The sequence below is a fragment of the Stegostoma tigrinum genome, chromosome 31 (genome assembly GCF_030684315.1).
Source record: "Stegostoma tigrinum isolate sSteTig4 chromosome 31, sSteTig4.hap1, whole genome shotgun sequence".
In the NCBI taxonomy this organism is placed as follows: Eukaryota; Metazoa; Chordata; class Chondrichthyes; order Orectolobiformes; family Stegostomatidae; genus Stegostoma; species Stegostoma tigrinum.
In genome coordinates, this window is record NC_081384.1 from 9,599,450 (window position 1) to 9,660,397 (window position 60,948).

Consider the following 60,948-nt stretch of genomic DNA (forward strand, 5'->3'; position numbering starts at 1 on the left):
CATTGTAACTGTCACAGGAGCCTTATTGTTAAATGTTATTCTATAACAAAATCCAATAGCACCGAAGCGCCAGTTTAGTCAGAATCCCCAGCTGTGAAGATGCTAATTCTTGTTGAAGTACTGTTATGTAAGAGTGGGAATGTTTAAATTGTTTGAAACTGTACCAGCTTATCAGCATATATATAGCAAAAATTAGCAACTCCTGAGCTGTGGGAGTAACTGATTATTTTAGAAACGTTTGACAATTTTTTTTCATTGTACTATTTTTTAGTGATGCTGAAGAGGACAGAGTGAGATTGGAGTGCATGACTCAAAAGTCACTGATTATTAAAGTATATAGAGAGGGACATTACTGCCTGGCACTGATTAGTAACTTGGCATTTTGAAAAATGTAACATACTTTTGAATCAGCAGTTTCTTCTTTTGAACAATCTGTTAATTTGAATGGTAGTAATACAATTAAAATACCATTTTTTGAGAAATTCTTTAATTTCTGGTTTGAAAGTTTTCCAGTATAATTGCTAGCCTTCAGTTAACAAGAGTATCTGGGATCTCTAAAATTCATCTTATCAACCTTGCGGGAATACCAGTACACAGAAGGATGCGCATAATATTCAGTTATGTCTTTGTTGTGTGTAACATCTACAAGCCAAATGCCTAAAACATCTAAACCTCTGTGTTGTCAGTCATGCCTCAGAAATAGCAGTCTTACCTATAAAGAGAAGGAAGGAGATTGGGTCCAAACCCTGCTCTACGACTTGCATGTGCAATCTAAGTGACATTTCACAACATTAATGTATTGTTGATGTCATCTTTCTGTTATAATATTAAACTATTTGACCTTTTGGGTATCAGTCAACATGAGTTTTGGAACTGCAAGAAAATTCTGAGCAAGTGCAGGAGAGGTATCCTGGCCAACAATGATCCCTTAGCCAATGGGATTTTTCTGCATGTAAATTTCCTGGAGTGTTGATCTAAAAAAAAAGTAATTTTAAAATACTTTGAGACATTTTAGGGGCATGTAAATCAGGATGGCAAATATAATTTCCTTCTTCATTCAGTTGTCTCACAATTCTTATAACTGTCTTTAAAGCTCAGCAATGGAGAAAGTGAACATGAGTGTCATAAATGACTAATATTTCCTACAGTAATACAAATGGTCCTATTCAATAGCATATAGAGCTGTACTGATTTTACATACTAATCTCAAAATATGTTTAAAAAAGCAATTACCATCCATAGGTCAATCAATCTCTTAAGAAAGGAGCCTTGGTGAATTTCTACAGTGCATCTTATAAATGGTATTCGTATAAATGATTGGTGGCAGACAGAGAAGATGTTTGTGAATGTGGTTCCAATCAAATGGGCTGCTTTCTCTTGGACGGTGTCACACTTCATAAAAGTTGTTGGAACTGTAATCATCCACCCAAGTGGGGAGAATTCCATCACACTCCTGACTTTGTGAAGGATAAATATTGGTTTGATTAAAGGGGTGAACTCCCAACTCTTTCTTTGAATGGGATCTCTCATGTTGTCTTGGGAAGGCAGGTAGAGTCTTCGATTAACTCTTATTCAAAAGGCAGCAACCCTGTCTACACAGAACACCCTTAAAGTATACAGAAGAACCAGCAGTGCCATAATGACGCCACCCGTAGGTTTCAGGAACAGCAACTCATATTCCGCTTGGGAACCCTGCAGCCCAATGGTATCAATGTGGATTTCACCAGCTTCAAAATCTTCCCTCCCCTCACTGCATCCCAAAACCAGCCCAGCTCGTCCCCGCCTGCCTAACCTGTTCTTCCTCTCACCTATTCCCTTCTCGCATCTCAAGCTGCACCTCCACTTCCTATCGACTAACCTCATCCCGCCCCCTTGACCTGTCCGTCCTCCCCGGATTGACCTATCCCCTCCCCACCTATACTCTCCTCTCCACCTAGCTTCTCCTCTATCCATCTTCGGTCCACATCCCCCTCTCTCCCTATTTATTTCAGAATCCTCTCCCCGTCCCCCTTTTCTGATGAAGGGTCTAGGCCCGAAACATCAGCCAAGATGCTGCTTGGCCTGCTGTGTTCATGCAGCTCCACACTTCGTTATCTCGGAAGAACCAGCTGTCAACTAGGTGTCAAACAGAATGTGGCAGCTTGCAAAGGAAGTTGGCTAAATCACGAAGTATAAAAAATAGTCATTAATAGATTATTTCTGGCAAGAAATTTAAGTAAATGAGCCCCACAAAATCAGTTAGGATCATACCCTTTATTTAAACATATGCATAATTGGGACTTGGGTATAGAAACTGTAATATGTAATGTTGGACAGATTTGTTAGGATAGTCAAGTATGTTTTAAGTTTAGACATTTCACTGTTAATTGGACGCCAGAAAGTAGAACATAGCAAATTAAAAACTGGTTAGATTAGATTCTCTACAGTGTGGAAACAGGCCCTTTGGCCCAACATGTCCACACCGCCCCTTGGAGCATCCCACCCAACCCATCCCCCTATAACCCACATACCCCTGAACACTACAGGCAATTTAGCATGGCTGATCCACCTAGCCTGCACATCTTTGGACTGTGGGAGGAAACTGGAGCACCTCGAGGAAACCCATGCAGACACAGGGAGAATGTACAAACTCCACACAGCCAGTCAACCAAGGCTGGAATTGATCCCCGCTCCCTGGCGCTATGAGGTTACAGTGCTAACGACTGAGCCACAGTGCCATATTCAACGGCATTCCGGGATCCTGTGCACAAATTGTAAAAAACTGACTTGCAGCTATAATAAGCAATTAGGAAGTAGAACGTTATTTTAAGCTTTGTAGCAAAGATGTTGGTGTACAAGAGTTAGGAAGCTACTTCAATTGCAAAAAGTGTTGCTGAGAGCAGACCTGGGGTGTTGTGAATGATTTTGGACTTCTTACCTCTGGAAGGATATAATTGCTTTGGAGGCAGTGAAACAGAGGTTCATTAGAATGATTCCTGAGATGTGAGGGAATTCATAGAATGGACCTAGACTTTAGGAGAGGTAATCTCATTGACACATAGAAAATTCCTGGAGGGATTGATGATGTGAAGTGGTTTCACACTGACTGAAGAGTCTAGGAAAAAGATTTATCATTTCAATGGTAATAGACCAGATATTTATGATTGAAATGAGGAGGAAATTCTTCAGTCAAAGGATTATGATATATTTTGAATTCTGTGCCTCAGAGAGTTATTCAGTAGTTGAGCATATTCGACAAAGATTTTGGACACAAATGGAATCAAGCGCTATAAGGATGGAAAGTAGAATTGAGTTAGAAATTCTGCAATAATGTAAATGAATGGTAGAGCATGCTTAAGGGGCTGAAGGGCTAACTCCTCCTCCCTAATGTTGTGGGTCTACCTACATGATATAGACTACAGTGATCCAAGAGGTAGCCCACCACCACCTTCTCAAGAGCCACTAGGGATGGGCAACAAATGCTGACCCAGCCAGCAATGCCACATCCTGTGACTAAATAAAAGCAAACTAAAGCATTTATCTTTATTTATTTCATTGAAATGCTTGTGGCAGTGTCTATCCTGTTTCCAATGTTACAGAAGTGATTACATTAAAAGTGCTTTGTTGAGCATAAAGTCATAACAATGCAAATATTTATTTTATTCTAAATGCAGTCAATAAGCAGACATTTATGTTTATGTATTAAATTTGTTTTGTTTCTAACTTACTTTCACCTGCTAACCATATTTCGTAGCAACTTTTTGGAATATGTTTTTGATTTACTCTTTTACAATTTGTAAAAACCACTTCACTTTCTTTTGTGTTATTAGCAATGGGTTTATTATGTGTTACCTTTTAGAGCCTCGTTTAAATGTAATCTGTCACCTAATCCAAACAACTCTAGTTTTCCATGTATTTTTCCAATTAGAATGCATACAATATGTGCACTGTAAAAATCTACCATTCTTTATGGAATTACATTCAAATTATAGCCATTTGGCCCAACTAGTCTTTGGCTTTCACATAAGCATCCTTTCACCCTACTTGATGTAAATAGCACTTTTTTGGTTCTTTTCCTCCTCAGGTACTTACTTCACTACTTCTTAAATTTTGGGATAAATAGCACGAAGAACTACAGAAACTGGAAATCTGAAATAAAGATAAATTGCAAGAGAAACTCAGCAGGTCTAGCAGCATCTGTGGAGAGAAAGCAGAGTTGAAGTTTCAAGTCGAGTATGGCACTGGAGTTGAAATGTTAACACTATTCCTCTCTCCACAGCTGAACCTCAACAAAACAGTTGAGACTTGAACCTCAAGAAACACAACTGCATCTCTCTCTAGACTTCCTTTGCATAGGCACGTTCCAGCAGGAGATGTGTGACAGTCTCTGACACACCCACATCCACTTCAAGGGCAGTGTGCGGGAGCACAGAGAGTCCAAATGTACATAAAGGATCTCGCAGGCAGTGCCCTTCTCACCACCAGCCAAACAATGGTACTTGTTGAAAAGTTCCGGTGATGCGGCATTTTGCCAAATGACTTTGACAGGGAACAACCCAACAAAATCCACCTAGCCTTTTTCCTCAGGTTTTGAAGATGCTATGCTCTGACCACTTCTTGATGGACTTATTGTCAAAGATATTTTGTTTGCAAGTTTCTCCAAGAAGGCGAGTGATATGGAGCAGCCCAACCACTTGGAGCATTCTGTGGCAACGAGGCCAGCCTCATCCTTCATAACACTGGTGGCTATCAAGATACTCACAGCACTGGGTACATCTTACCAGCCCACCCCTTATCCAGAGCTTTGTAGATGTTTCACTGTCCATCTTAGACCTCCAGATGAAGTGGAAGATGTCTCAGGTAACAGCAACAGTGTAGGTTCCAGGAATAGGCCAGACCTGCGTCATGCGCAATAACAGCCAGAGTGCCTCCGACCTGATGACCAGGTTTTTACCCACAATAGAGAGGGAGTGGTGCTCCCAAAAGCTCAGTTTCTGCCTCACCTGGTGATACACTCCTGCCAAGTTTGTGTGCATGCCCCAGCCCCTACGAACACCCCCCTCCCATATCCCCAGCACCGGTAGGTAATCTGTCCTGACGGTGAAGGGATAATGGATCGGTCGGCCCAGGCTCCCAAAGAACATGGCCTCACTCTTGACTTGATGAACCTTGGCTCTGGAGGCCAGTTTGAACTGGTCACATGCGCATGAGTCTGCACACCAATACTCTGGTTGCTTTTAGAGAGAGGTGGGCATCACAGAGGGTAGAGCATTTACCACACCCCCCCCCCCCCCATCTAGCTCCATTTTAACTCTTCTCTCCCATCTCCCCCACATTAAATGTTATTGCATTGCCCTTTATGGGCTGTGCATGCAAATTGGAAACACACAGAGATGTACTGATGATGATCAATTCATGAAAAATACCAGGTTATGTCATTGGATCATTAATCCAGAGTACCAAACTAATGCTGTGTGACCACGGTTCGAATTTCACCATGTCATGAACTGAGCTTTTAGTACTTGTCTCTGGCACAATGGATGTTAACTGGACGTTTGGTGGTTCTCTACCATCCAGGGGCCAAGTCCACCATACTTTGGGCCCTCTTGTGGCACACTGGTGGTGTCCCTACCCCTGGCCCAGGTTCAAGCCCCATCTATTCCAGAGACATGTAATAATATCTTTGAGCAGACTAATTAGGAAAAATGGGTTAGTGAAAAGAAATTATATGGTGGTGGGAAAAGCCATTCGTTTGTATGTAAAAACACTTCAGGATACAAAACAAAGCCCAAAACATAAAATAAAACTACGTTCCGCTCTAGCACTGAAGGCTTCGGGTTGAAATTCTCCCTTAGATACGTGCATGAAAATTGTTGCGACTTGAAGCAACAAACCTGTTAGGTTAATGACTGTTTTATGGTTTAGCAAATCATTTCACGTTGACTGAGTTCACTCTCGAAATTTACGGTCGCTGCTGAGTGATTCTTATCTTTTCTTGCCAAGACATTAGTGTGACGTCGAGTATAAAACTGTACTTCGGGTCTGAATTTGATTCGGAACCAAACTGGAATTCGCAACTCAATTCAAGTAAAAACCGAAAAACAAAATTGCAGATGCTGTAAATCAGAAACAAAAACAGAAATTACTGGAAAAACTCCTCAGGTCTAGCAGCCTCAGTGGAGAGAAATCAGAGGTAACGTTTCAAGGGTCTTCAAGAGCGACCCTTCAAGGGACCCTTCACTCGATTTCTGAGCTTTTCCAGCAACTTATTTTTTTGTTGTTTCTGCATTCAGAATGTAACTGCAGGGACCAGGTCAGTAACATGGATCCGGCGTGAGAGATAATGGGAACTGCAGATGCTGGAGAATCCAAGATAATAAAGTGTGAAGCTGGATGAACATAGCAGGCCCAGCAGCATCTCAGGAGCACAAAAGCTGACGTTTCGGGATGAAGGGTCTAGGCCCGAAACGTCAGCTTTTGTGCTCCCGAGATGCTGCTGGGCCTGCTGTGTTCATCCAGCTCCACACTTTGTTATCTTGGATCCGGCGTGAGGTTTGTTTCAGATTTATGAGATCATGGGGAGATCATGGAAGGAGATCTTTGAGGTTGGAGTTCAACCCCATTCTCAAGGAATCTGTCCTGCTTCTCACCCATTCTTGCTCAAGGTGTAACAGTCAAATTCCTATTAATATCACTATGTTGGGACCTACATCTTTCTCAAACGCAGGCGCACACACCCAGGTACAATGCGGTTCCTTTTATAGTTTTATACTCCGAAGTGCTTTTGCGCGTATCCGAAAGACCATCCCAAAACCAAAATAACCCCGTGATCGTTTTTCTTGTTTCCATTTTACCTGCTGTTCACCAGGATTAGAAACACCAGTGTAGCCAAATCAATATTTACATAGACAGCCCATTCTGCAAACCATCAAAAGTGAAGGGTGTGGGGGAGGTTTAGAGAGAGGGCAGGGGCTAAATTAAAATGGACACAATGCAGTTCCTGGCAAGCAAACGTGTTAAGAATCACCTGCACCTATAAGCTTGGAGCAGTGAGTTTGTTGTGGTGAATGAACGGAAACAGTGTGCATGCCAGTCTCTGCACAGCACAAAGACAGGTACATTCGAGGTTTGGTGAGATACCCACTCCCGTGAACTGAGAGGGCCCCGAGCCGCAGGTAAGCTCCGAGAGATCAATCGTACCCAGATATTGCTTTTGCGGGTTTAGAAGTGTAGGCTGGAATGATAAGATTTGTATTCAGCTAGCGTTTTATGAACTCTCTCGGGAAAGTCTCAGCCTTCCCCATCCAAAGAATTACTGCAAAGCGGCTGTGTCAGCAGCTCCCGAGTTTGGCAAGTAGCAGGAAGTTCACTTGGAAGCATTGCAGAAACAACTTACTGTCTCTACTTTAGTTTTGCTTTCTGAGTTGCATGTGGTTCAATCTCTAACATGCGATTAACAATAAAAAAACTGAAATGTGAATTTATTCGGGACTTCGCTTCCAAACTGATTTTTTAAAAAGTTTGCGTTGAATTGGGATTTTTTTTCTCTATTCGGTGCGATATCCACATTCCTACAACTCTGCGCGCCTTCATAAATCCCACTCATGCCTTCGATTTAAAAGGAGGTGTTTCTGGGATTGCAAATCCCGTGGATTCATTATTTCTACAGAGAATTGCCAATACTGGATACCGGGGCAGCTCCATTTCGGCTGGTACATACCATGTGTTTGAGGGGTGTGTATGTGTGTATGTTTGAGAGAGAGAGAGAGAGAGCGTGTGTACATACTTTAGGGGCTTGGTTAGCTTGTTGGCTGGAAAGTTGGTTTGTAATGCGAACATCATGGGTACAGTTCCTGCACCAGCTATAATTGCCATGTAAGATTCACCTTCTCCCTTCACCTGATGCATGGTGACCCTTAGGTTAAGCCACAACCAACTGTCTCTCTTTGATGAGAGAGAGCAGTCCAGTGGTCTGGTAAGACTATGGAAACTTTACTTAACGTGTATTTATACAAGTGTTTGAGCGTATTTGGGGTGACGGGGCTGTTTGGGTGTTTGCATGTTTGCGTTGGGGAGGGAGGGGACATCTTGATTAGTAAGAGGATCAGGGGTTATATGAAGAAGACAGAAAAAAAATATTATAGCCATGATCGAATGGTGGAGCAGGCTCGAGTCGGCCAAATGGCCTAATTATGCACCTACATCTTAGATCTTAGCCACAAAATGTCAGGGAAAGGTGTGGAATTTTTAGCCAAGCCTGACAAGATATTCCTTATTGTTGTGCGTTAGGAGATTCAGCTCCATACAGATAGGTGACCAAATCTAACATTAAAAGCAAAGCAACATAATTTAGGCACCACTTTTAACTTTAAAAGAATGCAACTACTTTTGGGAACTAACCACAATATGAAAGCGAGACGACTGGTTCATCTCGCTTTAATCTTAACTTAAACGTTCCAGTCTTTCCTTCCAGTCTCGAGGCTGAGTTATTGCAGCAAGTTTTCTTACAGTAGGAGCATTGCTGCAGGGCTGCAGGTTCATAAAATCTACACACCTTGGTCTCTCTGTTTCACTCCCTGGCCCCTACCATTAACTGTGTATCATAGTATCCCCTTGGGAGACCCCTACAGAATCCCATTCGGCCCATCGAGTCCACGCCGACCCTTTGAAGAGCATCCCACACTGACCCTCATTTCCCATGGCTAATCCCTGGATTCTATGGACAATTCAGGATGACCAGTCCACCTAACCTGCACATTTTTGGGTTGTGGGAGGAAACCCACGCAGACACAGGGAGAACTTGCAAACTCTACACAATCAGTCGCCCATGGGTGGAATCGTACCCATGTGCTGGCGCTGTGAGGTAACAGTGCTAAACACTGCATCAACAGGTGTGCGCGTTCGTTGTCAGGAGTTATGTCATTGTACATCAATGGATCTGATTGATAACCAGCTCAACAGCTTATGTAACGCGGAAATCCGTTGCTATGAACAATTGTCCAATCAGAAGATGTATGTTTTGCAGCTAACATCTAAATATATTGTCATGATTACGGATGGACTCCTGTGACGTGTCAAATTGTATTAACAGAAATAATATTATTACTTTTGAAGCATATCTAATGGGAACTGATTTACATTGAACCAGTGAAATATCTCTTGGTGATACGGAGGAGTTTCGACCAGATTTATACATGCCAACAATTATTGAGCCAGTAATTGAACAACATGCCGAGTGAAGCTGGCAACAGATTGTCACCAATGCATATAAATTTAACGTATTAACTCGACAAGTATCACCAAAAGTACTGACGTTGTTAATAAAACAGATCATTACGGATTTGCTGTTTTAAACGATTTAACCTCTTGAAGGCTAACTCCAGGCCATTGCATGACGGTAACCCCCATTTGCTGTATTCCATTATCAATTCAGTCAACGTTTTAATATTTAAAAAGAAAACCAGAAGGTGATGGAGAAACTCAGCAGATCTGGCAGCATCTGTACAGGGCGAAACACACGTTTAAATAGTGATGGTTCGTCCTCTCCCTTTGAGAAGGTGGAGTTGGTAATGTCTGTACAAAACTGTTAGTGATTTTAATGCAGTTGAGCTGAGAGCTGGCCCATTTCCGAGAGTCAGCCAAGTTGGTCTGGGGATAGGAGTCACGTACAGACCAGCAAACACCTAGATGTAAATAGAACAAAGAACTGTGGACCCAGGAGATCTGAAACTAAAGCCAGAAATTGCTGGCGAAACTCAGCAGGTCTGACAGGGTCCGTGGAGAGAAAGCACCGTTAACGTTTGGGGTCCTGTGACCCTTCTGCAGGTTGAAACGTTAACTCTGCATTCTCTCCACAGATGGTGCCAGACTTGCTGAGTTTCTCCAGCAATGTATGCTTTTGTTGAAGAATATTGTTGAAGAATAGATAGAGATTCTGGATCGGCACAGGCTTGGAGGACCGAAGGGCCTGTTCCTGTGCTGTAATTTTCTTTGTTCTTTGTTCTATTAGAATAGTTGATCAACAAGACAAAATTAAGGGACAATTTAGAGCCGAGGTAAAGAGGAAATTTCACAAATGTATTTTTGCTGCACTCAAAAATAGACATTGTGTAACTGACATCGCTATTTGTGAGGGGCGGAGATGCAGGTGGGCTGGTGGAACGGGCTGCGTTTTCTTTCCGGTATTTTCAGTATTTCGGGAAAATATATTTTACAAAGACTTGAAACTAAAGACCTACTCCAGTTATTCCAATCATCCAATGTGTCCCACTATGAAAAGTTCAGCAAAGGATGATTTTACAAAAGGACTATTTTAATTTTGCCTACAGAAGGACTATAAGCCTTCGTGCGTGCTTAATGTTGTAATAGCTCCCTCCTAGATAGCGTCAGTTGGATGAAGGCTCGCCTTTACTAATTTATTTAAAGTACAAATGGAGAATCAGCTCTGCCAATCCCACAAATTGTTAGCCGCTCAAAAAGTGAACCGTGTAGATATTTTCTGATCAGCTGTTCAGAGAAGTTAATGACATGCCTGGAGTAATATATAGAGGGTAAACTGGATTCTTTATACAAGCACAGAATATAAAGAACAAATTGGATGAATTTCAGATCCTAAGTTCAACTTGGAAAGTATGACACGGTAGGCAATGCTGAATCGAACTTATAGAGTTCTGTTAAATCGTGAGGGGTATAGATAAGGGGAACTGCAAAAGTCCTTTCCCTACGTTGGGGGAATTCAAAACTAGGCTTTTTTTTTAAGATGAGAGGAGAAAGATTTATAAGGGACCTGAGGGGCAATGTTTTCACACAGAGGATGGTTCGTGTGTAGAATGAATTGTCAGAGAAAGCAGTGGATGCAGGTACAGTTAGAACATTAAAAGACATTTGGATGGGTACGTGAATAGGAAAGGTTTAGAAGGCTATAGGGCAAATGCAGGCAAGTGTGACTAATTTAGTTTGGAAAACTTGGTCGGCGTGGACAAGTTGGACTGAAGGGTCTATTTGCGAGCTGCATGCCTCTATGATTCTCTGACTCTATGACCGGAGCAAATGGGACTTCAACCCCCCGGGCCTCCCCCCACTGTGTGACATGAACCCCTAAAGTGAATCATGTACACTGGCAGCAGAGAGCATTGATGACAGTCAGCACTGATGTATGTTTGGTGATGTCTGGTTGGAAATAGGCGGTCAGAATGAGTTTGCCAGTTTATTCTGAAAGCTGTGGTTTAACGTTTTATTTTGTTTGAACATCTGCTCCCGTCTTGTTTAGCGCACAGATGGCACCACGGACCAAATGAATAAAGAGAACGTTATACAAAATGCCGTGAATTTAAAACTCGATATTGTTCAGTCAAAGGGGACAGGATTGCAATGAGATCGTATACATTAGCGATCCCAGTGTCCTGAAGAAGAGTTCATTTGTGATTGGAAACGTTAAGTCTTGTTTCTCAATAGATGTTAGCAATCCTGCCGAGTTTCTCCAGCATTTCTGGGGCGTATTTTTATATTTGCTTTTAAAATTCCCAAGCATCAGTAGCTTTTATTAAACTATTTCGTGAGTATTTTGCAAATTCTTAGCTCCTGCAAAGTAATTTAAAGTCGTTTCCAGATAACACAGCTGTCCGCAAGGTTTTGCATTGGGTGAGGTGCTCTCTCTCTCTCTCTCTCACTGTCTCACACACAGACATACACAGATACACACAACTCTAGTTATTGACTTAAACGAAAAACAGAAAGTGCTCTTGGATCTCAGCAGGTGTGGCATCATCCGTGGAGAGAAAAACAGAGTTAATAGTTGAAGTCTGTTTTAGTGAACTGTTCCGTATCATTGAGCTCCACCGAAGAGTCAAATTGGACTTGAAACGTTAACTCTAACATTCAGCAGACCTGCTGAGTTTCTCTAACACTTTTTCCTTTTATTCCGAATCTCCACCATCTGCGGTGTTTGATTTTTAACTGAATTGGCAGAAATGAATTTGTTTGTGATTTTGAAAACTTAATGAAGCATTTACCAGGAAAAATAACAAAGCTATGAGGAACATATATAGGGTAGTTCATAGAATTCCTATAGTGTGGAAACAGGCCCTTTGGCCCAACAATAGATAGGAAGAAACCTTTCCAAGCAGATCTGGTAGCATCTGTGGAGAGAAAGCAGAGTTAGCTTTCTAGCCCAGTGACGCTTCTTCAGAAATACTCCGCTTTCTCTCCACAGATGCTACCGGACCTGCTGAGTTTCTCCAGCAATTTCTGTTTTTGTTTCAGATTCCAGCAGCGGCTCTTCTTTGTTTTATATTAATTAAGTTTGTCCCTTAGTGAAGGGAATCAATGAGCAGGGGCATGGATTTAAGATAACGGGCAGGAGATTTAGAAGAGATAGAAGGAAGACTTTTGTCAATCAGATGGTGGTGCGAAACTGGAATACACTGCCTGAAAGGATGCTAGAGGCGGGAACCCTCTCGGCATTTAACACTTCAAACACCAAAGTATACAAGGCTATGAGCTTAGAAGAGGGTAGAGAGGTTCAACCATGATGGACCGAAGAGCCTCTTTCCGTGCTGTAAACCTCTATAATTCTGCGAGAGATGGGAATCAGCAAGACTTTAATATTTTATATATTTCGACATTTTTTATATTTCAAAATATACTTTATTCATAAAAATACATTTATATGTAGCCACAAACGCAGTTCATTAGCATATGAGTACCAAACAAGCATTGGAGTTTTGTTCTATCCGAGAAAAACAGAGGCATCTTTTACTTAGTCAAGTTTGTATTTACATATATTTGAGGCGAAAAAATACACATTTTCATTATTTTTCATACAACAGTTGAAACTCCTGCTGGAGTGGGAGAGCGGGGTCGATTGTGTAAACCTTGTGAAGAAGTTGAAAACCATTTGGAGGATCGCACAAATAAATTTACTGGACTCTGAACCAAATTAGCACAAAAGGTGCAAATCGTGAGCTATTCCGGTTCAGGTGGATAATCTTCCTATTTGACTTTTGTAGCGCCTGGTTCAGTCGAAACGATAAAAATATGCGCACAGTGTCCTCATTTAAGAAACCAGTCGGCTTCCTCTATTCAAGACAACAAAATGTGAGGCTGGATGAACACAGCAGGCCCAGCAGCATCTCAGGAGCACAAAAGCTGACGTTTCGGGCCTAGACCCTTCATCAGAGAGGGTGATGGGGTGAGGGTTCTGGAATAAATAGGGAGAGAGGGGGAGGCGGACCGAAGATGGAGAGAAAAGAAGATAGGTGGAGAGAGTATAGGTGGGGAGGTAGGGAGGGGATAGGTCAGTCCAGGGAAGACGGACAGGTCAAGGAGGTGGGATGAGGTTAGTAGGTAGATGGGGGTGCGGCTTGGGGTGGGAGGAAGGGATGGGTGAGAGGAAGAACAGGTTAGGGAGGCAGAGACAGGTTGGACTGGTTTTGGGATGCAGTGGGTGGAGGGGAAGAGCTGGGCTGGTTGTGTGGTGCAGTGGGGGGAGGGGACGAACTGGGCTGGTTTAGGGATGCAGTTGGGGAAGGGGAGATTTTGAAACTGGTGAAGTCCACATTGATACCATTAGGCTGCAGGGTTCCCAGGCGGAATATGAGTTGCTGTTCCTGCAACCTTCGGGTGGCATCATTGTGGCAGTGCAGGAGGCCCATGATGGACATGTCATCTAAAGAATGGGAGGGGGAGTGGAAATGGTTTGCGACTGGGCTTCCTCTACTCGTCCAGTTGGCATTCTTTACTGTCGACCCAGCCACGTCCAAGACAGCAATCTCTTCGTTTCATTTTTAACTTTGCCTTCAAGGCAGAGATCGATAAATTCTTGATCTCAGAAGGAATCAAGGGCTACGGGGGAGAGTGCAGGGAAGTGGAGTTGAAATGCCCATCAGCCATGATTTAAATGGCGGAGTGGACTCGATGGGCCGAATAGCCTTACTGCCATTCCTATGGTCTTAACTGAATAACAACGATTTTGACTTATTCAAGTATCCTGTAGTCTCTCATTTTAAAATTCCGCGTTTTCATAGACATTCATTTTGCTTAACTATCCTTTTGGGGTGTAATGTTGCTTCTTATCTTGCAATTAATCTAAACACTTCTGTGCAATGTTTCAGTTTCACCCCTAAACCTCTATCGAGGGGTTAAGCAACGGACTCGAACACCGATACCTGGAAACCAAGGCAGGGATGCGTTTGTCCCCGCGTGTACCGACAACAGCCTCGCCATGTACTCAACAATCCTCTCCGTGTACTCAGCAATTTTGGCCGTGTATCCATAATCTTCCCCTGTGTACCACAGGAATCTCCGTCCACAAATCAGTCTCCGCTGTGTTCCCCAAAATCCTTTGCTGCGTACTCCCTAATCCCCCCAGTAATCAATCTCCCCCCGTGTACCCGAACAATCTTCCGATGTACCTAACAATCTCCTCCGTTACCCACGCAAGTACCTCATCCCCTTCCCCGAGCCCAAACCCTACCCCCTCACACTTTGTAGCAAAAGTAGGAATACACTTTTGTTGTAAAAAGTGGGCTCCTAGCCTTTTCCAATTGAGCATTTCGATAATGCGAAGTCTGCATCGTTTTCAGTGTTCACGCTATCAGGGCATACACTCTCATCGAATATCTTCCCAATTTAATATTCTGTTGTTGTTTCTAGAGTCGATCGGTGAATACCTGGGCTTGCCGCATGCGTGTAGATTCTCGTGAAGATTTATTTTCTAATATTCAAGTGTCAATCGAAGCTTCTGCGACATTATTCAACTCTTTACTGTCTCTGAGCAAAGTCTACATTCCATCTGCTCCCACATTGAACTGCATAACGAGATATCCATCAAAAGCAACCGTAATTCGATCCAAAATGTTTTAAATTATCCAAAGCCTGTCAAACGGAAATAGTTCCCTTCAGTTTTTACAATAGGTGGATGTGCGAATGATACAATCACAATGCATGGACAGTAACATTAGAAATGGAAGCAGAAGTAGGCCGTTCAGCCCCTCGAGCCTGGTCTGCCATTTGGTACGATAATGGCTGATACTACATTTCTCACGTCCACTTTCCTGTCCTGTCCCATAACCCTAATTACCCGACTGATCCAGAAATCTAGAACTATTAAAAATCTATCTTCTCCTGAAAATTATCCAGTGACCGTGCATCCGCGTTCGGGGATGGAGAACTGGATAGATTCATGACCCTTTTTGAGGAACTAATTCTTCCTTATCTCCACTTTAAACCCTGTTATCCTTAATCCTTAAACCACGACCTCTCCGTCTAGATTGCCCCCACTAATTGAAAAGTCCTCTCTACGTCAAGTTTGTCAATCTTCATTAGCTTCTAATATATCTCAAGCAGGTTGCATCATTGTTATCTAATTTTAAATCTCACTGTAAATGCGATCAAAAGGACGAAATAATAATAGCAAATAAACAGCGACCCAGTCCGTTTGTCTATAATAAATGAAGAGAGAGGTCAATATTTAGATCAGAAGAATAATTAGGCTTCAAATATATTAAAAAAACGAAAGTGCTGGAGAAACTCAGCAGGTCAAGCATCCGTGGAAAGAAATCACGTTTCTGGTACAGGATGGAAACTGAATTAGTTTCTAATCAGTCCAGGAATGATTTCCACCATCCGTAGTTTTTTTTTCGTGTTCGTTTTGCTCAAAATAGAACCGTCCGTATCCTTTCCGGCCCGTTATTCCCAGCAAACGGAACCTCGAATCCTTTTCTCACCTGAAATAGTAGGAACTGCCGATGCTGGAGAATCTGAGATAACACGGTGTGAAGCTGGATGAACACAGCGGGCCAAGCAGCTTTGTTTTCCTGCTCCCCTGATGCTGTGTTCATCCAGCTTCACACCGTGTTATCTCCTTTTCTCACCAGCCAGGTTCCAGGAACTCGACCCTGTCCAAATTTCAACCAGTTCCTCCGCCCCTTTTAATCCGCTGACTCCGGTCTTTTGTGTATTCACCGTCTCCTGGTGAAGCAAACTTCTCCGTTCTCCCAGCAAACTCTTTCCCCACAACATTGTCCACTCATCCCGTCCCCTTAAACCCCTCTCTGTAGCGAATTCTCTCGAAATTCGGTTTGAAAGTAAACAAAACTTCTGTTAAAATATAGCAGCAGACCCCCATCGTTAATAAACCGGGCAGCTGTCGATGCCCTGTTTATTAAACAGATACATTACACGGAACAGAAAGAAAGTCTTGCATTTTTATGGCGCTTTTCAGAAACGCCGGACATTTCTCGATGCGCGTTGTGGCCAATGAGGTGTAAACACTGTTTTAAGACGGGGGCAAAAAAAATTTATCTGATCGACGTCTTTTCCCCAGGGTGGGATAGTTCAAAACTAGAGAGTATAATTTTATGGTGAGACGAGAAAGATTTAAAAACGGACCCAAGGGACAACTTTTTTTGTCAGGCAGAGGCTGGCTCGTTTGTGGAATGCACTGCCAGATGAAGTGGTAAATGCGGCTGCAAACACAATTTAAGAGACATTTGGATAGATACATGAATAAAAAAATGGTCTAGAGGGAACAAAAACAGAAATTGCGGGAGAAGTTCAGCAGGTCTGGTCGCATCTAAGGAGAGAATTCAGAGTTAACGTTTCTGGTACAGTGACCCTTCAAAATGTTTAGAGGGATTTGGGCTGAACATGGGCAAATGGGCCTAGTTTAGTTTGGGAAACTTGCTCGGCATGGATGAGTTGGGTCTGTTCTGGTGTTGTATGACTCTATGACCTCCAAATCTTTTATTTATTTCTATCCCTGCAAAAGCTCCGGGAGTAGATTCCACATTGCATGATGAATGAACGCATCTTGTTATAAATAGGCCTTTCACGATATGACAAGCTGGGTAGAGAGATAACCGCTAGAATCAGAGACGGCGATCTTCAGCATTTAGGATTCTGACCGGTTTAGGTGGACGGTTCCTGGGGGACAGGGCACGCTACTTTTCCAAAGCTGAAAGCGGATCCATCATTCGGTTGGCGGGACCCGGCAGGTTCTAAGGCAGGAATGAACGTGTTGGATCAAATGAGGTAGGGTCAGATCAAGTTCATCCTGGATCGCGTTTGTAGCCGGCAGAAGAAAGACCATCTGTACGCTGGGACTGCAGTCCCTTCAATAAAGCAAAACACAGTCACTTCATCGCATCGCCTGATTTTAAATTCACATTTCAGCATTGTCAAGAAAAGAGAATGATCTATTCTCTGACGGCGAATTCCCGCGTGACCCGTTAGGAAAGCTTTGCGGGTCAGGGTTTATTTATAGTTGAGGTTGCTGTCACTGTACTGGGTATAACATGAGATTTGATGGCAGTGTTCGGTGAGAGCGACGGAAACACCCCTATCACAGCCTTCACCAACAACCCTCGGGCGACTGTCTGTGTGGTGTTTGCACATTCTCCCCGTGTCTGCGTGGGTTTCCTCCGGGTGCTCCGGTTTCCTCCCACAGTCCAAAGATGTGCAGGTTAGGTGGATTGGCCATGCGAAATTGCCCATTCCAGGGATGTGTAACTTAAGGGAATGGATCTGGGTGGGATGCTCTGAGGGTCGGTGTAGACTTGCTGGGCCGAAGGGCCTGTTTCCACACTGTAGGGATTCTATAATCTAGGACCTGTGAATCACCTCCCCGAGAGAATCACCGTGAGGGTCAGTGTCTAAACGGGACAGCGCCTGGGCTTCTACAACTTTCTGCTCGAGCTCTGTGTGGGACACAGCTCCTGTTCTAATGGTGGTTGGGTGGAGGGTAGGGGTGCGGTGAGAGAAGTGATCTTCATGTGACACCTGGGAAATTCAAATTCGCCAAGCTCCTGACAACCAGCAAAACGTTTCTCGATGTTCAATTTGAAAGGCAAGAAACATCTGCTAGAATAAAGCGGCATATGCTAACCGTTCTCAACACAACTCCAACCCACAACCCTGGGAGCAGCCGAAATCCTATTGCTTCAACAAATACGTTGTATAGAACCAAAATAACGATTAATTCATACCGTGTTTTGCTTGACCCCCTCAAAACGGGCCTATGGTGCATGTTTAAAGAATAGACACTGTTAGGAAGTGGAAGATAAGATCACAACTTGTACTGATGTTTTAAAAGTCTTGTTTTGTTGTTTGGAAGTAAGGTACTCTCTCTTTATAAAGACAATTGCAGCAATAAGTGGATCTGAAGCTCTCGCCCCGCCCCCACCCCCAGCCTGCCAGAACTGAATGTGGTGTCCGGAATGTCAGTTAGAGCTCTCGGTTGGCTGCTTGCGGTTTTGTTTTCTCTGAAGATGTAGCTTGATGCCGAGTCATAGGCTGGGAGGAGTCATGTCTGATTCCGCGGTAAAAAGAGCAACTCGTCGATCAGTCAGAGGCAGTGTAGGATGAGGAGAGAGATAGGAAGTGAGGCTGACTCAGACTGACAGAGCAGCCTGCATTCGCAGCAGCCCCGAGCGGCCACTGCTAGCCCTCTGTACCCCCTCCCTCCCTCTCTCTCTGTGTTCAGCTTAGCCCCACACTCAATTTTGACCTGACCACCTGTTGAGAGCGGCTTCTCATTAAAGTCTCGTCGTTTTTCGGGGAAGGTTCTTTTCCCTTTAATTTCGTTACAACATCTCTGGCAGCGCTCCGTCCCATTGCATTCCAACAATCTTCCGAGAGTTTACCGAGAGCGGAGAGAGCACGGATACTGAGCCCGCCGGTGGAGCAGCAGGTAAGCAGCGACTTTCCTCTGCTCTCCCTCCGAGTGTGTGTGTCTGTGTGTCTGTGTGTGTGTGTGTGTGTGTCTGTGTGTGTGTGTGTGTGTGTGTGTGTGTGTGTTAACGTCGCTATTTGGAACACAGGCAACCGATGTTTCAACATACAAAGAGACCTCTATGGCTCGGGGCTAGGAAAGAAACTTTCTTCCGGGCAGTGGAGCGGTGCTTGGAGCGCAGAGAGCTCAGCACCCCCTGAACCTCGCCTCGGAGTCCGTGCTCCGGTCGGCAACCAGTTTGGGAATGAGAGATTGGAAAGATGGAGGCGGGGGGAGGAGCGGGGCTGGCGTTTGCCTCATCCTGTGCTAACCGAGCAAGGTTGAAGCTAGAGGAGCCGTAAAACTGACTTGCAGTCAGCGAGTAGCTGGGATTTGGAGTGCGCTGCCAGAATGCGTGGGGGAGGCAGGTTCATTTGAGGCTTTTTGGATGATTTATTTGGAGAGGAAATGGGATTTGGGGAAAAGGCAGGAGACTGGCACTAGGGGATAGGAGCAGCGCATACAGGGCGGGCCGAGTGGCCTCGGTCTGCGCCGTAACAATATTCCGGGACCCTCTAGTTTCAAGGGCAAAGCGCAGTCACTCTGAACGCTCCTTCTGTCCCAATTCTGGGGGACAATTTTCGACAACTGCTCCAGCAGTTGCAAAAATGACAAGAAAGCCTGCAACGTCTTCCGCCGATCAAACACCGGCTTGGAGAGAGAAACAGAGCTCGTGTTTGAACATCAAAAGTCTTCATTTATTGATTCATTGAGTCGAGACCTTGTTCATTAGAATCCAGGACCTACTTGAATTGCACATTACAATTGTGTGTGTGAGAGACAGAGATTTCATCAAGTCTTCCCGTCATTACAATAATCTGTTAAATGACACGCCGAGATTGGATTTATAATCATTCTGATGGACATAATGAAAGCCCAGGCGTACATATTTTTAAAAAAATGCAAAACGATGAACTATTTCACAGCTTTACATTATCTACTTTTTAAAATAGAAATTAAACCAATGATTGGTAGTACAGAACAGAGAAGCTAGAAGTTGAAGTTTTTTTAATTTTGTATTGAGCAAGCCTAGAGGGTCTGGACTTGAAGAAGAGACCATTTTAACAGAACGGGAAGAGGGTTCTAGTCAGATCGTTCAAGCCCCCTTTGTAGCAAGTATAAATGAAACTGCCCCATAGATTGTTCTCATAAAAGAGCAGAGTTAAGGAACACCCATTAGGATGAAAGGAGTAGAATGGAAGAGAGGTTATTCTGAAAGTAATGATTAGAGTTGCGTTTTATAACCTTGCAGAATGCATATCCGGGAAAGGAGGCGGAGAGATAAGCAATTACGAGATATTATAGGAGAGGGAGCAATGAGTTTTGCAAGTTCTATACAGTTCTGTATCGGTTTAGCGTGTATGTTGCAGCTCGTAGCCACAGCTGCCGGGAAACCGGGGGCAGTGGTATAACGTGTTGGACTGTGTTGCGGTATCCTCACACAATAACCACCGAGTTTCTCTACAAAGCACTCGGTTACATCCGCCATCCAGCTACACATCACTCCTTTCTCTGCTGCCCCTGTCTATGCCTCCGGGGAGAAAAAAAAAGTACAGCTTCACAATTTTGATCAAATGGCAGAAATATCCTAAATCAAATCCGAAAGAACTGCGGATGCTGTAAATCAGGAACAAAAACAGAAGTTGCTGGAAAAGCTCAGCAGGTCTGGCAGCATCTGTGAAGAAAATAATCAGATTTAACGTTTGGGGTCCGGTGACCCTTCCTCAGAACTGTTTCTGTGGCAGAAATATCCTGCCATTTTCTTCATTCGAGGTCACTGCTCACTTCGCTCTTGCAATTTCAAATACACTTTCGTGTGTGTTACAATCACCCGCAATGCCCGCGCTTCAAGTGTAGCCCAGGATTAGAGAAAGAGACGCTACATGCTTATTAGGAGTCCCTGCCAAACTGGGTGAAGAGAGAGAAGTGGCAGAATTGGGGTTTGGAGCTTCTTTTTGTTGAGTTCCGTGTTAGCGGCACAGCACAAGACTCAATGTTTTAACACAAAATGATCTCAGCTCCCAAAGTACGGGGGTCGGGGTGGGCGGGGGGAGGTGTGAAGTGGGTTTCATCACGAATTTGAGCTCCGACAATTCCGACGTCGTGTTGAAAGAATTGAAAATGACATTCACTTGTCTTTAAAAAATAATCGAACTCGAAAGTTTAAGTCGCTCGTGGATGGTATTCGGATAGTTGCTGAAGCGGTTACACCCATGCAGGGAGATGTTTTTTAAAAGTGTGCTTTTAAGAATTAAAACACTCGAGTCTAACCGATCACGTTCAATCTTTGTTATTTATTCTGTTGCGAACAAAAATGTATCTATTACGAATACCACCGTTTTCCAAACTTGACTCAAAAGAGGATCGAGTGGTCCCTGATAGTTCCGCGTTCCTCACCACAGTGCGCGCTGTCGGAGCTTTTGAGATAAGAACGTAGCACAGCTTTAGCTATACATTCCCCTTTTGTTTTTTTGCCTTTGCACAAGTGTGCAACGCCGAGAATAATTCTGTAAAGTTCTGAATGTGATTGCAGTAAAAACACAATTTAAGTCTCGCAAGGAGGCTAGAAAAGTGTACAGCGTTTTCAAATATAAATCTCACCCAAAACAGCCGGACACAGAGATAGGCAGATTTCTGAGGGATTGGTCACCAAAATAAAAGCTTTTTTCACGAGGCTTATGAACAATGAAAGACGCATTTGTAGAATTACATTTAGCACGATTCTATCCAGCGCAGATTCTGTAACATTTTTGCGTCAATGACTGATTTTTAACATGGCAAAAGTGGCCAACTTTCGGACAAGTGACATCTTGAATAAAAAAGGAAGAGTTTTCTGTGAAATGTCGGGACTTGAGGTAGCATGAGAACCAGTGGAGCGGGAGTAGGGGGTGAGGAGTCTAGAATTCGGCGATTGGGCTTGTAGTGTCCAGGTTGAGTCAGCAGGGTCGAGTTAGTGAAGAATAAGAAGACTCACTTTATAGAGCAGCTATAATTCAGTTTCTTGTGACAATCTCCACCTAATGAATGAACACAGCAGGCCACCATCCAGCTCTACACCTTGTTATCTCAGATTCTCCAGCATCTGCAGTTCCTACTATCTCTGCACCTATTGAATAGTGGGATTTGACTTACGATAGGACCAGCGATCCTTTCTAAACGTTTCAGGACGATGCAGAGCTCCTTGCGCACAAAGTCCACGGCTGCAGCCTCCGTATAAACCCTTCGTTTTATTATTCGAAAAATGCACTTTATTCATACATCTTTATATATAGTCACAAACGCAGCAAAGATTTGAGTTTAACTCGTTCAACAAACAAACCATCGGCCTCTCTCACGTGTACAAGATTATATTAACATGCATTTGGGGCACCAGAAGGGAAATTCAAAACGTTTCATGTACCTGTGGAAGAGCACGTACAATACAAATTCTTGAGGGGTGTCCCCTGTACAGACCAAGTCGAGGAGTAATCACCTTAAACTCAGAAAAATGAAAAGGCTATCACTTAATTTCAGAATTTGCATTCGCTAAATAAAATCAAACACCTCCTTAGGGGGGAAATGAGATTGATTGGAAAATATCTACAAGGAGATGGGATGCTAGAGGTAGGAGATGATAACCAGATGATAAACTATTTCTTGTTTACTTCCCAGGAGTGTAAGAAAGAAAGTTGTCAAACATGAGTAGGATATAAATTCGTTTTAACGCTAATAAATAGCTCATACTTTCTCAGGCACCTTAATCTGAATAAATTGGATCGTAAAAGGGGCGGCATGGTGGCTCAGTGGTTCGCACTGCTGCCTCACAGCGCCAGGGACCTGAGTTCAATTACACTCTCGGGTGACTGCGTGGAGTTTACACATTCTCCTTGTGTCTGTGTGGGGTCCCTCTGAGTACTCCGGTTTCCTCCCACAGTCCAAAAATGTGCACGTTAGGGTGGATTGGCCGTGTTAAATTATCCCATAGTGTTCAGGCATGGGTAGGTTAGAGGGGTTGGGTTTGGGTAGGTGCTCTGAGGGTCGGTGTGGACTTATTGGGCCAAAGGGCCTTTTTCCACACTGTAGGGATTCTAAGTCAAAAGGTGGTCTTGCGCTTGAAAATCCTACGGTCAAATGTATTGACCGATGCTTTCCTTTTTAATGTTAACACCTCGTCCCCAACAAAACAAAACTGACAGAAAATGCCTGAAGTTACAACATTCTACAAGATTTTGTTCTGGTATTGAAGCCTGTCTTATAAGTAGATGCTAAACAGGAAAGTGGGTAGGTTGTGTTCACATATCCGTCCTTACATAACAAACTCCAGAAGTCAAAGACACCAGGTTATAGCTCAGCAGCTCTTCGAAAGCTTGTGATTTCAAATAAACCTGTTGGATTATATAACCTGGAGTGTGTGTGTTTGAGAGAGTCTGTGTGTTTGTGTGTGTGGCGGTGCGATTGTTGAAGAAGCGCTCCAAACGCTTGCGTCGTGTGACTTCTGACCTTGTCCACCCCAGTCCGACACCGGCACCTCCACGTCATGCCATATAACAAACAGTCCAGTGCTCGCAGGACAGACTGTTCCCCTGCTCTTCAGCCCATTTTAGCTCCTCGCTAAGTTAGTTTATTCTTATTGCTAATTGCCAATCTCTACCCCCGTTCACGGACTGGCTTTTGGAATAGAGACGGGGTTAGGAGTGGAAAAGGAGGAGGGGTGTTGTCGAATCTGGGGTTTGGAAATTCTCTCTGACGGATGCAAGTCTAGCGATTCTGAGATGGACCCATTTCACACGGAAAACCCAGCAGACACACACTCCCGGTTTCAAACGCTGGATCAAGTTTGTGGACCGGTTCGATGCTTTCCCTCATTCCTCCCCATCCACTTCCAATTTGCGGTGTGTGTTTGCTTTTTATCAGGTCGCTGCGAAACTCTGAGGCGGGTTGGGGGTGGAGGCGGGTAGAGAAACCGCGTGTCGTTGCAATATTTTTGTTCATTAATTGAGAACTCGCTTCACTCAGCTCGCATCCTGCGCCCTCCTGGTTTATCGCAGAGCCGCTTCTCACTGTCTCCTTTCGTTTGCAGTCGGCCTGCACTCTTGCTCGAGCCTCCCCCCGGCAATGCAAGCTGCCACATGGAGTAGCCTCGGAGAACAGCACGCTTCGCCTCTGAGTCCCGGCTTCACCTCCTGGAAATCGGCCGCGCTTCCTAAGAACTTGGGGATAACAACGACTGGGAGTGGTGCTTTCTCTCCCTCTTTGAACACCAGCTCCAACTTCTCCGTCAACAATAAGTATGCATTACTCAACAGCCCGAGCCTAAAGTCACAGGATTGCGTCCAGTACAAACCCCACGTCCACTCGACGCTCGAATATTTTGCAAACTCCGTGCACCCCCGGGTCGACATGGCTCACTATCACGATTCTTGGTTCAGACCCCCTCCCCAGGGTGGGGCAGCTGAGGACGGGGGTCTCTCGGCCACCTGGTGGGACCTACATGCAGGCTCCAATTGGATGGATCTTCAGAACAACCAGGCGGGACTTCAAAACTCCCCCCACCCGGGTGCCCTGCAGCCCCCTTTAGGGGGCTACGGGTCCGACCATCAAATCTGCGGGACCCCGACCCACCTGATCCAGTCAGGCCAAGTCATGATCAACCAGGACGGCTATAAGCAAACCGAGCCCATGCAGGAGCCGCTGCTCCTCAACCAGACCTTGGAAGGAGCTGGGAGGGCAAAGATTTCCAGGCGTTCCCTATCCCGGAGCTCGGCGCAGGGGAACTGCCGCTGTCCTAACTGCTTGGAGGCCGAGAGACTGGGCTCAGCCACGGATGGAAGCAGCAAGAAGAAGGTGCTTCATAACTGCCACATTCCGGGCTGCGGCAAAGCCTACGTGAAAACCTCTCACCTGAAGGCTCACCTCCGGTGGCACAGCGGCGACCGGCCGTTCGTCTGTAACTGGCTCTTCTGCGGCAAGCGCTTCACCCGCTCGGACGAGCTGCAGCGGCACCTCCAGACCCACACGGGCTCCAAGAGGTTCTTCTGCCCCATCTGCAACCGGGTCTTCATGAGGACCGACCACCTCACCAAGCACTTGAAAACGCACGGGGAAAGCGGGCAGCCCCCCGGCAAAGAGAGCGCCGGCGAGGCTAGCAAGTGCGCGTCGATCCCGCCTCGGTCCCAGTCTCCAGGGGACATCCAAAGAGACTGTGAGGGCAAGGGGATCAGCGATGGGATCCCAGTTACTGACCGACAGCAAAATTAAAGACTTCAAAAAGAAATGTTTAAAAACCCTCACGTATGAATTAGTTGCACTTGTGAACTGCTGTATGGTGTCCCAGAGTGAGGTTTTGAAGGAAGTTCAACAAATGTTCCACTGACCCGATTCTCTTACATTGCGCAGGGGACGCTTAAAGCGGCTGAGAAATCAGTTTTCATCTCTTTGGGACCAAAAATCTTAATAGGATAACTGGGCGCCGGCTCGGTCCCGAACTAGCTTCCTCCCTTCGCAAAACGGTGCAGTAATCTGTCTCATGCACATCCTGCGGCCAAATATTTCACCATCCAGCAATCTTCTGTGGAAAGAAACTGGCTCAGTGTGTCTCCTCATTCTCTCCATAACAATTTTAAGTTAATGTATCACTGATACCCCCGACCAGAGGAAATTATCCTTTCTTATTCACTCCATCGAGAGGAATTTGTAATTTGTTCATTTATATTTAGTAATTTCCTTTCATATATAAAAAATCTATTAAATCTACTGTCTTTCTGCTCAATGTGGAATTAGTCGTGATGTTTCACTTCTGCCCTCATAGCTGTAGCTCTCCACTCCTGGAATCCTCCTTTACTCTCCATGATTTTACCAACCCAATTGGAAACTGACGTGTTGTTAATTTCTGATTTAATTACAAGGCGAGTGTCCCTGTAATATCCTTCTGTCTGTTTCATCTCCCTGTTCCACATTTAAAGCCAGAAATTTGATTAGAGATGTTCTTATTTGAACAACTGGGAGAATAAAGGGCCATAACTACAGCAGTTGTTGCATTTTGAGTTCCCTCCTACAGAACAGCAATTTCTGAAAACAAACTGCACAGACCATGAGGGTAAGCTGCACGTCCGGAGATGATATATCTGTCTCAGTAAGAGTTTTGTAATTTAAAGAAAGATACACAGTTCTTATTTACAATTAAAATTAAATTTTCTGCACTTCAAAAATAAATTTGCTGTGTGTAGTGTTTAGTGATGTTTTGATGTGGATATTATACAATATAAATTACAAGCTGTGTTACCAAATTGCTCTAAAAGGGACAAGTGAACATTTTAAAGAGCTTTGTTCAAAAACTTAGTCCCTATAAAACACTTTCTTAATGGAAAGAAATATTCAGATTACAACCAAACCATCATTCCAAAGGTGTAAAGTTCATTTGTTTCAGTCACGTGTTTGTTCAAAAGAAAAGTAGAGCTTCATGGCATAATATTAAACAGAATCTCAAACATCTTGGAGACTCACTAATTGTGGTTCTTACAATGTTAGACAAAGAGTGTTCTTTTTGTTTTATTTATAAATGTAGTTTAATTACTTATCATCCAATTTGTGTCTTGACAGCAATAAATAATGCGCTAGTGATTTTAGCAGAGACATAGGGCTCAATTAGGATGAAAGCTGCCAATAGCAGATGCACTTCAGTATCTCGCCCTAGCCTATGTAGCATTTTTCTATAGCCAGCGTCCTGCATGTGTGCTGTGTAATGGTTGGGAAGTCATGTGTTTGTTGCCTTTCAATATACCCAGCAATGATATGGCAAAGAGCACAGGTGATTTTAAAACAAAACCACCATCACATGTCTTATACAAACTATTTTTAAATAACATTACTGCTATTAGATATGGTAGTGTTTAATTTTGTCATTTTTCCCACAAAGCTTTTACATTCAATTTCATCTCTCACCTACATTGCTGTTTTATTCTATGGGCATTAATGTAATTTTAATAGATTGCTTCCTCTGGTAATATTCACACAGGGAGCAACAAACAACGTACTACATCCTTCATAAAATATGAATCCTTGCACCTTGATACATTCAGTCATATACAAATGTCATTAGATTGCTGGGATTGACACTGAAATATTTAATAAATTGTATTTTTGCAGTAAAATTAATGAAACGTAAATGCATAGAATAAATAGGATCTCACATTGACTATGGCCACTCATTGAATTATTTGACTTATAGACAACACCCCATTATCCTTACTTGTTATAGTGACTGTTGTTACCAAGGGTGAGATAATTTATTAGTGCACTGCTACTGGTGCAATATCATATTATTAACCATTGAAATAATAAGGTAGACCTGAATTGCATCAACTGACAACACGGACTTCCCTGTCATAGCCATGGTTCTCATAGCTGTTTCACTGCTTCTGATAGCAGGAGTCTTGAAAGCCCACTTGCTGGTGGCACTATTCACATTAACTGTGTCCCAGTTCCCTGTAGTTAGTTACAGCTCACTAAATTCCTGATGATTCTGTCCCTCTTGCCCACTGGCACATACTCCTAATGGCCCAGCACTTTGTTCAGCATTTTTCTGGTACATTCTAGTTTTGTAAGAAAAAGATAATCTCAGGATATGGGCCAATAAGACTAACATTTATTGCCCATTCTTGCTTGACCTTTAGAAGTTGCTGTTGAGTTTGTTTTTCTAACCAACATCATTCCTTATCCATACATGGAAGAGGAATAAAACACACAAATGCTGGAAACCAGAAAAAAAATGCATACAGTGCATTCTGGGAATACACACCATATATGATTCTACGTTCATTGCATCTATAATGAGAAATATAGGTTAACATTTCAGCTATTGTTCCAATGTTCCTGTTAACACTTCATCAGAGTGAAGACCAATACCTGAAACATGGGTTTCTCTTGTCAATATCCTGGTGTGTCCAGCGTTATTCATGCATGTTATAATCCATACCATATTTTACAAACCATAATTAAGGAGTTGTAACAAATGTTAATGGGCGGTGATCACAGTATGATGAGCTAGAATGGAAAGAAACAATTTCAACCAACGCGGAACTAGAAGGTACCAAATGCAACATGCCATTTGGCTCAAATGATCCATGCTGATGTTTATGCTTCGCTACTCATCGTCAGCTATCCCTATTGACCTAACTTTCCATGTTTTCTCCCGTATGTGTTTGTCTAGTTAGCCCTTACAAAATAACTGATAAATGCAGTATCAGAAAACACAATCTCCCTACAGTGATTCAAGTAACTTTATAATATAATTATTCACAAAAGCATGCTAGATGCTGATCATGAACAAAGTGGAGTTCATGGTGGGAGGCTGTTAAAATGTTTCTTAAACAATAAGAACCATGGCTATGTTCAAGCACAATTTTAGAATAGTTGTGTTGTATGAAAATTCAAAACAGGATCTAAATTGTTCCAATAAATCCCTGTACACAGAGTGTGATTATTTAGAACTGTTATGTGTATTTCAGATATTGAAGCATATGTTAAAATAACATATCTTCCATCGACTTAAAAAATGATCTGTATATTGTTACAGAAGCTAAAAATCTACGCTGTGAATTACATATACTATATGAAATTAATGCTGTGTCTTTTATTTAATTTGCATTGTCTTTATAGTTGACAAAAAATAAAAATTTGTTTTCAAATTTTTCATTATGCTTTTGACATGGTTTTTCACACTTACAATAGTAAAAGCAAAAAAGAGACTCCAACTGATACTAAGGTTGTTAATTCTAAGAAAATATTGTAACAAATTATGGCAACATCTGTAGAGGAAAACAGATTTAACTTTTCATCTTTCAGACCCTCCATCAGGGGTGGGGAAAGTTAGAGACATATATAGCATTTGAACAAAGGGTGGATTTGACAAGGGCAAAAGGAAGGTCTAAGGTAGGGTGAAAGTTAGGAATGATTGACAGACAGAAGGAATAGTCTTACAGAGGCAAAGGGCACACTGATGGGGCAATATCAAGGTTCAATAGCAGATTCAGTGGGATGTAACAAAAACTCAATACAGATTAAGTCATTCAAATTAACACATTTTTGAAGTGGTAAGATACATATAGAGCAGCAATAAATATATTAAGCAGAAAATTTATACATTAAGTGGTAGATATGTTAAGTGGTTTATATATGTATAAAGCAGTAACTAAATACATAAATCAACACATTGTATATTATATATATATATATATATATAACATATGAAGCAGGAATTGTATATCAACAATGAGTCTCCTGCCCTTCTGCCTGTCAGGGACCCTCCTTTACAGCAGTTGGTCTGGAGAACTTGGGGTTCTTGGCACCATTCATGATTCCCTAAGATGAAGTCTGACAGCAAATAGCAAACGTGTTAAGTTGACAGCAAGTATCACAGCCTTCCTACAGTCTCAAATTCCAGCCCGTGAACAAATCTGATGAATGAGGCAAAGTCCCATACATTAGTAGTATTCTGAATCAAAGAAATTTTTTGTAGAATCACTATAGTGTGGAAGCAGGCCATTCAGCCTATCAAGTCCACACTGATGCTCTTAAGATCATTCAACGTTCCTACCATATCCCTGCAACCCTGCATTTCTCATGGCCAATCCACCTAGCCTGTACATTCCTGCACACTGTGGGGCAGTCTAGCCTGGCCAATCCACCTAACCTGCACATCTTTGGTCTTTGGGAGGAAACTGGAGTACCTGGAGGAAACCCACGCAGGCACAGGGAGAACATGTAAATTAGAAAACATGCTGTATTACCATTTCATGTACTTTTAGTATTTTTCCATACATTCTATTTCATAGAAAAATATCTCCAGGTGGCTCTGTGTGAGAGCCCAGCAGGATAGTTCTCATAGACAGTTTAGTGTCACGTGGTCAACTCTCAGTCAAAACAGGCTGTTTTTGCATTTGGCCTGTGTTTTGCATACTTTTCCACTTCATCAATTGTTTATTGTCATGTCCAACTAACTCTTACATTTAAGCCTTAATGATCTGTTTTGAAGATATTTTTAATCCTATCACTACAGGCAAGAAAAGAAATTAACAAACAAAAGATATCTCTCCTTGCAGAGGTGCTGCTGTGAAAAAGAGAATACTGCCAAAAACAGGCAAAGGAAACATATTGGAGCAGAGATGAAGATCGGAAATTGTTAAACCCAATGCCGAGTCTACAAAGCTGTAAGGCCTAATCGTAAGACGAGGTGCTGTTTCTCATGCATTTTAAAATTTATTTTGGAACTAGAAATGATTACTGAGGAAGGATATGTGGCTGTGTAAGTAAATAATTTTAAATTCAATTTGGAGCTTTTTAAATGGTAAATTGACTGCTCAGCATAAATTTGAGCTATATAGGTTAGAGTGTGCCAAGATTAATTCCTTTCTGATTTGAGACTCAGCGATTCTGGTTGGATGTATTCCAGAATATTTCATCACATGAATTCCTGCCTCTAACTTTTCCAGCAATATATTTCAGATCACAGCTCGCTACTTCCTCATTTCACCTCTGGTTTCTTTGGCAATCACCTGAAAAGGAACTTAACGCCCATGAGGGTTTTGAAGGCAGACAAGATGAAGGGACTAGGCTGGGCACTTGAGAAAAATAAACTTGTGGAGTTTCAGGGAGAGTCGTCAGGTGGGGTGGGACTGAATGGATTGCTCTATAGAATTGGCTCAATGGGCTACATAGTCTTTTTCTGTTCCATTGACCTTATGTCCTGGTTAGTGGCCTTTCGCCACCGGAAAGTGGTTTCTTCTAATTACTGTAATAAAATCATTCATGATTTTGAAAACCACAATCAAATCTCCTCTTAACCATCTATATTCCAAAGAGAACAACTATAACTTCTCTAGTCTCTCCACATAATTAAATTCTTTCAAGCTTGGCATGGTTCTAGTATCACAAAAGTTCAAGTTTAACCCCTAACCTGTGGTAATTTAACATGATCTAAACTGAGGTGATCTGGGACAATGTATTTGGCCTCAGTACTCAGAAAGGGGTTACTGCTCTTGATGTATAAGGTTAATACCTACTCCATCCACATCTAAAGCTTGGATTCAAAACCATTTCTAGTTGATTGGATGAAAGCTTTTCTCTTATCATTGGTTTAAGTGTCCTTAAAGTGAAATGATTTGTTTTGTTTGAGATAACACTGTGTGGAGCTGGTGGAACACAGCAGACCAGGCAGCATCAGAGGAATTGGAAAGCTGATGTTCTGAAGAAGGGTCCTGTCCCGAAATGTCAGCTTTTCTGCTCTTCTGATGCTGCCTGACCTGCTGTGTTCCTTCAGCTCCACAATGTGTTATCTCTGACTCCAGCATCGGCAGTTCTTACTAACCCTTGTTTTGTTTGAACTTTGTTCTGACTGGCAGAGTGTAGCACAAAATCTAATTAAAAATGCAGCAATGTTCCTCACAAAATCACAAGGTTCAAATGATTCATGCATAGTCGAGAGCAACCTTGTGGTTTGGAGCAAAGTTGGGACAGAGGGATTTATTGTGCCAGTAGTACACAGGTACTTGGCAGGAGAATATTTGGTGGTCTCAGTGGATTACAGAAATGTTCCAAATGTGTATGAACATCCCTCACTCCAGCTATCATTGGTGAACAGGATTTATTATAGATTATGGGGGCAGCAGACTGGCTCTAGGCCAGTTACTCATTTGAGAGTCCATGCAGATGTGAAGGGCCAAATGGCCTCCTTCTGTGCTGTAAAACAATTTTGTGATTCTGTGATTCATCATGTGTCGCTGCAGCAAAATTTTCTAATATCCAACGAAACATAGATCTAAAGGGGATTGTGACTTTCAGGTCACTCTATGCAATGCTGTCATCAGCCATGGCTCAGTTGGGTGCACTCCCATCTCTGAAATAGCAATTCATGTGCTCAGGTTCCACTTTGGGACACTCCAGTACAATATTGAACATAAACTTTCAAACAAATTGCTTAACCAACCTCTGCTCTGACCTCTCAGGTGGATGTGAACATTCATATGGCACAATTTTGAAGAGAAGCTCGAAAATTATTTCTGGTGTCCTGGCCATCATTCGTCTTCAATCAGTATCACAAACACAATTTGGTTATAATCACACAACTACTGACAGGATATTGATGTGCGCAATATAGCTGCATTTGCTACATTACAACAGTGACTATATTACAGAAGTATGTATATGGCTGACAAATATGTTAGACAATCCTAAGAACATAAAAAAGCACCATATAAATTCAGTCTTTCTTCTTTCACTACAAAATAAATAATTAAACATGCCTTGAAGATCCTGCTAATGTGTGGATTTTGCTCTTTATAATATTTATGGGTTAATTAGTGCTGTGCAACATTGCTAACAGCTTGCTAGAACTTCATTGTTTTATCTATTGTTGCAACAAAGGATTTATTCATTTCTTTTCACACAAGAATTTCATGTAAATGCAATAACTTACACACTGTCATTTCAAGCCTTTAATCTTTTAGGCAATCTATTCACAGGAACTTCCTCTTTTTTAATTTGCCCCCAGTCTGGTTTTGAGCTGGTCAGTCGAGTTTCATTCAAAATCTCAGACATAAACCACAAAGCAAGCAAAAGAAATCAAAGCATGTTTTCCACTTCTATGTTTCATCGTCTGGTGGCATCATTTGTTGAGGTTAAGGTTTCAAAGCAAATATTAGGATTTAAGCCATAAATTGTCAATTTTACATCTTGTCTGATTCAGACTTTGCAAACTGTGACAGCTTTTCCCTATTGTGTTAAAACACTCTTAATCAGTAAATAGCTCAGTTTTTGTAAGTTTGATCTATTCTGTTTCCTGCTCCTTCACAAAGGAAATTCTATAGCATCTTCCCTGAATGAACTTAAGCTCATCAAATCTCTGCAGACTCTATTGTAACTCACTTCAAACCCCATTCATCTCTCATTCCTGAAACCTGTGATATTAAAATTCTCATGCTACTGTTCAAGTCCCTCCATGACCCACCTCCACACACCCCCAGCCCCCGTCCGGCTTACCTCTGCAACCTCCTCTAGTTCCACAACCCTTCAATGACTCAGTATTTTCCCGATTCTGGTCCATAAATTTCACTACACCATTGATAGCTATGCCAAGACCACGAGCTTTGGAATACCCTTCCTAAAACATTCGGCTACTCTTCTTTCTAGATCATTCTTAAACCTACCTCTTTGGCCAAACTTTTGATTACCTGAACTAATGTACCCCACGGTTGTATTTTTATTTTTTGTTTGATTAGGTTTCTATAAAATGCTTTGGGAGGTTATACTAAACCATATAAATGCAAACTGATGGTCTTCCATTGGCTCCTCTTTGTCCAGTCTGAGGTTAGGAGTCTGCGGATTCACAGGCACCAACTCTTGACCTACATTCTTCCCTCTGAGTTTTGTTCCATTTTCAACTATTCAAGTTGACATATCCCAGTTGGTTTTGTTTGTGAATGCTACCAGAGAGTGATGAATGCTTTCTTTATCATACAAGCTTTTTCAGAGAGTTAAATATAGAATTAAACAGGGTTAGAAATGAGTAAAAAGGTTATAATTTACTTGAAGGCTTCTGATGGCACAGAAACCATGATAGCAGTTCTTAAGTAGTTTATGGATGTTGCTTCAGCCCACACTAAATTACAACCTTCTATAGTCTACCATCTGTGTTTTCTTTAAAACAATATACACTGCACCCACAGTAAAATGAAAATGATGTTAATGATTCTGAAAGCAGCAGTGCCATCAGTAAATATGCCTTGGTAATTACTTCCTATGTCTGTCTGTTTAATGCATTGATGGAGACCATGCCTTCAGTCATCTTGACCCCATTGTCCATAACTCCCTAACATAACTCCCTCCTTAAGCACCGTTACCTCCCTACCTATCAGGCTACTTAGGTTAGTTGCCAAAATGAGACCAGATACTTCCTTCAAAAAGGTAGAACTTCTACTTTGAAACACTCCTCACAAGTGATCACTTTTGACCAAGATTATAGTCTTCCTTTTGTTTTGGGCCAAAGTTCATTTTCGCCTATGTATAACAATGTAACATGCCTTGGGATAATATTATACATTGAAGGTGCTGAAAATGATTGAGGATACTGTTTCCTTGAGAAAACGTTAATGTATAGTTTGCACGTGTCAATGTCCCACAAGTAACAATGAGATATATGGTCAGTTTTACTGTTTTAATACTGTTTGTTGAGGGTTAAATGTTAGCCGGGACACTTGCCCTGATCTCCTTCAAATAGTTCCATGATTTAGTTTAAAAGGACAGGCAAGACCTCAACTTAATGTCTCATCTCAGTGACAGCACCTCTGTAGTAATCTGACAGTGCAGCAATCTTTCAGAACTGCATTGAAGTGTCAGCTGAGATGAAGTCTTTGGAATGGGGTTAGAATTCACAAACCACTGACTCAGAAATACAAGATCCAAGGTTGAAATCTATTGAGCTGTTAAACTTAAAGGAAATCCTAACTTTCTGAAGGAAGTACCTGGTCTCATTTTGGCAACTAACCTATGTAGCCTGATTGAAATTAGGAACTCTATTTCTTGGGGTTCACAAAGTAGACCCCCATCCTTCTCTAAGTAACTTGGTGAAACACTCTTTAACAGCAGTACTGGAATTTTAAAAAAGGCATCGGAATCATAGACTCCTACAAGTTCACCCTTAGCCTTAGTTGCTCCAGGGAAAAATGGCCCCAGACTATGAAGCCTCTCCCTACAGATCAAACCCTCCAACGCTGGCAACATCCCTGTATCTCAATTCTGAACCCTTTCAAGTTTCACAACATCTTTCCTAAAACAGGGAGAACAGAATTGAATGCAATATTCAAAAAATGGCTTCAGCAATGTCCTGTACATCCGCAACACGATCTCTCAATTCCTATACTCAACACACTGACCAATAAAGGTAAGTGTACCAAATTCCTTCTTCAGCATCCTGTCAACCTGGGACTCTGCTTTCAAGGAACTATGAACCTGCACTCCAAGGTCTCTTTGTGCATCAACAATCCCCAGAACCTTACCATTATGTGTGTAAGTCATAAGCTTTTCCAAAGTTCAGCACCTCACATTTATTTAAATGAGCTCCATCTGCCACTCCTCAGCCCATTGACCCATCGAAAGAAGGTCCCATCGTACTCTGAGTGACCTTCTTCGCTACACCTCCAATTTTAATGTCACCTGTAAACTTACTAAACATTCCTCCTACATTCAAATCCAAATCATTTATATAAATGACACAAAGCAGTAGACCCAGCACCAATCCTTGCAGCATATAACTGGTCACAGGCCTCCAGTCCGAAAAGCAACTCTCTACCACCACACTGTCTCCTACCTTCAAGACAATTTATATCTAAATGGCTAGTTCTTCCTGTAATTCCTTGCAATCTAATCTTGCTAACTAGTCTACCATGCAAAACCTTGTCAAACACCTCACTGATTTTCATACAGGCAATGTCCAAAGCTCCATATTCATCAATCTTCTTTGCTACTTCTTCAAAAGCTTAAGACATATAGATAAGGACTGGGAGTAGACCATTTGGCCCCTTAATCCCACTCAATCAGTCAACAAGATCATGGTTGATCTGAATGTAATCTCAAATTCACACCTACCCTTACTAACCATTTGCTCTCCTTCTTACAAAAATAGTGTCCACTCTGGTTAATACTATTCAAAGACTATGCTTCCATTACCTTTCCAGGAATAGCATTAATAAGGATCACAACTCTCTGTGAGAGAGAGAGACAGAAAAAAAAGCTCATCTCTATTTCAAATGGGTGAACCATTACTTATAAAGCGTGATCCCTAGTTTTAGAAAAAATCCATGCCTCCTAAATATTTACACTAGGAGTTAAGTCTGGTATTAAAATAATGGCGGAAGTAATACAATATACAATGCTAATCATTCTTCCACTGGAATCTTATAACAACAACTTCTAAACAGTGACTTATGTTTTGCCTAAAGAAATCAATAGTTTTTCTTCTTTATATTTAATTCTTCAACTAGTGAGTTGGGGAAGAGTTACAAAGTCCTCTGTCCACATGAGGGCAGTACAAAGAAAAATAGAAAGTTAGGTGAAATCTACAAGACCTTTTTTGAAAGAATCACTTCATCATATGATTGTACAGAATAGTTTGCAAAAGTTTGTGTTACTCAATTAGAGCTAGCTTCAGAGCTGCAATTCATGGTCAACTTGAATTGTGAACTCTTAACAGGAACTTTGATCTTGCACTTTCTCACAATGTGAGTTGTACCAACTGAGAATAATACATTTAATTAAAAATTGTAAAAAGGTAAATACAGAAGACATTGTATTTAAATAATTTCTTGTGGTTGGATTCATTTTTTTCTCATCTCAGATGGCATTTCCAATTCTTCCCAGATTTCGACATTGAAGTTGTTTGAATCAAGAAGTTGAAGATATTTTAGAGAAACTATAATAATGGAAGTGATTCAAAACTATGTGGGTGCTACTGGGTTGTTTTGACACAGCCAGATTAAGTTGTGAACTGAGTTGATCAGCGTGAACAGTTGGATTGACCAAGGTGCTCAGTGCTAATGGACACACATATCAGTGTTTGTGTTTAGCCCAAAACAGACTCAGAGAGTCATAGAGTAATATAGATATACAGCACAGAAAAAAGGCCCTTTGGTCCAACTCATCCATGTCAACCAGATAACCTGTATAAATCTGGTCCCATTTGCCAGTACTTGGGCCATATCCCTCTCACCCCTTCCTATTCATATATCCATCCAGATGCCTTTTAAATGCTGTAACCGTACCAGCCTCCATCACTTCCTCTGGCAGCTCATTCCATGCACGCATCACCCTCTGTGTGGAAATGTTGTTCCTTAGGTCCCTTTTATATCTTTCCTCTCTCGCCTTAAACTTATGTCCTCTAGTTTTGGACTCCCCACCCTGAGGGGGAAGACCTTGCATATTTACCCTATCCATACCCCTCATGATTTTATAAATCTATATAAGGTCACCCCTCAGTCTACAATGCTCCAGGGTAAGTAGTCCTAGTCTATCTGGCCTCTCCCTATAGCTTAAATCCTCCAACCCTGGTAACGCCCTCGTAAATATTTTCTGAACCCCTTCATGTTTCACAACATCGTTCCCATAGGATGGAGACCAGATTTGCTTGCAATACTCCAAAAGAGGCTGAATCAGTGACCTGTATAGCGACAACATGACCTCTGAACTCCTATGCTCAATGCACTGACCAACAAAGGGAAGCTTACCAAATGCCTTCTTCACTATTCTATCTACCTGCGACTCCACCTTCAAGGAACTATGAACCTGAACTCCAAGGTGTCCTTGGAGAGCAACACTCCCCAGGACCTTACCATTAAGTGTATAAGTCCAGCCCTGATTTGCCTTTCCAAAATGCAGCACCTCACATTTATCTAAATTAAATTCCATCTGCCATTCCTCAGCCCATCAGCCCATCTGATCAAGATCCCATTGCACTCTGATGTAACCTTCTTTGCTGTCCACTACACCTCCAATTTTGGTGTCATCTGCAAACTTACTAACCATAGGTCCTATATTCAAATCATTTATTTAAATAACAAAAAGCAGTGGTCCCTGCACTGAACTTTGTAGCATACCACTGATCATGGGTGTTCAGTCCGAAAGGTAACTCACCACCACTGCCCTCTGTCTTCTAATTCAACCCAGTTCTACATCCAAATAGATAGTTCTCCCTATATTCTGTGTGATCTAACCTTGCTAAGTAGTCTACCATGAGGAACCTGTTGAACTTCTTACTGAAGTCCATATAGATCACATCCACAGCTCTGCTCTCATCAGTCCTCTTTGTTACTTCTTCAAAAACTCAAAAAGAGTTCAGCTAAATTTTTGTTTCTTGAGTTTTCTTCCTTATTTGATGCTGCCCTGAAGATGCTGGGGTCAAACTTCATGCAGCATGTGCCAAAGTCAATTCTGCTCTCAGAGAAATACCACAGACTTGAAATGAAATACCTGTAACAAATCAGATGAATTGTTCTTCCCAATAGCTGTGTTGAGTAATGTTTGACTGATACCAGATCAACTCACATAAGTCAGGAGGTCCCAGCTGCATTCAAAATCCCCAGCCTAAGTGGCTAGTGTGATCCATGCCTTCAGCAACTGTTGCCAATCCCTCCAGGACTCTTCTGTGTAGGAACTCTTTGGGAATGAAGGACATAACTTGAAAGCATTTGTTATTTCTCTTACTGTTTTGATCATAAACCTCAATACTGGCATTTTCACAGATTTAGTGGTTGTGTTACTAAAAGTAGAACAAAGACTGTGGGTGTTGGGCATCTGAAACAAAATGGAAATTGCTGGAGAAACTCAGCTGGCCTGGCAGCATCTATGTGGAGAAAATATAGTTAATGTTATGAGTCCAGTGACCCTCCATCAGCTGTCTTGTAGCATTCATTCTGTATTCTCCCCACAGATGCTACCAGACCTGCTGAGTTTCTCCAGCAATTTCTGTTTTAGCTACAAAATGTTTTGGACTTGGTATGAGTTATGATGGTGTAACCCAAATGCAATGCATGTTAAGTCTGATTCACATTAAGCTTGATTGTTTTTTGAGACAAATTAGACACCCCATTTGTTGTCATTTAAAATGTGCTGGTATTAAGCTGATATAGTAGGTGTCTATTCTCTCATCTACACTATGCAGAATTTAGTATGTGTTATCTTTGATGTACATTAAACTGGGTTTTGTTACATGGAATACTTACAGAACCATGGAGACGTACAATATGGAAACAGATCCTTTGGTCCAACTCGTCCATGCTGACCAGATATCCTAAATTAATCCAGTCCCATTTGCCAGCATTTGGCCCATATCCTTCTAAACTCTTCCTATTCATGCCCATCCAAATGCCTTTCAAAAGTTGTAATAGTACCAGCCTCCCTACTTCTCTGGCAGCTCGTTCCTTACACGCACCGCCCTCTATGTGAAGAAGTTGCCCCTGTAGGTCCCTAATAAATCTTTTCCTCGCACCTTAAACCTATGCCCTGTAGTTTTGGATTCCCCTACGTTGGCTGTCCATGCCCTTCATGATTTTATAAACTTTTGTACAACTTCTGGCATATTCAGAGGTGGGTTTGTTGTGTTATTTGGCTGGTGCATACTACACTGTTGGAGATTCTAGCTTTTCTAAGAAACATTATGTGAAGACCCCCCACATTGGATGGATGCAAAAGACCTTAGGGCCATATTTTAAAGAACAGCGGTTAAATTATCCTTCAACCGACATCACAAAATGCAGATTATCTGGTCCTCTGGTTCATATGATCTTCCTATGTGCAACTAGGCGCCACATTTCCCATATTACAGCAGTGAGTTCACTTTTAAAAGTGCACCATTAGCTGTAAAGCGCTCTGGGTCATCCGATATTGGTAACGCACTACTTAAGTTTCTTTCTGACATAAGCTGAGACATTTTTGTAATTTTTCCATTTTCACCTTGTGGAGAGAAAAGGGTTAAGCGACATATTGCGAAGCGTTTTGCTATATTTCGGGAGTACATCTGTTGCAGAATGAGAGTAGGTTGCTGACGGTAGAGTGTGTTAGCTTTCGACGTGGCGTTTTGGCCGGAGGTTTTTCTCATTTCCTGGACTGCAGCAACTTCCGTATTAGAGAGCGAAGGGTTAAGTTTATTACCTAACGGTGTGTGTGTGACTGTCAGCGCACTGTGAGAGTCAGACATTGATCTCAGCTTAGTCTGAACAGTGCTGGGACTTTCTCTATATAAACAAAGGTAGGAAAATCTGGTGGGGGTAACAGTGAGTGCTTTGTTCTCTGGTTAGGTAACGCGGACGCTAAGCGCTGAAAAATGCCGCAAGCTTCGTAGAAGGGCGAATGCCGTTGTCATTTGTAAGGTGTATGTGGGAATCCGCCCAATTGCGGCTGTGCCTGTAGGGCTCGGCTGTTGATATTTGTTCCAGGGTATCTTTCCGCCAGAGCTTTTCGGACGTTTGGTTTCAGTCTTAATTTTTTCTTGTTGTCTCTCTCCCTCTCTCAACTTGGTAGGATTTAGACTGCAGACATTATTTTCCTACCGGTGTCTTTTCGGGCCCAGTGAAACAGTAGTAAAGAGCATCTGTAATCTGAAACTGATCTGTTACTGTAACCATTTGCTAATGATACATCCACACTTCCGGTCGCAGTTCATAGAAACATCTGCTAGTGAGTAAATTATATTCTCCCCTCTGGTTCAAGTCCTGCTCTCGAAACTTGAGTATATTATTTGGGTCGATCACTGTAAATGCAGTACTGCGCTGTCGGGGTTGAGGGAACGCTAAAACGAGACTCCTCTCTGATGAAGGGTCTAGGCCCGAAACGTCAGCTTTTGTGCTCCTAAGATGCTGCTTGGCCTGCTGTGTTCATCCAGCTTCACACCTTGTTACCTCTATCTCATTTGGGTTGGGAAGGGTGGAACAATCCCACAGCACTGATGTGAAGAAAATGAAGTGTGTTCTTATTACTCCCTCACTGATATTAATGGCATTCTGCTTGTGGGACTACAAGAAAACACAGAGGGCACTGTAATCCTGCAGTAAAAACATAAATTTCTGGAAATGTTTTGCTGGTCTGGCGACATTGACATTTCTGGAGGGAGAAGCAGTCAAAGTTTTAAGTCAGTGACCGATTAGTGGGAGATTGTTGTCGGTGATTGAAATAAAATCCACGTCGGCTAATGTTCACACCTCAGGTGTCTTTGGTTATAAAGCAGTTTTGGTGAGGGTTATAAAAGGTTTAATAAAAATATGAATCAATTGTTTCTGTCATCACTGCACTTCAGCCGGCGCCTTTTTAGGTCCTGGAACTGCTGTGGCTCATAAATGTTGCCTCTTAAAGAGACGGTTTGTTTCATATCGTTTTCTTATGGGGGGAGCTTTAATGAAAAGGGATCCATTTCCAAAAACAAAAACTGACTAATAACATGATGTATGTTGCAAAAATCTCTCCCTGTGGTGGATTTCCACATGTACTTTCTCATACCATCCAATAAACATTCTCTATGCTTGATCCTCAGTGGGTCAACAAGCTGTACAACTACAGGAGGCATCACATTTGAGCTCACTCTTTCCTCTGTTTTTCATGGAGATTGATGAGTAGAAAGCAGGAGCAAGACCTCTTTTCCCCTCTCTTCTCTCCCCCCCCCCCTCCAAAAGTCTGGGCATTGAGACCAATGATAATGCCATTCCTGAGACAAGGTGTAGAGCTGGATGAATATAGCAGGCCAAGCAGCATCAGAGGAGCAGGAAGGCTGATGTGTCGGGTCTAGACCCTTTTCTGAAGAAGGGTCCAGACCCGAAATGTCAGCTTTCCTGCTCTGATGCTGCTTGGCCTGCTGTGTTTGTTCAGCTGTACACCTTGTTGTCTCAGATTCTCCAGCGTCTGTAGTTCCTATTATCTTGTAGTACCATTCCTGATGCCTTGGCTGACTCAGCAATACCAGGCATTAAACCAAGAAGCTTCTGGATTGAATATCTCTGTCTTGCCTCCAAACTAACCAATTGCACAAGATCACTGATTTTTACTTTGGGATTAATGAAAGCAAGTGGTTTTATTTTAATAGTCATTATTAGGATTTGGGCATTGCTGGCAAGGCAGGAGTTTATTGGCCATCTCCAATTGCTCTTGACGGCTGGTGGACTTCAACTGCTGTCACGTGAAGTGTAACTTTTCCCCACAGTGTTGTTGGGACGAAGTTTCAGGATTTTGAGCTAGCTGAATTGAAGGATTGGCGATTATCATTCTAAGTTGCGATGGTGTCCAAGTTGGAACAGTAAAGAGGTACTTGAGCCTTTGTTTTATAAATTGCTTGTTGTTGTGTAATACTGACTTTAGAGTGATGGCTCTCACTCTGACAGAATGACTGCCAGTATCGTCTGCGCTCCCTCCTCTTGTGACTGCTTTGTTGCTCTTCCACCTGCCACTGAGAGAAAAGAGGTGATTTTTGGGAAGAACTCGGACAGACCCCTGGATGAGGTTCAGGAAGTGGTTTACTTTCCTGCTGCTGTATATGCACCAGGCTCTAAGGTGGAGGTAAGAGATTGGCATCTATTCTTCATCTGGAATCTGACTGTGAATAAAGAAAGTAAGTGCTGAGAACACTTGGTTCAGGCAGCAGCTACGGACAAAGGGTGATGAGGGAGACAAGCTTCAAGTGGAAAGAACAATTTTTGCTACCCAGCTAATGCCAATTTGCCTATATTGGAGGTCCTTGGATGCAGAGTCTTCACTGTTGTCCAGACAATTAAGTTATTGGGAATTAAGAGTTTTGTCCAAACATGTGTTGAATCATGATTAGCTTGTAAGCCTTCAGTGGAAGTTCTTGGGTATGAGGTATGTAAGTTAGTGAGCTGCATATATGAATTTGCAGTACATATTTCAAGAGACTGCATTTTGGAGCAAAGAATTAGTGGAAGCAAATAGTCTTGATCTGGATTTGTTGAGTCTACTGGTTTTTTTAGTCTAAAAGACTTGAGAACTGAGTTCATCTTAAAGCTCTGTTATCACCTAGTATATGGATACACAGAGTATCTAGCACTTCCTGATACAGGATGATTTGATACAAGCTTAGCCGTGCACGACATTAATATGCAAATAACATTAATTAGTTTCTCTCTCCACTAGCTTTAATGTAGGTATTAATCTATTTAAATTATTTTCACTTGTAGAGGAATTTACAGTGACGTTAAGCATCTGTATAATATCACCATGTTTCTTAGACTATTGTGAAGATTGTTTCCTGGTCATTTAGATCTTCAAGTTAAATTCCTCCTTAGCTATGCTGTTGTGTTTCCTATAGATTATATGCTCTAGTGATTATTCAAAGTTCCTTTACTAGTTAGGAAACCACTTAAAAACTTTGTTCGACAGTGAAATCTGTTAAATGGAAGCATATATTCAAGTTATAAATATTTGGGGTCATCTATAATCATTTTTTTGTGAATATCCTCCATCGATTTTTAAAAAAAAATTTGTGAAGGCAAGTCTTCCAATTTCAGGCACCACGTTTCAGGTAAACTGAAGGTAATAGAGGCATTTTCCATATTCTTTCCTTGCTTATTACACTACCTACTTTCTAGAATAGTTTACCTTCATTAAGGTCTCCACTTCAAAACTTGGAAATAACTTGAAAATAACTGGTATTTCTGCACCCGTCCTTTCCAAATACTGGAAGTAATTAAGCCCCAAAATATGCACACGTTTTTTTCACTAAGGTAACTGAATTGCTTAAGAGACTTTTGTTTGTCCTAGTTGTGGTGTGGTTATCTTTTTCTCCTTAAACTGTACGATACAGCAGTCCAAAGATGTGCAGGTTAGGAGGTTGGCCATGCTAATTTGTCTGTAGTACCTGGGAATGTGCAGGTTAGGATGATTAGGCATGGTAATTGCAGTGTTATGGGAATAGGGTGGAAGAGCTGGGCCTGTGTGGGATGCTTTTCTGAGTATCAGTGCAAATTCAATGGGCTGAATGGTCTCTTACCACTCTGTATGGATTCTGATTCCCAACAGTCACATGAACTTGCAAAATACTATGATGAATATATAGTTTTGTGCAGCAGAAGACTAAACAGTTATGATATTCCATTATTAAGTTGCTTACTAAATGAGATCAGGAGTAGGATATTTATTCCCTCAAGTCTGTTTTTACTCTTTAGTTAGGTCATAGCTCGTCTTATTTTGTCTCCATTTACCTTCCTTGGTTCCATGTCCATATTTAATTTTTGATTATTTAAAATAAAGTTTGTAGTTGATCCTCAGCCTCTGCTTTTTAGGTGAGAGATCTGTCTTTGTATTAATCTTCATGTGAACATGTGCTTTCTGACATTGCACTGAATGGCCTGGCTCTAATTTTAAGTCCACACCCTTTTGTTGTGGATTTTTCCACCTATCTGATCAAAATCCTTTAGCTATTCAAAGCACCTCAATTAGAGCACAACTTAATTCTCCTCAAGATACCATGTTACATGGTTTGTTTGGATTAGCAAGTAATAATGGATATACTAATTTGAATTGTAGACAATCCATTTTAGAACGGCCTACATCTGCTACAGACCATACTTAATGTATTTTCTTAATTGAATAGTGCACCTACATTGAAATCGAGCAGAAGGAGAAAACACATGCAGTGATTCTCAGTAGGCCGGCCTGGCTGTGGGGAGCTGCAATGGGTGCCAACAGCCATGGTGTCTGCATTGGCAATGAAGCTGTGTGGACTAAAGAGCCCATCAATGAGAAGGAAGCACTGCTTGGAATGGATCTTGTCAGGTAGAAGCTTCTTTCCATTTGTAATAAAGTGAAAACTATTGTATTGATACAAATGTTTGAAAACCAGTGGACCACACTGCATGAGTAGTCTCTGTGTTAATTTATGTGAACTTCAGGAGCTTACTTTGATGGAGCACCAGCTTTTAACTCAATTTCTGTTTTGCACCCAGTGACTTAATGGGATGCTCTTTGACAGTGGGAATTTTCATCTCAATGGCTCCATTTTGGTTTGATATTTTTCCTTTTTTTCCTTTCTCTTGCTGAAAACATGCTTAGAAATGACTAAGTTCTTGGTTTGCCAAAATGACCCGCAATCCAGTTTTGCCTATTCCTGTTTGAACTGGGGGCTTCAGCATTAAGTATGTAGTGAACATTAAGGTGTTTCATCTAGCATCCCTTTATTATCCAACTTCATTTTTATATAAGGCAGGGAAGTTTTTTTTAATGCTGGATAAAATATTAGTAAGGTCAATGGTTCAACTAGAGAAAGTGTATTGAAGATTTTGCCAGGATGTTGAGCTAGGCGAAAAGGTTATGATTGCTTGCTTTGCAATAGAGGAGGCTGAGGTAGATAAGGTAGATAGGAAGATCTTATTTCTCTTCGTTATTAACCAGGAGCATAGAGAAGAAACTTTATCGAGAAGTTTGAGGGTCTGGAACTCTTGTCCAAAAGAATTTTAAATGTGGAAACTCTTAATGCATTTCAAGCGTATTTGGATAAGCACACAAAATGCTGTAACCTACTGGGCTATATTCCCTTTGCTATTTTGACTGGCACAGACATGACTGGGCTAATGGCTTCCTCCTAACTATTAACTCTTCTCTATTCTACTAAGCATCAAAAACATGTAAAGACAGTGTAAAAAGTGGGGGCAGCCCTACTTTTTAAAGAAGACTGAACAAGTTGAGTTTTTATAACAAATCTGGAAGTTTGATAGTAAAACAATTAGTCCTTGTCCACAAAGGACCAATAGGCATCTCTTGCCATTCAAGCAAGCCCATAAGTTGTATATAGATGGAGGGACACCACTTGACGTTGTGGGGTAAGTGAGGAGGGAGGCTGACACGAACTGCTGTTAACAGTATAGGTATCGAGCCCATACCATTGGCGTCATTCTGCATCAATTGTAGCCATTCAGCAATTGACCTGACTGACTACACTACTTGATTTTTATTTCTTATGCACATACAAAATGACCAAATTTTTAACAATCACTTGCTCCACTTATCATGTTAGGATTTGAACTTCTAGATTAATAGTCAAGTACCATCCCCCTAAACAAAGTATAATGTGAAAACGCTCTGTATGTTACCTTCCTGTGGCATCTAACCATTTAAACTAAATGAGTTGACTCCTGTATTTGGAATAGGCAGAAGCAAGCAGTTTGGATTTTTCTGACTTTGTGAAAGGAGCTAAACAAATGTCAGTCTTTAGAAGAACTTTTTAAGCGCTTGTCAACTAATACAGCCTTTGTTGTAGCTACTTCTAATAATCTACCACAGGAGTCTTAATTAACAGAACTTTGATTATTTGTTAAAGTAATCACTGTGATAGTGTATTCAAAGGCTAGCCTGAATAATATTGAGGAATGCCGGAAGACAGTATCGTTATACAAAATCTTTGCTGCGTGGGTATTTCATTCACTCTAACACTATTAATAATATTTATACATTGTTATTAAAAGGGTTGTCAACACGAAGGTTGACTAAATCTATTGCATTTTGTTTGTGAATAGATCACAATACCGATCAAAACTGCCTTGTGTATCTGACGTGTAATTGAACCTGATGCACGTGCCTCTGTTTTTCCCTCTCGAAGTTTGTCAAATACTTCTTTGCCCCCTGTTGCTGTTGTGATGCTTCGTATAGATTGTAGTCTCATCCTACTTTAATATATATTATCCTATCTCTCGTTCTTCCCTTAGGCTTGGACTGGAGAGAGGTTCCACAGCTAAGGAAGCCCTTGATGCTATCACGTCCCTTTTGGAGCAGTATGGTCAGGGCGGGAACTGCAAAGAAGCCCCAGAAGCATTCAGCTATCATAATACATTTCTGATTGTGGATAGGAAAGAGGCTTGGGTACTGGAGACATCTGGGCAATACTGGGCTGCTCAGCAAATTACAGGTCAATGGTGAAAATCGTTTTGTGGTTAATGTGTGTTCTCTTAATAGGGTAATATGAAAGATGTCCCTGTGACACTGCCTGCAGAACAATCTGAGGTCTTTTAATCATGGTAGTATCAAAGCAAGAGTGCAATGCACTTTTCTAATGAACAATTCATTTTACAAACTACTGCAGGAACCTAAAATGTGCAAAACTGTTTTCCAGTCACTTAGCAAAAAAAAACTTATGATGTGTAGTTCTTGATAGAGGAGAAGTAACCGGCTCTGGAAAGAAAACAAGCAAAGCCAACTTGTCAAGTAGAACATTCCATTCGACTATGGGTCTTGGACTCCAGTGCATTACATTCCTGAATAGATTATATACTTGGTCTGGTCCCTCTGCATAAAAATGTGCAATCGTATTCGTATTTTATCATCAATCATTTATTTGTATGTCTAAACTATCCAGTGGTTTTGTCATGTGTTTTTGAATACTGTCAGGAGAAAAGCTGGAAAGTTCTTGGTGATTTGGCTGAGTATCTTGTTTTTCAGCCCAGGCTTCTTTTGAATTTGTTGCTAAGCCTCTGGAGGTCTCAACATGCCTATAGATTGTGTCTTAGAACTGTTTTAAAAATCTTTACTTAACTTCAACCTAAAGATGTCAACATGTTTGACAACTGTGCCAGAATTGTTACTGTAGTATCAAGGTTTATCATAATTCAGTCATCCTGCCCACTTGTAGCAGATGGTTATACCAGAGCTGTTGTTTTTATGATGATGTCTCCTATAAAAATGCTTACACAGTTTAAAATAATTAGCAGAAGAAGCAAAAGTGATATGTCGGTAACTTTTACATGCAGCAAGTAGTTAGGTTCTGAAATGCACTGTGTGAAAGTGTGGTGGAGGCAGGTTCAATTGAGACATTCAAAAGGGAAGTAGATGGTTATTTGAAAGTAACAATATGCAGGATTAGAGGCAGAAGGTAGGAGAATAGCACAGCTGATTTTGAGAGCCTGAGCAGACACGATGGGCTAACAGCCATGTTTCTGCACTGTAACAATTCAGTGACTCTAAACTGTTATTCATTTCATGTCTACTGGTGATACTGGGTAACAACGTGATGCTGGTCAGCTATGCTTATTCCCAGTTGTATTTATTAGCTTCTCCCCTACGCACTGTGCAATTTCCAAAGGGTAGGGTGTGTTGGAAGCTGGATTCCAAAAGTCTTTGGTCTTATCCAAATGCCCAGTAAATTGTCAGGGAAGTTGACATTGTGATAGAACCAGCATTTTGACCGACTTTTATGATCAAGCTGGTTCTCCAAAAGCTCTTGTCTTTAAATACTTTTGGCATTTGCATGATTTAATGCTACATAAATTGTTACCTGGTCTTTCAGTTCAACCAAAGGAACAATAGAATTGATTTTAACATCTTGGAGATACAGGGGAGAAATTTCAAAGAAAGGTTACAATTAAAGGAACAGGAGGAGACCAATTAACTTAAACCTGTTCTGTCATTTCGTGATTCATGGTTAATCTTCAACCTATCTCCAAATTACCGGCTGTTGCCCTATACCCCTTTACATTCTTTTGACTAACAACTTTAAATCAGTGATTGATAGATAACATCTGATCTACTGATTTACAGAAGAGAGTTCTGAAATTTTACTACCCTTTGCAGGTAGAAACATTTCCTAATTTCACTGCAGAAAGATGTCTCCTGGACTATTCCTCCAAATTTCCAACTAGCTATCAATGTATTTGGGCATGGTCATGGACACAATGAGGTTAGCTGTAATGAATCAAATACTTGATTAATTCACTCATTTAAAAAAACAAAATGTGGGATGCTGGAAATCTGAAATTTAAAAATTGCTTAAGAAACTCAGATTGCAGCATCTGTAGATAGTGTAAGAGTTAATGTTTCAAATCTAGTATGACTCCTGTTAACTCATTCACTCAAATGTCAAGGGTCACATCTAAAGGATTAGATGTCTGAGCAGCGAGAGAGCAGTTGACACTTCCAGAGCTCCAGCTTGCCTCAGCAGAAATTGAAGGGGGAGAAATAAAGTGAACTGAATGTGACTGCTGTAAAATTTGTGTCTTGTCACAAAGATGATCCAGATGCTTTTATAAGCTGTGCTCTTTATACTTCTCAGAAGGAGCAAAAAACATCTCCAGTCAGCTGACTATCACCACAGAGATCAGCAGTGAGCATCCTGGCCTTCGAAATTATGCCCAGAGTCAGGGATGGTGGAGCGGTGTCAGTGAGTTCAATTTCTGCCAGGTTTTCTCCCCAACTAACCCACCAGTGAGAATGGAGGCTGCAAAAGCTCGTTACATAGGAGGCAAGGAGCTGCTCTGTAAACAAGGTGAATAAAATTCAGAATCATTTAACTAATGTTATTGTATACAAGTGTTGTTAAACAAGTGAGTGAGTAGTCAAAAACAAAGTTATTATATAACAAATGGAGGGAAATCTTGAACACCCTATAATTAACAGAAACACACCAAGATTTTCCACTTATAAACAAAAACAAACTACTTTTTATTCCACAATAGTAATAATGCCAGCATTATTAACCCAACATTATACAGCTTATTATTACTTAGCAATGAACTCAATTCTACTGACGCTTCCCCACTCCACTGAAGTTCGTTTTTATCTTTCAAAGTATTGACTGTTGAGGCACTTCTATGGGAACCAACACAAAGGTATGCCGCAACACACTTGAATTTACTTTTAATTTTCTTCAGTATTCCAGCTTTCTCCAATTTAAGAAATTCAAGTCTCCTTCTATTAACCTTTAGCTAAGCAGCTGCCCAGTTTTCTGGTTTCTATTACCACACAAGGGAAGAAAAAAGGAACTTTTTTGCTTATGACTTTATTTCCACGAGGCCAGTTGTGTCATGGTGAACTGTTGTCAATCCTGGGTATGTAGGAACACCTGGTTTTTTTTTAAGCCCCTCAAGCCTGCCATACCATTCAGGAAGACTATGGTCAACAAATGACCTATCATCAATTACCTACACATGTCCTTTATCCCCTCCACCTTTTGATTAACAAAAGCAAATCAACCTCTGATTTTAAAGTTGATTGAACTTCACTGTTTGGGGAAGAGAGAACCAAACTTGTATCATCCTCTTGAGTGTGGATATGTTTCTTAATTCCCTTCTAGTAAGGGCTAGCTCTAATTTTTAGATTGAGATGGTTGAATTAGTATGTCGGAATGCTGTTAGTGTTGGTGAGTTGCTGTAGGGCCGATTGTAGATGGGTCACACTGTAGCCGTAGTATGTGATAACAGCTAATTAAACATGTGGTGATCAATCTGAATTGATATAACAGAGGAAGATTTTGATCTAGAAGTGTTTGAGAAACTTAACATTTGTATATAATAATCTTCCACTGTTTCACAGCAGGAAGCATCCAAGCTGAGACTATCATGGACGTCCTACGTGATAAAGAAAGTGGAATCTGCATGGACTCTGAAACCTTCTGTACCACAGGCAGTATGGTTTCCATTCTACCTCAGGATGACAGTTTACCCTGTGTGCATTTTTTTACAGCCACTCCTGACCCTTCGAGGTCAGTTAACCAAAGTTGGTAAACACATTAACAATTTTTCTTCAACAGTATTGTGTGTTTTTTTTTCTCTCTCTTTTGTTCTCTGGGAAGAGGCGCCCCCAATAATGCCAGCATTTGTTGCCTGTCCTTCATTGCTCTCAAACTGAGTGACTTGCTAGGCTGTTTCAGAGTTGGCTGCAATGCTGTGTGTGGGTCTGGAGTCGTGTGTAAGCTAGACTTGGTAAGGACAGCAGATTTCCTCCTCTAAACAGCATTGGTGAACCAGATGACAACCAACAGTGAGTTCATTGTCATTGTTTTAAAGGAACAGTTTTTGAAATATCAACTGAATTTAAACTCCACTAACTGCTTTACTGGTAATCAAATACATGTTGCAGACATTAGCCTGAGCATCTGAATTTCTAATCCTGTGACATCACGACTGCATCACCATCTCCCCTGTTTGTAGCAGATATTTTCTTAGGGCAGCAACTTATGACTCTCGCATTGACTTCTGGAATTGTTGGATTCTGCTAAAGGGGCATTTCACTATTTTATCCACTATCTGACCAGTTTGTTAATCTGCACGGTTATACCTCATATTGGGGGTCAGTTAGTTCAGTTGGCTGGATGTCTAGTTTGTGATGCAGAGTAATGCCAATAGCAAGGGTTCAATTCCCGCACTGGCTGAGGTTACCGTGAAAGGCTTTCCTTTTCAACAGAAATTTTGATGTCCACTTAGAAAAATGCCATCATTCCACTCGCAAGGCAGGTTGATCCTTGGGTTAAACCGCCGCACCGACCTCTTCCTGAGAGGCAGCCCTATGGTCTGGTAAGACTACGACAAAGTTAACTTTACCTTTATCTCCTACTGTCATTGTATTCAAGTTTCACTTCAAGTCCGTCATTCATAAATTCCGTGGGTAGACATTATAACCAATCTATTTCTTAGCTTGCTTTGTATTTTGACTTGACCTGATGACTTTGATTTGTCTGCAGTGAGGGAAGAAATCATAAAATAAATTTTTGAAAAACATTTTCTGAGGAAGGTTCTCGACCCGAAGCAACAAACTTTCCTGCTCCTCTGATGCCGCTTGGCCTGCTGTGTTCATCCAGCTTCACACTGTGTTTTCTTTTGAAAAACACTGTTGTGTATGGGAGTGGCTAGGTAACAGGACAGCTCGATTTGTTCAGTGGCTCTTGCATGACCTCCCTCTGTTCCTTTGCATGCTACACTAATATTTTAAAAACTTTATTACTAGATCTGTCTTCAAACCCTTCATCTTTATTGATGATGTTATGCCAGTCCCTATGGTGATTTCCCCGAATTATGGTGGTGATGACCCAGTCAGGAAACAGCCTCGGTTCCAGAGAAAAGTGGATCGCAGACATGAGTTGTACAAGGCCCACCAACAGGCTCGAGCTGTGATGGAGAGTGGACAGGTATTAACAGTCTTTTGAAAAAAAATTTGGCAAAGAATTGGATATCTATTTTGCAAGGCTGTGGTCATCCACAAGATAATGGGATAATCTGCCTAAAGTCAGTAGCTAGCAAAAGAACTGCTAGCCCAACAAATCTAATTTCTCATTATGGAGTGAAGTGTTTGGAGGTGAGGAAGGAGATGATAGTACAAGGGAAGAGCAAGTATTCTCTGGAGCTATAGGTATTTTCAAATTCTACTGTTATTAGATAGTAGTCGCAACTTCATTTAATAGTTCCTCAGGGTAGAGCTAGTCAGGGCAACCACTGCAGGCAACCAGAAAGGGGGTAACCCTCATTTGAGGAATGGCAAGAAAGTTTGAAGAGCTGAGGGTGATGCACAGTGTAATTTAACAGGTCAGAAGGAGATAACCTCACTGAATGTGACTTTCCCTGGGCCCCTCACCCATTGTGGGATGGCTATGCAACATCATTGGAACTGCTTACTATGTGCTTAAATACCCTGGTGTTCCATTTGCTGCATTCCCCACTTTACAGGCCTGCTAGTATTCAACAGAAATTTTGATGTCTGCTCACTTGGGCGGCACAGTGGCTTAGTGGTTAGCACTGCTGCCTAACAGCGCCAGGGACCCAGATTCAATTCCATGCTCACATGTCTGTGCGGAGTTTGCACATTCTCCCCGTGTCTGCATGGGTTTTCTCTGGTTGCTCTGGTTTCCTCCCACAGTCCAAAAATGTTCAGGTTAGGTGGATTGGCCATGCTAAATTGTCTGTAGTGTGCAGGTTCGTGTAGATTAGGAGGATGGGTCTGGATGGGATTCTGAGTGTCGGTGTGGATTTGTTGGGCCGAAGGGCCTGTTTCCACACTGTAGGGATTCTGTGATTCTATGATAGTTTCATTTAAAAAATGCCAATGTTTTGTTTTCTTGTGGGACTTTTTTTCCAGTGAGAATTATATGGGATGTTATTATTGCTTTATGCAGTTGATGTCAGACCTGTGGCTCATATACTCTTCCGGCTAAGTCAATATCCATCACGTTGGTTTTGTGTTACAAAGCCTTCAGCATTGTCCTGGACCATCTAGAAATTAAATTCATCCTTATATCATTCTTCTAATCTGAAGAAGAATAAACATTTAATAAAAAGAACTGTGTTTTTCTTTGAATATTTCTTCTCATCTCCAGAAACTCTGAAGTGATGCACTGTTTCACTGGGTGAGGCTGTTGGAGCTAGGAGAACATGTGCTGAAACAGCCAGGAATATATGCAATCAAAATTGGCAACCCTGCTCTCACTCTTTGTGCTCATTTTCCACTCTTATCAATATGATTACAGTTGGTATCCATTTAGAAAACCTTCCTTAGTTTTGGTAAAGCAATACATATTCTATCCTTGTATCTTTTTGCTGTGTTGCAGTTGAGACTCGTTTATGTAGTAATAGTCATGAATGCCATCTCTTAGATGCCCTGCAGTAATTTGTAAAGGCCTCCTTTGACTGCACATTCCTAACCCATGAATGCTACCACTAAAGTGGCTCAACAGTACCACCTGGAAGGTAATTAAGAAGGGGCAACAAATGCTGGCCCCGTTTCAAAAAACTTGTAATAAGTTATTTCCTTGCCATTTAAAACTTTTGGGCCTCTTTATTTATCCCCGTTCTCTCTCCCTTCAATATTTGACATCAGTGAAACAGTGCTTCCTGATTTTTCTCTCTCCTTTGACTGTTCTGAGCCTTGGTTCTTCACTTCAACTTTAAAAAGAAAAGCAAATTGAATGGTTGAATAACCACACTGGCACGGGGAGAAATAGGATTGAGATGAGAACTTTACAAGAACATCTTGCCTGAGTCTTGCTAATGTACATCACTGTAATACTTACTTTCAGGAGGAAGGTGTAAAATTGCACCAGACTATGCAAAACCTCGAGAGACAGGCATTAAATGCTATCAAGAACATGTTGACCAGTGGAGGAACTTTTGATCCAGAGGAGTTGGCAGATCTGTTCTTTGACTGTGTTGACACAGAGATCAAATTTTACAAATAAACTGTCAAATGTGAAACTCCTGCAAATTCCCTTTAGGTAATTCTCATTCTGTTAATAATTTGTTGTGCACGGTGCATTTTAAATCCAGCTTGGGGACTGTCCTTGAACTATGTGCACTTTGGAAATATATGCTGTCACTGGGGTTGGAAGAGAAGGAAATCCAATCTGCTGACTATGCAATAGGCCCTGTCAGTATACCACATTGGGATATATAAATTCAGGAATTTCCTCATTGGGTGTAACCTGACAGTTAGATCTGAGAGTGGATCATTTTGCTGATATTCATTTACAGCTGTATTTTGCAAATTACATCAAACTATGGCCCAACCTAAAGTGGACGTGAATCAGTGTAAGCAATAGAAATTCAATAAAGAGTATACATCTGTATAGATGGTGAAATTTCAGTCACAATATATATGACAGTTGTTCATTCAGATCAAGCAGTGTGTTTAGGAACTTGCAATCAAGGATATGTTTCCATTTTTAATGTGGCTTTATACTTTATACGAAACAGATTCACATAAACAGAAGATTCAGAATTAGTCGCTGAGGAGAAACTGTTAAACATAAACATTCAGAATTTTAGCCAATTATCAGAAGAATTACTTGCAATCCTGTTATACTTTTTAAAAGGAACCAGAGCAAAGGTCAGTTTTAAGGCTGATGATTCATTTTGAAGGCTTTGATCAATGGTGTAAAATAGCAGACCTAAGTGTATTGTGAACCTCCCATGCTTACTGAATCTTTTAAACCATGCAATTGATTTGATTACCCATCTGTTTGAATCTGTCTGTCTCTCTGGACAGAACAGGACAAGGTGAAGGAAAGTTACCAGTGTCTGGTAGAAATATGTTTAATATGATCTGCCATCCAGAAGTAAGATAAAGCAGGAGGGATAAAATGTCATAAGCAACTCTGCTGAATACAATTCAAAAGGAAGAGTAGCGTGAGCTTCTGTTTGGTCAAGAAGTTGTCAATTATCAATGAGTGAAAAAATCATTTAACCTCTCCTGTTCCTGTCTTAATACATGTCTCTTCACTTTTTCCTTTGACTTGAAGATTGTGGTTTATCAACTGCTGGACCATTGACCAGAGAAAGTAAAGTAGATGGATATCTTGCTTGAAGCCATTGAAGCTGACACATGCATACACAAACGCCTCATCATATGTGTTTGAAAACTCTCTTGCCTGCCCATGGATTTGCTGATGTATTGATTTTTAACTAATTGAAAATTGTCTTTTGTAGCTGCTAATCTTCAGGCACTGGTAAGCTGATTGGCAGTGAAATATGTATTGAAATGTACTTCTATTTCAGGAGACAAACTCTACAAAGGGATACTAATGCAGCTATTCCTAATTAGCCTGACCCACTAAACAGAATAATGTTGAGAATAATTAGTTTAAGTCAGATGTGGGTTTGTGATTTCAAATTAACTATCCTCATTTTAAAATACTCATACAAAAGCGCATTCTTGTGTTCAAGCAAACATAGGCCCAATAACCCAATGCTAAAGTCTATCATTGGCAATGAGCTGGGAAATGTTAAACTAATGCATGGAGCCATGACTACTTTTTGGGAAAAAAAATTCACTTAAGTGCTCCATTACATTAGTAACATAGCCTGTGAAATGTGTTGCCATGCCAACAATGCCCTATTCAGTTGGCATTTTAAAGTGGCCCAGTGATTTCTTAATGTCCTGTTCCCTCCTTCTGGAAGTTTATCCTAAAATGTAGGTTTTCTGCACAAAGCAGCAGTTATATGGAGATTGGTTTGGGAAAGAGCCAGTTGGGAAAGTGCCACTGTCCCTGCTGACAGTCAGATTTTAATTTCTTTTTATATAAACAGAAGATCAAAATGTTTAGTCATTTCTGATGTCCTGTGATGGAAAGAGGGGCTCACCTTGAATCTTGCTCGTAAGTGACATCAAATGAGTTCTGTTTGAAAGTGCTCATGTGCAAACTTAACTCCTCAAATTTGTATAACTTAATGCCATTTATTGCAAAGTCATGGGCATGGAGACTGTAAAGTGTCCTGCAAGAATTGGGGTGGTGAGGCATGGAGCAGAAAGATACAGGAAAGAAAAGAGATAATAGGGACTGCAGATGCTGGAGAATCTGAGATAACAAGGTGTGGAGCTGGATAAACACAGCAGGCCAAGCAGCATCAGAGGAGCAGGAAAGCTGACATTTCAGGCCTAGACCCTTCATCAGAAAGGGTCTAGGCCCGAAATGTCAGCTTTGCTGCTTGGCCTGCTGTGTTCATCCAGCTCTACACCTTCTTATATAGGAAAGAAAAGACTTGAGTGAAATACTGCCCATCTGTACTTGACAAGTAAAGTTATCCCTTTTTTTTGGCGACATCATCTTTTAATGGTGTCCTTCTGTTGCTTTGATCTTCATCTTCAATTCTGTGGCCCATGTGTATCCAGTGAGTAGTTGTGATAGTTTGACAACTGTGACTGTAAGGGATGGAGCAAGCTTTCACCTGTTCTATAGTTGTTGTTGAAACAATAATAGAAAATACTCAAACAGTGTAAAGACATAATTTCTTACATAATCTATGACAAATGCTGCCAGACCTGATTTTACTTCAGATTTCCTGGATTTCTAGTGGTCTGCTTTTCTGTTGTAGTCATAGCCACTTTCTGTTTATGTTAACGTTTTTTAGCTTGCAAAGCCTGCTTCAGTTATTTTGAGGGTTGGAGGGCCTCGTGCAAGTGAAACCAAGGCTTAGTTGTACAAAACTTGAATATTATAGAAAAGAGAGACGTGTTGTGAAAATTACTTTTGTATTGCAGTCATCAGGACGAATGCAAGAGTACCAAATTTCAAATTATCACAACAATTTTATACTACAGGTGAAAATACCATAGACATAGGAAAAGTGGGTCATTCAGCCCACTGCGTCTACTCTGCCATGCAATGAAATCATGATGACTAATCTGATAACTTTCAACTGCAGATGGTGATGGCTAGCACGAGGGGACATCACTTTAAATTGAGGGGTGATAGATATAGGACAGATGTCAGAAGTAGGTTCTTTACTCAGAGTAGTAAGGGCATGGAATGCCCTGCCTGCAACAGTAGTAGATTCGCCAACTTTAAGGGCATTTAAGTAGTCATTGGATAAACATATGGATAATAATTGAATAGCGTAGGTTAGATGGGCTTCAGATTTCACAGGTTGGCACAACATCGAGGGCCGAAGGGCCTGTACTGTGCTGTAATTATCTATGTTCTATGTTCCACTTTCCTGCAGAACCATCGCTTCATTTTACTGATTAAAAATATCTCTGTCAGCCTTGCATGTACATAGTGAGTCAACCTCAACAGCCTCGGTGTTAAAGAATTCTGCAGATTTACAACCCTCAAAAATGTATACTGATATCTCTCGTAAATGTGTGCCCTCATATTCATACTCATCCACAAGGGCAAACAACTGTACCGTAGGTACCCCATCAAGTCCTATAAGGATCTTGCATTCTTGAATAAATGCAACCCTTGTTATTTTATATTCTAACCAGTACAGGCCCAATCTATTCCAGCATCTCCACAGGGTCCATCAGAACCTAGTATTGACCCAGTGAACCTTTCTCTTTATTCATTCACAGGATGAAGATGTTGTTGGCTAGGCCAGCATTTATTGCCCATCCCTAATTTCAGGTAGGCCAGATCAGGCAAGGATGACAGTTTACTTCTAGTGAACCAGGTGGGTTTTTCTGTCATTGGCAACGGGTTCATGGTCATCTTAATTCCAGATTTTTTAAAAAAAAATTGAATTCAAATTCCACCATCTGCCATAGTGGGATTCTCTCCCCCAGACATCTGAATTAGAAGTCCAGCAATATTACCACTCTGCCATCACCTCCCCTTCTCTGGACTGTCTCCAATGCCAGTATATCTATGCAAGCATAAATGGCCCAAGGCGATTCACAATATTCTCAGGTGGTTGACTAGGTTCTTGTATAGTTGTAACAAAATCTCTGACCTTTACACACCATTCCCTCTGAAATAATGAACTTGAAGCATGTGAATCGTGGAAAAAGCTGCTGATTTGGTTTCAATGATTTCTCTGCTTGGCCAACACATTGCCATGGAGAAAGCAACAAGGAGGTCATATGCTCCCAAGCTCTGGGGTACCACAATAAAGGCACTTTTGCTTTCTTCATTTCAAACAGTTGACCAGCCAACTGACCCACACCCTCTTCTTCCATAGTATACATTTTTGGGATTGTTTGAAATTTGGCATTCTTGCACTTTTCCCAATGGTTACAAGATGAAACGCTTTTGATTCTCTTTTCTGCAAAACAAGTATGAATCACCCTCCCTCCAAATAATCCCAATTTTCATTAGAAGTGCCAAGAACCCATCAAAGCCTTTGGGAGAAACTTGGGGATAACTTCAGAAGGAAAACAGGAAATTGACAGGAAAAATTCCTACCTTGCCACATTTGAAGGACACACAATTATATTTGCAAAATGGTCTTTATATTTAGTTCTTGTATTTAAAAAAAGAGCTTGGCTAGTTAAGTTGAAGGCTGGTTCTACAGTTTTAACCAGACTGTACTTATTTCAACCTTATAATATTCCATTTGAAATCTTGCTGTTTGGTAGTGATCTGACATCAGCCAAGGAAAGATTGTACAGTATACCCAATTTAAAGGGATCCTGAGTCTTAAGAGGCCATTTATATTGCAGAATTAATTAAAGGGGATGTGTAATCCACTAAATTGCTGTGTAATCCTGCATGTTGAAAACATACACTTACTGGCGTCTCCCTGTCTCCAGTTCTGTGGGGGCGAAATTCCTCTTTTAACGAAGAGCAGGAGTTGGCTTTTTTTTTGCCCCCTGTAATTAATGGCCTCACCAACCAAGTCATTCTCAAGATGGTCACATGCTTGGAAATATTGCACTTGTGACTCCATTTGCTGTCTTTGTAGAGACACAAAGGACCGTGTTTTTTATTTGTTTCGTCCTTTAACATTCCTCAGGGCACAGTCATTTGGCAAAGAATTTCCATCACGTCATACATTTGGAGTCACCCCCTATAATCACTTCTTGACCTTTGTCCTCCATGATGTCGATGGAGCAGTGTTAAAGCTAGAGATTTTGGAGCCAGAAACTCCCCTTCTCATAGTGGACTGTGAACATTTATAAAATATGAAATTTATATAGAAAAATTCTATTTAAATTATATTATTTTAAAATGTAGAAACTCTTCTCCTTTTACACCCCCTTCCAAAAAACTTATGCATTTTGTTTTTAGACTGAATTTTAATTTGCTGCTAAATGATTTGAGATACTTATTGACTACTCTTCGTCAGTCTTTTCCCTGGACAGAATTGTTTTGGAATGTGCAAAGATAGGCACTCACCTCTTTTAAAGGAGTTTAACTTCGCTGGCCCTGCATTTTCAGTGCACTGGATAATTGCTTCCCTCCAATTCCTTTGTGAGCTATTTTAACCCAACTTGTACCTGTTGCAAGGGAGGTAACATCCAAATTAATGCAAGTAAGACAGAAATTTAATACATGTGCACTCCCAATAGAGAATAGAAAATAATTAAACCTACAAAAATGAGAGCTCCAAATTTGAGTTTTACCAAGGATTAGGGTTTCATAGCGTAGAAATGCAATGTTAGTGGTGTATGTCAAAATGTCAACCAGTGTTCTGCACTTTGAGCAATACAGATGAATAATACCCTTTCCCTCTTTGTAGACTAGCATATGAGATAAAAGGAAGGAAAAGTACATATTAGTTTAAAACTACGCCAAAGAAAATGTTGGCATAGCGTGCGGTGTACAATAAATAGTCAACGAAAAATGTGTTAGAAAAATGTTTCAAGAACAACCAGTTGAAGTTACTCTGTCACAGACTGTGAAATGTTTTTGTTTCTGTATTATTTATGATGCTGTTAACTAATAAATTACAGGAATGACAACAAATGTTTTGTTTTAAATGCACATGACAGCTTAAGGAGTGGGGGAAATTATATCTTTATAAATTCAGAACTCATTTTCACCCTTGAAATAAGACATTAGGCAATTAATATAGCAAATCAGTAACTCTGAAAGACTAAAGATAAAATGCATAGTCTTCAGCCCAGAAACAAGTCATGCTTTCTGAACCTCCTCAGACCCTACTTCATCTAAACATATCTGCATTTGCTTTTAATATTTTCTTTTATGGTTTATCAAGCCTCCTTTGGTGAATTTCTAACCATCACCTCAACTGTGACAGCATGGTCCACATTCCATCCATCCTGCTGAGTAAAGGAAATTTCTCCTGAACTATTTATTGGTTTTATTAGTGACTACATTTTTGTTAAATTCATGAACCCCCCCTCCCCACGCCAAAGTTCAGGTCACCACCACCCCAGAAAATATAATATCAGCTACATCTATCCTGTCAGATGCCTCTTATAAAGATCTCCTGCCAACTCAACCCTGAAAAATGTTCTTCTTTTCTGAAGAAGGGTCTAGGCCTGAAACGTCAGCCTTCCTGCTCCTCTGATGCTGCTTGGCCTGCTGTGTTCATCCAGCTGTACACCTTGTTATCTCAGATTCTCCAGCATCTGCTGTTCCTACTCTCTCTGAAAAATGTCGATTTTTTTTTCATTCTTTTCAAAGGTTTGTAAATCTTTGAGTCATACAGCATGAAAATGAGCCCTTCAGCCCAACATATCCATGCTGACCATGTTTCCTAAACTGAACTAGTCCCATTTACCAGCATTTACCCTGTTTTCCCTCTAAACTATCCTGTCCATGTACCTGTCCAAATGTCTTTTAATGTTGTAATTGTACCCGCCTCTACCACTTCCTGTGGCAGCTCATTCCATAAGCGCACCACCGTCTGTGTGCAAAATGTTTCCCATTGGGTCCCTTCTAAATCTCTTCTCATCTCTCTTTTAAAATTTATGCCCTCTAGATTTGAGTCTCCTGCCAGGGGTGGGGTGAGGGGGAGGTGAGGGAAGCAGCAAGAGAGAGGGTCTTCAGCTATTTGTCTTATCAATGCTCCTCATGATTTTATAAACCTCTGTGATGTCACCCCTCAGCCTCCCACACTCCAGGTAAAAATGCCTTGGTCTCCTTTATAACTCAGACCTTCCAGTCTATTGCAGGAGCTTTGCTGTTGAGCATTTAAGATTGCAATTTATATTTTTGAATGTTGGATTAGGGAGATGGTTGGGGAAAATGAGTTGAAGAGCAGCCATGGTCAAAATGACCTCCTGTTGTTCCTGATCCTTGTTATCCTTACTCGATGTGCTAGTCTGCTTTCTATACTTTGCTTCGGCTTTTTCCCCTGGATTAATCTCTCTCATGAAAGCCCTCCACATCAGTTGTGGCAAGTGGGGAAATACTAACTGTAAATCAATGCAAATGGTGGTGCCAACCAGCTGTGGTAGGAGTTAGCCATTGTGACAATGTGTGGTTTCAGAAGCTGCAAAACAGACACAACTCTGCAAACCAGGCGTCAGCACAGAAGATCCTGCATTATTGGCGAGGGACAATTTCACGCATGGCACTCAGCACAAATTTTTCTTTCCAGCATTGGCTCTCACTTAGTCTTCAGAAGCAGTGCAGCAAATAACTTTGGCAAATTCAGAGGAGATTTTGAGGCTGCTCTCTCATTATCTCTGGATGCCAGTCAACCTCCCTCAGTCTCTCTCCTGATCTTTCACTCCATCTGTTTCCAATTCTACGTTTTTAAACTGTGTGAAGTAGTCTTGTAGGGTTATCCTGTAGTTTTGCCCAC

The 60,948-nt window shown here is 41.4% G+C and overlaps 2 protein-coding genes across 7 annotated transcripts; both read left to right on the forward strand.

Moving 5' to 3' along the window:
• The first annotated feature begins 18,346 nt into the window (after positions 1 to 18,346).
• LOC125466353 (transcription factor Sp6-like) lies at positions 18,347 to 25,919 on the forward strand. Its single transcript, XM_048560747.1, has 2 exons — positions 18,347 to 18,667; positions 23,808 to 25,919. The coding sequence occupies exon 2, from the start codon at positions 23,843 to 23,845 to the stop codon at positions 24,983 to 24,985; it is 1,143 nt and encodes a 380-aa protein (XP_048416704.1). The 5' UTR covers positions 18,347 to 18,667; positions 23,808 to 23,842; the 3' UTR covers positions 24,986 to 25,919.
• A 13,381-nt stretch (positions 25,920 to 39,300) lies between these two features.
• On the forward strand, positions 39,301 to 59,138 carry scrn2 (secernin 2). 6 transcript variants are annotated; one of them, XR_007250425.2, is made up of 10 exons: positions 39,302 to 39,518; positions 41,638 to 41,812; positions 43,863 to 44,044; positions 45,970 to 46,169; positions 48,306 to 48,518; positions 49,565 to 49,733; positions 50,975 to 51,155; positions 53,037 to 53,231; positions 53,710 to 53,842; positions 54,255 to 59,138. XR_007250425.2 is itself a non-coding variant. In XM_048560587.2 (9 exons), the coding sequence occupies exons 2-8, from the start codon at positions 41,639 to 41,641 to the stop codon at positions 53,193 to 53,195; spliced, it is 1,275 nt and encodes a 424-aa protein (XP_048416544.1). In that variant the 5' UTR covers positions 39,302 to 39,518; position 41,638; the 3' UTR covers positions 53,196 to 53,231; positions 54,255 to 59,138. The 6 variants fall into 6 exon arrangements, 5 of the variants coding, with proteins under 5 accessions (XP_048416545.1, XP_048416544.1, XP_048416542.1 ...); XM_048560587.2 differs by lacking the exon at positions 53,710 to 53,842 and having other exon boundaries at positions 49,568 to 49,733; XM_048560585.2 differs by lacking the exon at positions 53,710 to 53,842 and having other exon boundaries at positions 39,303 to 39,518.
• Positions 59,139 to 60,948: the final 1,810 nt, after the last annotated feature.

What these genes read in the sequence shown, in the direction of transcription:
- LOC125466353 (XM_048560747.1), top strand. Translation starts at nt 23,843, where the DNA reads ATGCAAGCTGCCACATGGAGTAGCCTCGGAGAACAGCACGCTTCGCCT.
- scrn2 (XM_048560585.2), top strand. Translation starts at nt 41,639, where the DNA reads ATGACTGCCAGTATCGTCTGCGCTCCCTCCTCTTGTGACTGCTTTGTT. An exon ending in GGCTGCTCAGCAAATTACAG is followed by an intron (nt 46,170 to 48,305) that starts GTCAATGGTGAA and finishes TATACTTCTCAG; the next exon opens with AAGGAGCAAAAAACATCTCC. An exon ending in GCCACTCCTGACCCTTCGAG is followed by an intron (nt 49,734 to 50,974) that starts GTCAGTTAACCA and finishes CTTTATTACTAG; the next exon opens with ATCTGTCTTCAAACCCTTCA.